Here is a 72,089-nt window from a genome sequence, read left to right as displayed (position 1 = left end):
TTAGAGCCTCTGTTCTAACAGGCTCTATTGGGTGGATTGTTGTAAGATGCTAAGAGTGATCGTTGTTCGTAGTTTGGTCCTAATAGTTTATTGTGTTATTCGTTAATGTTTTTGAAAACTTTTCTGGCTATGAAATTGTTTGTGTTTTAAAATATTTGGCAATGAAATGCCAAAACATGAACCTTAGAAGCATAAATTAGTTGGTTTAGCAGAAGGTCGTTTACATCGGTATTTGTTGGTTGATGTGATTTATGCCAATAATATCTGTACGTTTTTTTACGTTGTTCAAATGGGTTTGTTTGGATTGGTCGTTGTTTATTTGCATTGTTTTGATTTTATTAGGTAAGTTTTCAGTTTTTGATAAAGCGCAGTTGATTTCCCAACTCCTACAAATATGTTGGTTTTCTTTCACTTAGATTTTGGATATTATGCAGCCTGTGGTATATGTTATAATGGGTTTGTTTAATTAAATATACTGTGATTAGAATTATAATAAGCTCTATTCTTGTGGGTTAAATTGATTAAAACAAGTTTCTTTTTTTGGTTTTTTTAGATTGTTTATACGGGATTGTTTCGATTGATCTACGCTCATTTGTTTTATTTACCTACGACTTGGTCTACTTATATTTTAGAGAGGAGTTGATTTGATTTCTTATTTTATTTGGGTATGCCTGGTTTGCTTCCGCCAGTTTTGATTTTAGATTGATTTTTTATTGGTTTGCCACGGCTTGCTTCGTTTTGGATAATTTGTAATTGCTTCTCTTTATGTATGGATAGACTCAGTTTCATAGGAGTTGGACGAATAGGTTTGATTAAACTTAACTATACTCTATCTCTACTAGATGGTTTCTCTATGTTGAGTTTGATTCATTTTCATCAGTGTTGGTTAGTTAGAAATGGAATAATCTAAAATTGTCTGCATCTTAATTCATGTGGTTTGACTCTATTTTAGTTTTTGACTTGATAAATTAGGTCAGTTTGGATAGTATTGGATTGTTTGGACAAATTTCAGCAACGGTTTTCATTGAAAGCATCATTCTGTGATGCTGTCGATAGTTTCGGTTGGATTTTTTAAATAAAGTGGATTATTTATTCCTATACTTTTGCTTTATCAGTTATGGAATGATCGTTTTCGGTCGACATGAAATGGTTGTGTGGTTCCAATTTTGGTTGTCCAGATTGTCTTTTGTTAGAGCTCTGTTCTAACAGGCTCTATTGGGTGGATTGTTGTAAGATGCTAAGAGTGATCGTTGTTCGTAGTTTGGTCCTAATAGTTTATTGTGTTATTCGTTAATGTTTTTGAAAACTTTTCTGGCTTTGAAATTGTTTGTGTTTTAAAATATTTGGCAATGAAATACCAAAACATGAACCTTATAAGCATAAATTAGTTGGTTTAGCAGAAGGTCGTTTACATCGGTATTTGTTGGTTGATGTGATTTATGCCAATTATATCTGTACGTTTTTTTACGTTGTTCAAATGGGTTTGTTTGGATTGGTCGTTGTTTATTTGCATTGTTTTGATTTTATTAGGTAAGTTTTCAGTTTTTGATAGAGCGCAGTTGATTTCCCAACTCCTACAAATATGTTGGTTTTCTTTCACTTAGATTTGGGATATTATGCAGCCTGTGGTATATGTTATAATGGGTTTGTTTAATTAAATATAGTGTGATTAGAGTTATAATAAGCTCTATTCTTGTGGGTTAATTGATTAAAACAAGTTTCTTTTTTTGGTTTTTTTAGATTGTTTATACGGGATTGTTTCGATTGATCTACGCTCATTTGTTTTATTTACCTACGACTTGGTCTACTTATATTTTAGAGAGCAGTTGATTTGATTTCCTATTTTATTTGGGTATGCCTGATTTGCTTCCGCCAGTTTTGATTTTTGATTGATTTTTTATTAGTTTGCCACGGCTTGCTTCATTTTGGATAATTTGTAATTGCTTCTCTTTATGAATGGATAGACTCAGTTTCATAGGAGTTGGACGAATAGGTTTGATTAAACTTAACTATACTCTATCTCTACTAGATGGTTTCTCTATGTTGAGTTTGATTCATTTTCATCAGGGTTGGTTAGTTAGAAATGGAATAATCTAAAATTGTCTGCATCTTAATTCATGTGGTTAGACTCTATTTTAGTTTGTGACTTGATAAATTAGGTCAGTTTGGATAGTATTGGATTGTTTGGACAAATTTCAGCAACGGTTTTCATTGAAAGCATCATTCAGGGATGCTGTCGATAGTTTCGGTTGGATTTTTTAAATAAAGTGGATTATTTATTCCTATACTTTTGCTTTATCAGTTATGGAATGATCGTTTTAGGTCGACATGAAATGGTTGTGTGGTTCCAATTTTGGTTGTCCAGATTGTCGTTTGTTAGAGATCTGTTCTAACAGGCTCTATTGGGTGGATTGTTGTAAGATGCTAAGAGTGATCGTTGTTCGTAGTTTGGTCCTAATAGTTTATTGTGTTATTCGTTAATGTTTTTGAAAACTTTTCTGGCTATGAAATTGTTTGTGTTTTAAAATATTTGGCAATGAAATGCCAAAACATGAACCTTAGAAGCATAAATTAGTTGGTTTAGCAGAAGGTCGTTTACATCGGTATTTGTTGGTTGATGTGATTTATGCCAATTATATCTGTACGTTTTTTTACGTTGTTCAAATGGGTTTGTTTGGATTGGTCGTTGTTTATTTGCATTGTTTTGATTTTATTAGGTAAGTTTTCAGTTTTTGATAAAGCGCAGTTGATTTCCCAACTCCTACAAATATGTTGGTTTTCTTTCACTTAGATTTTGGATATTATGCAGCCTGTGGTATATGTTATAATGGGTTTGTTTAATTAAATATACTGTGATTAGAGTTATAATAAGCTCTATTCTTGTGGGTTAAATTGATTAAAACAAGTTTCTTTTTTTGGTTTTTTTAGATTGTTTATACGGGATTGTTTCGATTGATCTACGCTCATTTGTTTTATTTACCTACGACTTGGTCTACTTATATTTTAGAGAGGAGTTGATTTGATTTCCTATTTTATTTGGGTATGCCTGGTTTGCTTCCGCCAGTTTTGATTTTAGATTGATTTTTTATTGGTTTGCCACGGCTTGCTTCGTTTTGGATAATTTGTAATTGCTTCTCTTTATGTATGGATAGACTCAGTTTCATAGGAGTTGGACGAATAGGTTTGATTAAACTTAACTATACTCTATCTCTACTAGATGGTTTCTCTATGTTGAGTTTGATTCATTTTCATCAGTGTTGGTTAGTTAGAAATGGAATAATCTAAAATTGTCTGCATCTTAATTCATGTGGTTTGACTCTATTTTAGTTTTTGACTTGATAAATTTGGTCAGTTTGGATAGTATTGGACTGTTTGGACAAATTTCAGCAACGGTTTTCATTGAAAGCATCATTCTGGGATGCTGTCGATAGTTTCGGTTGGATTTTTTAAATAAAGTGGATTATTTATTCCTATACTTTTGCTTTATCAGTTATGGAATGATCGTTTTCGGTCGACATGAAATGGTTGTGTGGTTCCAATTTTGGTTGTCCAGATTGTCTTTTGTTAGAGCCTCTGTTCTAACAGGCTCTATTGAGTGGATTGTTGTAAGATGCTAAGAGTGATCGTTGTTCGTAGTTTGGTCCTAATAGTTTATTGTGTTATTCGTTAATGTTTTTGAAAACTTTTCTGGCTATGAAATTGTTTGTGTTATAAAATATTTGGCAATGAAAAACCGAAACATGAACCTTAGAAGCATAAATTAGTTGGTTTAGCAGAAGGTCGTTTACATCGGTATTTGTTGGTTGATGTGATTTATGCCAATTATATCTGTACGTTTTTTTACATTGTTCAAATGGGTTTGTTTGGATTGGTCGTTGTTTATTTGCATTGTTTTGATTTTATTAGGTAAGTTTTCAGTTTTTGATAGAGCGCAGTTGATTTCCCAACTCCTACAAATATGTTGGTTTTTTTTCACTTAGATTTGGGATATTATGCAGCCTGTGGTATATGTTATAATGGGTTTGTTTAATAAAATATAGTGTGATTAGAGTTATAATAAGCTCTATTCTTGTGGGTTAAATTGATTAAAACAAGTTTATTTTTTTGGTTTTTTAGATTGTTTATACGGGATTGTTTCGATTGATCTACGCTCATTTGTTTTATTTACCTACGACTTGGTCTACTTATATTTTAGAGAGCAGTTGATTTGATTTCCTATTTTATTTGGGTATGCCTGGTTTGCTTCCGCCAGTTTTGATTTTTGATTGATTTTTTATTGGTTTGCCACGGCTTGCTTCGTTTTGGATAATTTGTAATTGCTTCTCTTTATGTATGGATAGACTCAGTTTCATAGGAGTTGGACGAATAGGTATGATTAAACTTAACTATACTCTATCTCTACTAGATGGTTTCTCTATGTTGAGTTTGATTCATTTTCATCAGGGTTGGTTAGTTATAAATGGAATAATCTAAAATTGTCTGCATCTTAATTCATGTGGTTTGACTCTATTTTAGTTTGTGACTTGATAAATTTGGTCAGTTTGGATAATATTGGATTGTTTGGACAAATTTCAGCAACGGTTTTCATTGAAAGCATCATTCAGGGATGCTGTCGATAGTTTCGGTTGGATTTTTTAAATAAAGTGGATTATTTATTCCTATACTTTTGCTTTATCAGTTATGGAATGATCGTTTTCGGTCGACATGAAATGGTTGTGTGGTTCCAATTTTGGTTGGCCAGATTGGCTTTTGTTAGAGCCTCTGTTCTAACAGGCTCTATTGGGTGGATTGTTGTAAGATGCTAAGAGTGATCGTTGTTCGTAGTTTGGTCCTAATAGTTTATTGTGTTATTCGTTAATGTTTTTGAAAACTTTTCTGGCTATGAAATTGTTTGTGTTTTAAAATATTTGGCAATGAAATGCCAAAACATGAACCTTAGAAGCATAAATTAGTTGGTTTAGCAGAAGGTCGTTTACATCGGTATTTGTTGGTTGATGTGATTTATGCCAATAATATCTGTACGTTTTTTTACGTTGTTCAAATGGGTTTGTTTGGATTGGTCGTTGTTTATTTGCATTGTTTTGATTTTATTAGGTAAGTTTTCAGTTTTTGATAAAGCGCAGTTGATTTCCCAACTCCTACAAATATGTTGGTTTTCTTTCACTTAGATTTTGGATATTATGCAGCCTGTGGTATATGTTATAATGGGTTTGTTTAATTAAATATACTGTGATTAGAGTTATAATAAGCTCTATTCTTGTGGGTTAAATTGATTAAAACAAGTTTCTTTTTTTGGTTTTTTTAGATTGTTTATACGGGATTGTTTCGATTGATCTACGCTCATTTGTTTTATTTACCTACGACTTGGTCTACTTATATTTTAGAGAGGAGTTGATTTGATTTCCTATTTTATTTGGGTATGCCTGGTTTGCTTCCGCCAGTTTTGATTTTTGATTGATTTTTTATTGGTTTGCCACGGCTTGTTTCGTTTTGGATAATTTGTAATTGCTTCTCTTTATGTATGGATAGACTCAGTTTCATAGGAGTTGGACGAATAGGTTTGATTAAACTTAACTATACTCTATCTCTACTAGATGGTTTCTCTATGTTGAGTTTGATTCATTTTCATCAGTGTTGGTTAGTTAGAAATGGAATAATCTAAAATTGTCTGCATCTTAATTCATGTGGTTTGACTCTATTTTAGTTTTTGACTTGATAAATTAGGTCAGTTTGGATAGTATTGGATTGTTTGGACAAATTTCAGCAACGGTTTTCATTGAAAGCATCATTCTGTGATGCTGTCGATAGTTTCGGTTGGATTTTTTAAATAAAGTGGATTATTTATTCCTATACTTTTGCTTTATCAGTTATGGAATGATCGTTTTCGGTCGACATGAAATGGTTGTGTGGTTCCAATTTTGGTTGTCCAGATTGTCTTTTGTTAGAGCTCTGTTCTAACAGGCTCTATTGGGTGGATTGTTGTAAGATGCTAAGAGTGATCGTTGTTCGTAGTTTGGTCCTAATAGTTTATTGTGTTATTCGTTAATGTTTTTGAAAACTTTTCTGGCTTTGAAATTGTTTGTGTTTTAAAATATTTGGCAATGAAATACCAAAACATGAACCTTATAAGCATAAATTAGTTGGTTTAGCAGAAGGTCGTTTACATCGGTATTTGTTGGTTGATGTGATTTATGCCAATTATATCTGTACGTTTTTTTACATTGTTCAAATGGGTTTGTTTGGATTGGTCGTTGTTTATTTGCATTGTTTTGATTTTATTAGGTAAGTTTTCAGTTTTTGATAGAGCGCAGTTGATTTCCCAACTCCTACAAATATGTTGGTTTTTTTTCACTTAGATTTGGGATATTATGCAGCCTGTGGTATATGTTATAATGGGTTTGTTTAATAAAATATAGTGTGATTAGAGTTATAATAAGCTCTATTCTTGTGGGTTAAATTGATTAAAACAAGTTTCTTTTTTTGGTTTTTTTAGATTGTTTATACGGGATTGTTTCGATTGATCTACGCTCATTTGTTTTATTTACCTACGACTTGGTCTACTTATATTTTTGAGAGCAGTTGATTTGATTTCCTATTTTATCTGGGTATGCCTGGTTTGCTTCCGCCAGTTTTGATTTTTGATTGATTTTTTATTGGTTTGCCACGGCTTGCTTCGTTTTGGATAATTTGTAATTGCTTCTCTTTATGTATGGATAGACTCAGTTTCATAGGAGTTGGACGAATAGGTTTGATGAAACTTAACTATACTCTATCTCTACTAGATGGTTTCTCTATGTTGAGTTTGATTCATTTTCATCAGGGTTGGTTAGTTAGAAATGGAATAATATAAAATTGTCTGCATCTTAATTCATGTGGTTTGACTCTATTTTAGTTTGTGACTTGATAAATTTGGTCAGTTTGGATAGTATTGGATTGTTTGGACAAATTTCAGCAACGGTTTTCATTGAAAGCATCATTCTGGGATGCTGTCGATAGTTTCGGTTGGATTTTTTAAATAAAGTGGATTATTTATTCCTATACTTTTGCTTTATCAGTTATGGAATGATCGTTTTCGGTCGACATGAAATGGTTGTGTGGTTCCAATTTTGGTTGTCCAGATTGTCTTTTGTTAGAGCTCTGCTCTAACAAGCTCTATTGGGTGGATTGTTGTAAGATGCTAAGAGTGATCGTTGTTCGTAGTTTGGTCCTAATAGTTTATTGTGTTATTCGTTAATGTTTTTGAAAACTTTTCTGGCTATGAAATTGTTTGTGTTTTAAAATATTTGGCAATGAAATACCAAAACATGAACCTTATAAGCATAAATTAGTTGGTTTAGCAGAAGGTCGTTTACATCGGTATTTGTTGGTTGATGTGATTTATGCCAATTATATCTGTACGTTTTTTTACATTGTTCAAATGGGTTTGTTTGGATTGGTCGTTGTTTATTTGCATTGTTTTGATTTTATTAGGTAAGTTTTCAGTTTTTGATAAAGCGCAGTTGATTTCCCAACTCCTACAAATATGTTGGTTTTCTTTCACTTAGATTTTGGATATTATGCAGCCTGTGGTATATGTTATAATGGGTTTGTTTAATTAAATATAGTGTGATTAGAGTTATAATAAGCTCTATTCTTGTGGGTTAAATTGATTAAAACAAGTTTCTTTTTTTGGTTTTTTTAGATTGTTTATACGGGATTGTTTCGATTGATCTACGCTCATTTGTTTTATTTACCTACGACTTGGTCTACTTATATTTTAGAGAGGAGTTGATTTGATTTCTTATTTTATTTGGGTATGCCTGGTTTGCTTCCGCCAGTTTTGATTTTTGATTGATTTTTTATTGGTTTGCCACGGCTTGTTTCGTTTTGGATAATTTGTAATTGCTTCTTTTTATGTATGGATAGACTCAGTTTCATAGGAGTTGGACGAATAGGTTTGATTAAACTTAACTATACTCTATCTCTACTAGATGGTTTCTCTATGTTGAGTTTGATTCATTTTCATCAGTGTTGGTTAGTTAGAAATGGAATAATCTAAAATTGTCTGCATCTTAATTCATGTGGTTTGACTCTATTTTAGTTTTTGACTTGATAAATTTGGTCAGTTTGGATAGTATTGGATTGTTTGGACAAATTTCAGCAACGGTTTTCATTGAAAGCATCATTCTGGGATGCTGTCGATAGTTTCGGTTGGATTTTTTAAATAAAGTGGATTATTTATTCCTATACGTTTGCTTTATCAGTTATGGAATGATCGTTTTCGGTCGACATGAAATGGTTGTGTGGTTCCAATTTTTGTTGTCCAGATTGTCTTTTGTTAGAGCTCTGTTCTAACAGGCTCTATTGGGTGGATTGTTGTAAGATGCTAAGAGTGATCGTTGTTCGTAGTTTGGTCCTAATAGTTTATTGTGTTATTCGTTAATGTTTTTGAAAACTTTTCTGGCTATGAAATTGTTTGTGTTTTAAAATATTTGGCAATGAAATACCAAAACATGAACCTTATAAGCATAAATTAGTTGGTTTAGCAGAAGGTCGTTTACATCGGTATTTGTTGGTTGATGTGATTTATGCCAATTATATCTGTACGTTTTTTTACATTGTTCAAATGGGTTTGTTTGGATTGGTCGTTGTTTATTTGCATTGTTTTGATTTTATTAGGTAAGTTTTCAGTTTTTGATAGAGCGCAGTTGATTTCCCAACTCCTACAAATATGTTGGTTTTTTTTCACTTAGATTTGGGATATTATGCAGCCTGTGGTATATGTTATAATGGGTTTGTTTAATAAAATATAGTGTGATTAGAGTTATAATAAGCTCTATTCTTGTGGGTTAAATTGATTAAAACAAGTTTCATTTTTTGGTTTTTTTAGATTGTTTATACGGGATTGTTTCGATTGATCTACGCTCATTTGTTTTATTTACCTACGACTTGATCTACTTATATTTTTGAGAGCAGTTGATTTGATTTCCTATTTTATTTGGGTATGCCTGATTTGCTTCCGCCAGTTTTGATTTTTGATTGATTTTTTATTGGTTTGCCACGGCATGCTTCGTTTTGGATAATTTGTAATTGCTTCTCTTTATGTATGGATAGATTCAGTTTCATAGGAGTTGGACGAATAGGTTTGATTAAACTTAACTATACTCTATCTCTACTAGATGGTTTCTCTATGTTGAGTTTGATTCATTTTCATCAGGGTTGGTTAGTTAGAAATGGAATAATCTAAAATTGCCTGCATCTTAATTCATGTGGTTTGACTCTATTTTAGTTTGTGACTTGCTAAATTTGGTCAGTTTGGATAGTATTGGATTGTTTAGACAAATTTCAGCAACGGTTTTCATTGAAAGCATCATTCAGGGATGCTGTCGATAGTTTCGGTTGGATTTTTTAAATAAAGTGGATTATTTATTCCTATACTTTTGCTTTATCAGTTATGGAATGATCGTTTTCGGTCGACATGAAATGGTTGTGTGGTTCCAATTTTGGTTGTCCAGATTGTCTTTTGTTAGAGCTCTGTTCTAACAGGCTCTATTGGGTGGATTGTTGTAAGATGCTAAGAGTGATCGTTGTTCGTAGTTTGGTCCTAATAGTTTATTGTGTTATTCGTTAATGTTTTTGAAAACTTTTCTGGCTATGAAATTGTTTGTGTTTTAAAATATTTGGCAATGAAATACCAAAACATGAACCTTATAAGCATAAATTAGTTGGTTTAGCAGAAGGTCGTTTACATCGGTATTTGTTGGTTGATGTGATTTATGCCAATTATATCTGTACGTTTTTTTACATTGTTCAAATGGGTTTGTTTGGATTGGTCGTTGTTTATTTGCATTGTTTTGATTTTATTAGGTAAGTTTTCAGTTTTTGAAAGAGCGCAGTTGATTTCCCAACTCCTACAAATATGTTGGTTTTTTTTCACTTAGATTTGGGATATTATGCAGCCTGTGGTATATGTTATAATGGGTTTGTTTAATAAAATATAGTGTGATTAGAGTTATAATAAGCTCTATTCTTGTGGGTTAAATTGATTAAAACAAGTTTCTTTTTTTGGTTTTTTAGATTGTTTATACGGGATTGTTTCGATTGATCTACGCTCATTTGTTTTATTTACCTACGACTTGGTCTACTTATATTTTAGAGAGCAGTTGATTTGATTTCCTATTTTATTTGGGTATGCCTGGTTTGCTTCCGCCAGTTTTGAATTTTGATTGATTTTTTATTGGTTTGCCACGGCTTGCTTCGTTTTGGATAATTTGTAATTGCTTCTCTTTATGTATGGATAGATTCAGTTTCATAGGAGTTGGACGAATAGGTTTGATTAAACTTAACTATACTCTATCTCTACTAGATGGTTTCTCTATGTTGAGTTTGATTCATTTTCATCAGGGTTGGTTAGTTAGAAATGGAATAATCTAAAATTGCCTGCATCTTAATTCATGTGGTTTGACTCTATTTTAGTTTGTGACTTGCTAAATTTGGTCAGTTTGGATAGTATTGGATTGTTTAGACAAATTTCAGCAACGGTTTTCATTGAAAGCATCATTCAGGGATGCTGTCGATAGTTTCGGTTGTATTTTTTAAATAAAGTGGATTATTTATTCCTATACTTTTGCTTTATCAGTTATGGAATGATCGTTTTCGGTCGACATGAAATGGTTGTGTGGTTCCAATTTTGGTTGTCCAGATTGTCTTTTGTTAGAGCTCTGTTCTAACAGGCTCTATTGGGTGGATTGTTGTAAGATGCTAAGAGTGATCGTTGTTCGTAGTTTGGTCCTAATAGTTTATTGTGTTATTCGTTAATGTTTTTGAAAACTTTTCTGGCTATGAAATTGTTTGTGTTTTAAAATATTTGGCAATGAAATACCAAAACATGAACCTTATAAGCATAAATTAGTTGGTTTAGCAGAAGGTCGTTTACATCGGTATTTGTTGGTTGATGTGATTTATGCCAATTATATCTGTACATTTTTTTACATTGTTCAAATGGGTTTGTTTGGATTGGTCGTTGTTTATTTGCATTGTTTTGATTTTATTTGGTAAGTTTTCAGTTTTTGATAAAGCGCAGTTGATTTCCCAACTCCTACAAATATGTTGGTTTTTTTTCACTTAGATTTGGGATATTATGCAGCCTGTGGTATATGTTATAATGGGTTTGTTTAATTAAATATAGTGTGATTAGAGTTATAATAAGCTCTATTCTTGTGGGTTAAATTGATTAAAACAAGTTTCTTTTTTTGGTTTTTTTAGATTGTTTATACGGGATTGTTTCGATTGATCTACGCTCATTTGTTTTATTTACCTACGACTTGGTCTACTTATATTTTTGAAAGCAGTTGATTTGATTTCCTATTTTATTTGGGTATGCCTGGTTTGCTTCCGCCAGTTTTGATTTTTGATTGATTTTTTATTGGTTTGCCACGGCTTGCTTCGTTTTGGATAATTTGTAATTGCTTCTCTTTATGTATGGATAGATTCAGTTTCATAGGAGTTGGACGAATAGGTTTGATTAAACCTAACTATACTCTATCTCTACTAGATGGTTTCTCTATGTTGAGTTTGATTCATTTTCATCAGGGTTGGTTAGTTAGAAATGGAATAATCTAAAATTGTCTGCATCTTAATTCATGTGGTTTGACTCTATTTTAGTTTGTGACTTGCTAAATTTGGTCAGTTTGGATAGTATTGGATTGTTTGGACAAATTTCAGCAACGGTTTTCATTGAAAGCATCATTCAGGGATGCTGTCGATAGTTTCGGTTGGATTTTTTAAATAAAGTGGATTATTTATTCCTATACTTTTGCTTTATCAGTTATGGAATGATCGTTTTCGGTCGACATGAAATGGTTGTGTGGTTCCAATTTTGGTTGGCCAGATTGGCTTTTGTTAGAGCTCTGTTCTAACAGGCTCTATTGGGTGGATTGTTGTAAGATGCTAAGAGTGATCGTTGTTCGTAGTTTGGTCCTAATAGTTTATTGTGTTATTCGTTAATGTTTTTGAAAACTTTTCTGGCTATGAAATTGTTTTTGTTTTAAAATATTTGGCAATGAAATGCCAAAACATGAACCTTAGAAGCATAAATTAGTTGGTTTAGCAGAAGGTCGTTTACATCGGTATTTGTTGGTTGATGTGATTTATGCCAATTATATCTGTACGTTTTTTTACGTTGTTCAAATGGGTTTGTTTGGATTGGTCGTTGTTTATTTGCATTGTTTTGATTTTATTAGGTAAGTTTTCAGTTTTTGATAAAGCGCAATTGATTTCCCAACTCCTACAAATATGTTGGTTTTCTTTCACTTAGATTTTGGATATTATGCAGCCTGTGGTATATGTTATAATGGGTTTGTTTAATTAAATATACTGTGATTAGAGTTATAATAAGCTCTATTCTTGTGGGTTAAATTGATTAAAACAAGTTTCTTTTTTTGGTTTTTTTAGATTGTTTATACGGGATTGTTTCGATTGATCTACGCTCATTTGTTTTATTTACCTACGACTTGGTCTACTTATATTTTTGAAAGCAGTTGATTTGATTTCCTATTTTATTTGGGTATGCCTGGTTTGCTTCCGCCAGTTTTGATTTTTGATTGATTTTTTATTGGTTTGCCACGGCTTGCTTCGTTTTGGATAATTTGTAATTGCTTCTCTTTATGTATGGATAGATTCAGTTTCATAGGAGTTGGACGAATAGGTTTGATTAAACTTAACTATACTCTATCTCTACTAGATGGTTTCTCTATGTTGAGTTTGATTCATTTTCATCAGGGTTGGTTAGTTATAAATGGAATAATCTAAAATTGCCTGCATCTTAATTCATGTGGTTTGATTCTATTTTAGTTTGTGACTTGCTAAATTTGGTCAGTTTGGATAGTATTGGATTGTTTAGACAAATTTCAGCAACGGTTTTCATTGAAAGCATCATTCAGGGATGCTGTCGATAGTTTCGGTTGTATTTTTTAAATAAAGTGGATTATTTATTCCTATACTTTTGCTTTATCAGTTATGGAATGATCGTTTTCGGTCGACATGAAATGGTTGTGTGGTTCCAATTTTGGTTGTCCAGATTGTCTTTTGTTAGAGCTCTGTTCTAACAGGCTCTATTGGGTGGATTGTTGTAAGATGCTAAGAGTGATCGTTGTTCGTAGTTTGGTCCTAATAGTTTATTGTGTTATTCGTTAATGTTTTTGAAAACTTTTCTGGCTATGAAATTGTTTGTGTTTTAAAATATTTGGCAATGAAATACCAAAACATGAACCTTATAAGCATAAATTAGTTGGTTTAGCAGAAGGTCGTTTACATCGGTATTTGTTGGTTGATGTGATTTATGCCAATTATATCTGTACATTTTTTTACATTGTTCAAATGGGTTTGTTTGGATTGGTCGTTGTTTATTTGCATTGTTTTGATTTTATTTGGTAAGTTTTCAGTTTTTGATAAAGCGCAGTTGATTTCCCAACTCCTACAAATATGTTGGTTTTTTTTCACTTAGATTTGGGATATTATGCAGCCTGTGGTATATGTTATAATGGGTTTGTTTAATTAAATATAGTGTGATTAGAGTTATAATAAGCTCTATTCTTGTGGGTTAAATTGATTAAAACAAGTTTCTTTTTTTGGTTTTTTTAGATTGTTTATACGGGATTGTTTCGATTGATCTACGCTCATTTGTTTTATTTACCTACGACTTGGTCTACTTATATTTTTGAAAGCAGTTGATTTGATTTCCTATTTTATTTGGGTATGCCTGGTTTGCTTCCGCCAGTTTTGATTTTTGATTGATTTTTTATTGGTTTGCCACGGCTTGCTTCGTTTTGGATAATTTGTAATTGCTTCTCTTTATGTATGGATAGATTCAGTTTCATAGGAGTTGGACGAATAGGTTTGATTAAACCTAACTATACTCTATCTCTACTAGATGGTTTCTCTATGTTGAGTTTGATTCATTTTCATCAGGGTTGGTTAGTTAGAAATGGAATAATCTAAAATTGTCTGCATCTTAATTCATGTGGTTTGACTCTATTTTAGTTTGTGACTTGCTAAATTTGGTCAGTTTGGATAGTATTGGATTGTTTGGACAAATTTCAGCAACGGTTTTCATTGAAAGCATCATTCAGGGATGCTGTCGATAGTTTCGGTTGGATTTTTTAAATAAAGTGGATTATTTATTCCTATACTTTTGCTTTATCAGTTATGGAATTATCGTTTTCGGTCGACATGAAATGGTTGTGTGGTTCCAATTTTGGTTGGCCAGATTGGCTTTTGTTAGAGCTCTGTTCTAACAGGCTCTATTGGGTGGATTGTTGTAAGATGCTAAGAGTGATCGTTGTTCGTAGTTTGGTCCTAATAGTTTATTGTGTTATTCGTTAATGTTTTTGAAAACTTTTCTGGCTATGAAATTGTTTTTGTTTTAAAATATTTGGCAATGAAATGCCAAAACATGAACCTTAGAAGCATAAATTAGTTGGTTTAGCAGAAGGTCGTTTACATCGGTATTTGTTGGTTGATGTGATTTATGCCAATTATATCTGTACGTTTTTTTACGTTGTTCAAATGGGTTTGTTTGGATTGGTCGTTGTTTATTTGCATTGTTTTGATTTTATTAGGTAAGTTTTCAGTTTTTGATAAAGCGCAATTGATTTCCCAACTCCTACAAATATGTTGGTTTTCTTTCACTTAGATTTTGGATATTATGCAGCCTGTGGTATATGTTATAATGGGTTTGTTTAATTAAATATACTGTGATTAGAGTTATAATAAGCTCTATTCTTGTGGGTTAAATTGATTAAAACAAGTTTCTTTTTTTGGTTTTTTTAGATTGTTTATACGGGATTGTTTCGATTGATCTACGCTCATTTGTTTTATTTACCTACGACTTGGTCTACTTATATTTTTGAAAGCAGTTGATTTGATTTCCTATTTTATTTGGGTATGCCTGGTTTGCTTCCGCCAGTTTTGATTTTTGATTGATTTTTTATTGGTTTGCCACGGCTTGCTTCGTTTTGGATAATTTGTAATTGCTTCTCTTTATGTATGGATAGACTCAGTTTCATAGGAGTTGGACGAATAGGTTTGATTAAACTTAACTATACTCTATCTCTACTAGATGGTTTCTCTATGTTGAGTTTGATTCATTTTCATCAGTGTTGGTTAGTTAGAAATGGAATAATCTAAAATTGTCTGCATCTTAATTCATGTGGTTTGACTCTATTTTAGTTTTTGACTTGATAAATTAGGTCAGTTTGGATAGTATTGGATTGTTTGGACAAATTTCAGCAACGGTTTTCATTGAAAGCATCATTCTGGGATGCTGTCGATAGTTTCAGTTGGATTTTTTAAATAAAGTGGATTATTTATTCCTATACTTTTGCTTTATCAGTTATGGAATGATCGTTTTCGGTCGACATGAAATGGTGGTGTGGTTCCAATTTTTGTTTTCCAGATTGTCTTTTGTTAAAGCTCTGTTCTAACAGGCTCTATTGGGTGGATTGTTGTAAGATGCTAAGAGTGATCGTTGTTCGTAGTTTGGTCCTAATTGTTTATTGTGTTATTCGTTAATGTTTTTGAAAACTTTTCTGGCTATGAAATTGTTTGTGTTTTAAAATATTTGGCAATGAAATACCAAAACATGAACCTTAGAAGCATAAATTAGTTGGTTTAGCAGAAGGTCGTTTACATCGGTATTTGTTGGTTGATGTGATTTATGCCAATTATATTTGTACGTTTTTTTACATTGTTCAAATGGGTTTGTTTGGATTGGTCGTTGTTTATTTGCATTGTTTTGATTTTATTAGGTAAGTTTTCAGTTTTTGATAGAGCGCAGTTGATTTCCCAACTCCTACAAATATGTTGGTTTTCTTTCACTTAGATTTGGGATATTATGCAGCCTGTGGTATATGTTATAATGGGTTTCTTTAATTAAATACAGTGTGATTAGAGTTATAATAAACTCTATTCTTGTGGGTTAAATTGATTAAAACAAGTTTCTTTTTTTGGTTTTTTTAGATTGTTTATACGGGATTGTTTCGATTGATCTACGCTCATTTGTTTTATTTACCTACGACTTGGTCTACTTATATTTTTGAGAGCAGTTGATTTGATTTCTTATTTTATTTGGGTATGCCAGGTTTGCTTCCGCCAGTTTTGATTTTAGATTGATTTTTTATTGGTTTGCCACGGCTTGCTTCGTTTTGGATAATTTGTAATTGCTTCTCTTTATGTATGGATAGACTCAGTTTCATAGGAGTTGGACGAATAGGTTTGATTAAACTTAACTATACTCTATCTCTACTAGATGGTTTCTCTATGTTGAGTTTGATTCATTTTCATCAGGGTTGGTTAGTTAGAAATGGAATAATCTAAAATTGTCTGCATCTTAATTCATGTGGTTTGATTCTATTTTAGTTTTTGACTTGATAAATTAGGTCAGTTTGGATAGTATTGGATTGTTTGGACAAATTTCTGCAACGGTTTTCATTGAAAGCATCATTCTGGGATGCTGTCGATAGTTTCGGTTGGATTTTTTAAATAAAGTGGATTATTTATTCCTATACTTTTGCTTTATCAGTTATGGAATGATCGTTTTCGGTCGACATGAAATGGTTGTGTGGTTCCAATTTTGGTTGCCAGATTGGCTTTTGTTAGAACTCTGTTCTAACAGACTCTATTGGGTGGATTGTTGTAAGATGCTAAGAGTGATCGTTGTTCGTAGTTTGGTCCTAATAGTTTATTGTGTTATTCGTTAATGTTTTTGAAAACTTTTCTGGCTATGAAATTGTTTGTGTTTTAAAATATTTGGCAATGAAATGCCAAAACATGAACCTTAGAAGCATAAATTAGTTGGTTTAGCAGAAGGTCGTTTACATCGGTATTTGTTGGTTGATGTGATTTATGCCAATTATATCTGTACGTTTTTTTACGTTGTTCAAATGGGTTTGTTTGGATTGGTCGTTGTTTATTTGCATTGTTTTGATTTTATTAGGTAAGTTTTCAGTTTTTGATAGAGCGCAGTTGATTTCCCAACTCCTACAAATATGTTGGTTTTCTTTCACTTAGATTTGGGATATTATGCAGCCTGTGGTATATGTTATAATTGGTTTGTTTAATTAAATATAGTGTGATTAGAGTTATAATAAGCTCTATTCTTGTGGGTTAATTGATTAAAACAAGTTTCTTTTTTTGGTTTTTTTAGATTGTTTATACGGGATTGTTTCGATTGATCTACGCTCATTTGTTTTATTTACCTACGACTTGGTCTACTTATATTTTAGAGAGCAGTTGATTTGATTTCCTATTTTATTTGGGTATGCCTGGTTTGCTTCCGCCAGTTTTGATTTTTGATTGATTTTTTATTGGTTTGCCACGGTTTGCTTCGTTTTGGATAATTTGTAATTGCTTCTCTTTATGTATGGATAGACTCAGTTTCATAGGAGTTGGACGAAAAGGTTTGATTAAACTTAACTATACTCTATCTCTACTAGATGGTTTCTCTATGTTGAGTTTGATTCATTTTCATCAGGGTTGGTTAGTTAGAAATGGAATAATCTAAAATTGTCTGCATCTTAATTCATGTGGTTTGACTCTATTTTAGTTTGTGACTTGATAAATTAGGTCAGTTTGGATAGTATTGGATTGTTTGGACAAATTTCAGCAACGGTTTTCATTGAAAGCATCATTCTGGGATTTTGTCGATAGTTTCGGTTGGATTTTTTAAATAAAGTGGATTATTTATTCCTATACTTTTGCTTTATCAGTTATGGAATGATCGTTTTCGGTCGACATGAAATGGTTGTGTGGTTCCAATTTTGGTTGTCCAGATTGTCGTTTGTTAGAGATCTGTTCTAACAGGCTCTATTGGGTGGATTGTTGTAAGATGCTAAGAGTGATCGTTGTTCGTAGTTTGGTCCTAATAGTTTATTGTGTTATTCGTTATTGTTTTTGAAAACTTTTCTGGCTATGAAATTGTTTGTGTTTTAAAATATTTGGCAATGAAATGCCAAAACATGAACCTTAGAAGCATAAATTAGTTGGTTTAGCAGAAGGTCGTTTACATCGGTATTTGTTGGTTGATGTGATTTATGCCAATTATATCTGTACGTTTTTTTACGTTGTTCAAATGGGTTTGTTTGGATTGGTCGTTGTTTATTTGCATTGTTTTGATTTTATTAGGTAAGTTTTCAGTTTTTGATAGAGCGCAGTTGATTTCCCAACTCCTACAAATATGTTGGTTTTCTTTCACTTAGATTTGGGATATTATGCAGCCTGTGGTATATGTTATAATGGGTTTGTTTAATAAAATATAGTGTGATTAGAGTTATAATAAGCTCTATTCTTGTGGGTTAAATTGATTAAAACAAGTTTCTTTTTTTGGTTTTTTTAGATTATTTATACGGGATTGTTTCGATTGATCTACGCTCATTTGTTTTATTTACCTACGACTTGGTCTACTTATATTTTTGAGAGCAGTTGATTTGATTTCTTATTTTATTTGGGTATGCCAGGTTTGCTTCCGCCAGTTTTGATTTTAGATTGATTTTTTATTGGTTTGCCACGGCTTGCTTCGTTTTGGATAATTTGTAATTGCTTCTCTTTATGTATGGATAGACTCAGTTTCATAGGAGTTGGACGAATAGGTTTGATTAAACTTAACTATACTCTATCTCTACTAGATGGTTTCTCTATGTTGAGTTTGATTCATTTTCATCAGGGTTGGTTAGTTAGAAATGGAATAATCTAAAATTGTCTGCATCTTAATTCATGTGGTTTGATTCTATTTTAGTTTTTGACTTGATAAATTAGGTCAGTTTGGATAGTATTGGATTGTTTGGACAAATTTCAGCAACGGTTTTCATTGAAAGCATCATTCTGGGATGCTGTCGATAGTTTCGGTTGGATTTTTTAAATAAAGTGGATTATTTATTCCTATACTTTTGCTTTATCAGTTATGGAATGATCGTTTTCGGTCGACATGAAATGGTTGTGTGGTTCCAATTTTGGTTGCCAGATTGGCTTTTGTTAGAACTCTGTTCTAACAGACTCTATTGGGTGGATTGTTGTAAGATGCTAAGAGTGATCGTTGTTCGTAGTTTGGTCCTAATAGTTTATTGTGTTATTCGTTAATGTTTTTGAAAACTTTTCTGGCTATGAAATTGTTTGTGTTTTAAAATATTTGGCAATGAAATGCCAAAACATGAACCTTAGAAGCATAAATTAGTTGGTTTAGCAGAAGGTCGTTTACATCGGTATTTGTTGGTTGATGTGATTTATGCCAATTATATCTGTACGTTTTTTTACGTTGTTCAAATGGGTTTGTTTGGATTGGTCGTTGTTTATTTGCATTGTTTTGATTTTATTAGGTAAGTTTTCAGTTTTTGATAGAGCGCAGTTGATTTCCCAACTCCTACAAATATGTTGGTTTTCTTTCACTTAGATTTGGGATATTATGCAGCCTGTGGTAAATGTTATAATTGGTTTGTTTAATTAAATATAGTGTGATTAGAGTTATAATAAGCTCTATTCTTGTGGGTTAATTGATTAAAACAAGTTTCTTTTTTTGGTTTTTTTAGATTGTTTATACGGGATTGTTTCGATTGATCTACGCTCATTTGTTTTATTTACCTACGACTTGGTCTACTTATATTTTAGAGAGCAGTTGATTTGATTTCCTATTTTATTTGGGTATGCCTGGTTTGCTTCCGCCAGTTTTGATTTTTGATTGATTTTTTATTGGTTTGCCACGGTTTGCTTCGTTTTGGATAATTTGTAATTGCTTCTCTTTATGTATGGATAGACTCAGTTTCATAGGAGTTGGACGAAAAGGTTTGATTAAACTTAACTATACTCTATCTCTACTAGATGGTTTCTCTATGTTGAGTTTGATTCATTTTCATCAGGGTTGGTTAGTTAGAAATGGAATAATCTAAAATTGTCTGCATCTTAATTCATGTGGTTTGACTCTATTTTAGTTTGTGACTTGATAAATTAGGTCAGTTTGGATAGTATTGGATTGTTTGGACAAATTTCAGCAACGGTTTTCATTGAAAGCATCATTCTGGGATTTTGTCGATAGTTTCGGTTGGATTTTTTAAATAAAGTGGATTATTTATTCCTATACTTTTGCTTTATCAGTTATGGAATGATCGTTTTCGGTCGACATGAAATGGTTGTGTGGTTCCAATTTTGGTTGTCCAGATTGTCGTTTGTTAGAGATCTGTTCTAACAGGCTCTATTGGGTGGATTGTTGTAAGATGCTAAGAGTGATCGTTGTTCGTAGTTTGGTCCTAATAGTTTATTGTGTTATTCGTTATTGTTTTTGAAAACTTTTCTGGCTATGAAATTGTTTGTGTTTTAAAATATTTGGCAATGAAATGCCAAAACATGAACCTTAGAAGCATAAATTAGTTGGTTTAGCAGAAGGTCGTTTACATCGGTATTTGTTGGTTGATGTGATTTATGCCAATTATATCTGTACGTTTTTTTACGTTGTTCAAATGGGTTTGTTTGGATTGGTCGTTGTTTATTTGCATTGTTTTGATTTTATTAGGTAAGTTTTCAGTTTTTGATAGAGCGCAGTTGATTTCCCAACTCCTACAAATATGTTGGTTTTCTTTCACTTAGATTTGGGATATTATGCAGCCTGTGGTATATGTTATAATGGGTTTGTTTAATTAAATATAGTGAGATTAGAGTTATAATAAGCTCTATGCTTGTGGGTTAAATTGATTAAAGCAAATTTCTTTTTTTGGTTTTTTTAGATTGTTTATACGGGATTGTTTCGATTGATCTACGCTCATTTGTTTTATTTACCTACGTCTTGGTCTACTTATATTTTAGAGAGGAGTTGATTTGATTTCTTATTTTATTTGGGTATGCCTGGTTTGCTTCCGCCAGTTTTGTTTTTTGAATGATTTTTTATTTGTTTGCCACGGCTTGTTTCGTTTTGGATAATTTGTAATTGCTTCTCTTTATGTATGGATAGACTCAGTTTCATAGGAGTTGGACGAATAGGTTTGATTAAACTTAACTATACTCTATCTCTACTAGATGGTTTCTCTATGTTGAGTTTGACTCATTTTCATCAGGGTTGGTTAGTTAGAAATGGAATAATCTAAAATTGTCTGCATCTTAATTCATGTGGTTTGACTCAATTTTAGTTTTTGACTTGATAAATTTGGTCAGTTTGGATAGTATTGGATTGTTTGGACAAATTTCAGCAACGGTTTTCATTGAAAGCATCATTCTGGGATGTTGTCGATAGTTTCGGTTGGATTTTTTAAATAAAGTGGATTATTTATTCCTATACTTTTGCTTTATCAGTTATGGAATGATCGTTTTCGGTCGACATGAAATGGTTGTGTGGTTCCAATTTTGGTTGGCCAGATTGGCTTTTGTTAGAGCTCTGTTCTAACAGACTCTATTGGGTGGATTGTTGTAAGATGCTAAGAGTGATCGTTGTTCGTAGTTTGGTCCTAATAGTTTATTGTGTTATTCGTTAATGTTTTTGAAAACTTTTCTGGCTATGAAATTGTTTGTGTTTTAAAATATTTGGCAATGAAATGCCAAAACATGAACCTTAGAAGCATAAATTAGTTAGTTTAGCAGAAGGTCGTTTACATCGGTATTTGTTGGTTGATGTGATTTATGCCAATTATATCTGTACGTTTTTTTACGTTGTTCAAATGGGTTTGTTTGGATTGGTCGTTGTTTATTTGCATTGTTTTGATTTTATTAGGTAAGTTTTCAGTTTTTGATAGAGCGCAGTTGATTTCCCAACTCCAACAAATATGTTGGTTTTCTTTCACTTAGATTTGGGATATTATGTAGCCTGTGGTATATGTTATAATGGGTTTGTTTAATTAAATATAGTGTGATTAGAGTTATAATAAGCTCTATTCTTGTGGGTTAATTGATTAAAACAAGTTTCTTTTTTTGGTTTTTTTAGATTGTTTATACGGGATTGTTTCGATTGATCTACGCTCATTTGTTTTATTTACCTACGACTTGGTCTACTTCTATTTTAGAGAGCAGTTGATTTGATTTCCTATTTTATTTGGGTATGCCTGATTTGCTTCCGCCAGTTTTGATTTTTGATTGATTTTTTATTGGTTTGCCACGGTTTGCTTCATTTTGGATAATTTGTAATTGCTTCTCTTTATGATGGGATAGACTCAGTTTCATAGGAGTTGGACGAATAGGTTTGATTAAACTTAACTATACTCTATCTCTAGTAGATGGTTTCTCTATGTTGAGTTTGATTCATTTTCATCAGGGTTGGTTAGTTAGAAATGGAATAATCTAAAATTGTCTGCATCTTAATTCTTGTGGTTAGACTCTATTTTAGTTTGTAACTTGATAAATTAGGTCAGTTTGGATAGTATTGGATTGTTTGGACAAATTTCAGCAACGGTTTTCATTGAAAGCATCATTCAGGGATGCTGTCGATAGTTTCGGTTGGATTTTTTAAATAAAGTGGATTATTTATTCCTATACTTTTGCTTTATCAGTTATGGAATGATCGTTTTCGGTCGACATGAAATGGTTGTGTGGTTCCAATTTTGGTTGCCAGATTGGCTTTTGTTAGAACTCTGTTCTAATAGACTCTATTGGGTGGATTGTTGTAAGATGCTAAGAGTGATCGTTGTTCGTAGTTTGGTCCTAATAGTTTATTGTGTTATTCGTTAATGTTTTTGAAAACTTTTCTGGCTATGAAATTGTTTGTGTTTTAAAATATTTGGCAATGAAATGCCAAAACATGAACCTTAGAAGCATAAATTAGTTGGTTTAGCAGAAGGTCGTTTACATCGGTATTTGTTGGTTGATGTGATTTATGCCAATTATATCTGTACGTTTTTTGACGTTGTTCAAATGGGTTTGTTTGGATTGGTCGTTGTTTATTTGCATTGTTTTGATTTTATTAGGTTAGTTTTCAGTTTTTGATAGAGCGCAGTTGATTTCCCAACTCCTACAAATATGTTGGTTTTCTTTCACTTAGATTTGGGATATTATGCAGCCTGTGGTAAATGTTATAATTGGTTTGTTTAATTAAATATAGTGTGATTAGAGTTATAATAAGCTCTATTCTTGTGGGTTAATTGATTAAAACAAGTTTCTTTTTTTGGTTTTTTTAGATTGTTTATACGGGATTGTTTCGATTGATCTACGCTCATTTGTTTTATTTACCTACGACTTGGTCTACTTATATTTTAGAGAGCAGTTGATTTGATTTCCTATTTTATTTGGGTATGCCTGGTTTGCTTCCGCCAGTTTTGATTTTTGATTGATTTTTTATTGGTTTGCCACGGTTTGCTTCGTTTTGGATAATTTGTAATTGCTTCTCTTTATGTATGGATAGACTCAGTTTCATAGGAGTTGGACGAAAAGGTTTGATTAAACTTAACTATACTCTATCTCTACTAGATGGTTTCTCTATGTTGAGTTTGATTCATTTTCATCAGGGTTGGTTAGTTAGAAATGGAATAATCTAAAATTGTCTGCATCTTAATTCTTGTGGTTTGACTCTATTTTAGTTTGTGACTTGATAAATTAGGTCAGTTTGGATAGTATTGGATTGTTTGGACAAATTTCAGCAACGGTTTTCATTGAAAGCATCATTCTGGGATGTTGTCGATAGTTTCGGTTGGATTTTTTAAATAAAGTGGATTATTTATTCCTATACTTTTGCTTTATCAGTTATGGAATGATCGTTTTCGGTCGACATGAAATGGTTGTGTGGTTCCAATTTTGGTTGTCCAGATTGTCGTTTGTTAGAGATCTGTTCTAACAGGCTCTATTGGGTGGATTGTTGTAAGATGCTAAGAGTGATCGTTGTTCGTAGTTTGGTCCTAATAGTTTATTGTGTTATTCGTTAATGTTTTTGAAAACTTTTCTGGCTATGAAATTGTTTGTGTTTTAAAATATTTGGCAATGAAATGCCAAAACATGAACCTTAGAAGCATAAATTAGTTGGTTTAGCAGAAGGTCGTTTACATCGGTATTTGTTGGTTGATGTGATTTATGCCAATTATATCTGTACGTTTTTTTACGTTGTTCAAATGGGTTTGTTTGGATTGGTCGTTGTTTATTTGCATTGTTTTGATTTTATTAGGTAAGTTTTCAGTTTTTGATAGAGCGCAGTTGATTTCCCAACTCCTACAAATATGTTGGTTTTCTTTCACTTAGATTTGGGATATTATGCAGCCTGTGGTATATGTTATAATGGGTTTGTTTAATTAAATATAGTGAGATTAGAGTTATAATAAGCTCTATGCTTGTGGGTTAAATTGATTAAAGCAAATTTCTTTTTTTGGTTTTTTTAGATTGTTTATACGGGATTGTTTCGATTGATCTACGCTCATTTGTTTTATTTACCTACGACTTGGTCTACTTATATTTTAGAGAGGAGTTGATTTGATTTCTTATTTTATTTGGGTATGCCTGGTTTGCTTCCGCCAGTTTTGTTTTTTGAATGATTTTTTATTTGTTTGCCACGGCTTGTTTCGTTTTGGATAATTTGTAATTGCTTCTCTTTATGTATGGATAGACTCAGTTTCATAGGAGTTGGACGAATAGGTTTGATTAAACTTAACTATACTCTATCTCTACTAGATGGTTTCTCTATGTTGAGTTTGACTCATTTTCATCAGGGTTGGTTAGTTAGAAATGGAATAATCTAAAATTGTCTGCATCTTAATTCATGTGGTTTGACTCAATTTTAGTTTTTGACTTGATAAATTTGGTCAGTTTGGATAGTATTGGATTGTTTGGACAAATTTCAGCAACGGTTTTCATTGAAAGCATCATTCTGGGATGTTGTCGATAGTTTCGGTTGGATTTTTTAAATAAAGTGGATTATTTATTCCTATACTTTTGCTTTATCAGTTATGGAATGATCGTTTTCGGTCGACATGAAATGGTTGTGTGGTTCCAATTTTGGTTGGCCAGATTGGCTTTTGTTAGAGCTCTGTTCTAACAGACTCTATTGGGTGGATTGTTGTAAGATGCTAAGAGTGATCGTTGTTCGTAGTTTGGTCCTAATAGTTTATTGTGTTATTCGTTAATGTTTTTGAAAACTTTTCTGGCTATGAAATTGTTTGTGTTTTAAAATATTTGGCAATGAAATGCCAAAACATGAACCTTAGAAGCATAAATTAGTTGGTTTAGCAGAAGGTCGTTTAAATCGGTATTTGTTGGTTGATGTGATTTATGCCAATTATATCTGTACGTTTTTTTACGTTGTTCAAATGGGTTTGTTTGGATTGGTCGTTGTTTATTTGCATTGTTTTGATTTTATTAGGTAAGTTTTCAGTTTTTGATAGAGCGCAGTTGATTTCCCAACTCCAACAAATATGTTGGTTTTCTTTCACTTAGATTTGGGATATTATGCAGCCTGTGGTATATGTTATAATGGGTTTGTTTAATTAAATATAGTGTGATTAGAGTTATAATAAGCTCTATTCTTGTGGGTTAATTGATTAAAACAAGTTTCTTTTTTTGGTTTTTTTAGATTGTTTATACGGGATTGTTTCGATTGATCTACGCTCATTTGTTTTATTTACCTACGACTTGGTCTACTTCTATTTTAGAGAGCAGTTGATTTGATTTCCTATTTTATTTGGGTATGCCTGATTTGCTTCCGCCAGTTTTGATTTTTGATTGATTTTTTATTGGTTTGCCACGGTTTGCTTCATTTTGGATAATTTGTAATTGCTTCTCTTTATGATTGGATAGACTCAGTTTCATAGGAGTTGGACGAATAGGTTTGATTAAACTTAACTATACTCTATCTCTAGTAGATGGTTTCTCTATGTTGAGTTTGATTCATTTTCATCAGGGTTGGTTAGTTAGAAATGGAATAATCTAAAATTGTCTGCATCTTAATTCATGTGGTTAGACTCTATTTTAGTTTGTGACTTGATAAATTAGGTCAGTTTGGATATTATTGGATTGTTTGGACAAATTTCAGCAACGGTTTTCATTGAAAGCATCATTCAGGGATGCTGTCGATAGTTTCGGTTGGATTTTTTAAATAAAGTGGATTATTTATTCCTATACTTTTGCTTTATCAGTTATGGAATGATCGTTTTAGGTCGACATGAAGTAGTTGTGTGGTTCCAATTTTGGTTGTCCAGATTGTCGTTTGTTAGAGATCTGTTCTAACAGGCTCTATTGGGTGGATTGTTGTAAGATGCTAAGAGTGATCGTTGTTCGTAGTTTGGTCCTAATAGTTTATTGTGTTATTCGTTAATGTTTTTGAAAACTTTTCTGGCTATGAAATTGTTTGTGTTTTAAAATATTTGGCAATGAAATGCCAAAACATGAACCTTAGAAGCATAAATTAGTTGGTTTAGCAGAAGGTCGTTTACATCGGTATTTGTTGGTTGATGTGATTTATGCCAATTATATCTGTACGTTTTTTTACGTTGTTCAAATGGGTTTGTTTGGATTGGTCGTTGTTTATTTGCATTGTTTTGATTTTATTAGGTAAGTTTTCAGTTTTTGATAAAGCGCAGTTGATTTCCCAACTCCTACAAATATGTTGGTTTTCTTTCACTTAGATTTTGGATATTATGCAGCCTGTGGTATATGTTATAATGGGTTTGTTTAATTAAATATACTGTGATTAGAGTTATAATAAGCTCTATTCTTGTGGGTTAAATTGATTAAAACAAGTTTCTTTTTTTGGTTTTTTTAGATTGTTTATACGGGATTGTTTCGATTGATCTACGCTCATTTGTTTTATTTACCTACGACTTGGTCTACTTATATTTTAGAGAGGAGTTGATTTGATTTCCTATTTTATTTGGGTATGCCTGGTTTGCTTCCGCCAGTTTTGATTTTAGATTGATTTTTTATTGGTTTGCCACGGCTTGTTTCGTTTTGGATAATTTTTAATTGCTTCTCTTTATGTATGGATAGACTCAGTTTCATAGGAGTTGGACGAATAGGTTTGATTAAACTTAACTATACTCTATCTCTACTAGATGGTTTCTCTATGTTGAGTTTGATTCATTTTCATCAGTGTTGGTTAGTTAGAAATGGAATAATCTAAAATTGTCTGCATCTTAATTCATGTGGTTTGACTCTATTTTAGTTTTTGACTTGATAAATTAGGTCAGTTTGGATAGTATTGGACTGTTTGGACAAATTTCAGCAACGGTTTTCATTGAAAGCATCATTCTGGGATGCTGTCGATAGTTTCGGTTGGATTTTTTAAATAAAGTGGATTATTTATTCCTATACTTTTGCTTTATCAGTTATGGAATGATCGTTTTCGGTCGACATGAAATGGTTGTGTGGTTCCAATTTTGGTTGTCCAGATTGTCTTTTGTTAGAGCTCTCTGTTCTAACAGGCTCTATTGAGTGGATTGTTGTAAGATGCTAAGAGTGATCGTTGTTCGTAGTTTGGTCCTAATAGTTTATTGTGTTATTCGTTAATGTTTTTGAAAACTTTTCTGGCTATGAAATTGTTTGTGTTTTAAAATATTTGGCAATGAAATGCCAAAACATGAACCTTAGAAGCATAAATTAGTTGGTTTAGCAGAAGGTCGTTTACATCGGTATTTGTTGGTTGATGTGATTTATGCCAATTATATCTGTACGTTTTTTTACGTTGTTCAAATGGGTTTGTTTGGATTGGTCGTTGTTTATTTGCATTGTTTTGATTTTATTAGGTAAGTTTTCAGTTTTTGATAAAGCGCAGTTGATTTCCCAACTCCTACAAATATGTTGGTTTTCTTTCACTTAGATTTTGGATATTATGCAGCCTGTGGTATATGTTATAATGGGTTTGTTTAATAAAATATAGTGTGATTAGAGTTATAATAAGCTCTATTCTTGTGGGTTAAATTGATTAAAACAAGTTTATTTTTTTGGTTTTTTAGATTGTTTATACGGGATTGTTTCGATTGATCTACGCTCATTTGTTTTATTTACCTACGACTTGGTCTACTTATATTTTAGAGAGCAGTTGATTTGATATCCTATTTTATTTGGGTATGCCTGGTTTGCTTCCGCCAGTTTTGTTTTTTGATTGATTTTTTATTGGTTTGCCACGGCTTGCTTCGTTTTGGATAATTTGTAATTGCTTCTCTTTATGTATGGATAGATTCAGTTTCATAGGAGTTGGACGAATAGGTATGATTAAACTTAACTATACTCTATCTCTACTAGATGGTTTCTCTATGTTGAGTTTGATTCATTTTCATCAGGGTTGGTTAGTTATAAATGGAATAATCTAAAATTGTCTGCATCTTAATTCATGTGGTTTGACTCTATTTTAGTTTGTGACTTGATAAATTTGGTCAGTTTGGATAGTATTGGATTGTTTGGACAAATTTCAGCAACGGTTTTCATTGAAAGCATCATTCAGGGATGCTGTCGATAGTTTCAGTTGGATTTTTTAAATAAAGTGGATTATTTATTCCTATACTTTTGCTTTATCAGTTATGGAATGATCGTTTTCGGTCGACATGAAATGGTTGTGTGGTTCCAATTTTGGTTGGCCAGATTGGCTTTTGTTAGAGCTCTGTTCTAACAGGCTCTATTGGGTGGATTGTTGTAAGATGCTAAGAGTGATCGTTGTTCGTAGTTTGGTCCTAATAGTTTATTGTGTTATTCGTTAATGTTTTTGAAAACTTTTCTGGCTATGAAATTGTTTGTGTTTTAAAATATTTGGCAATGAAATGCCAAAACATGAACCTTAGAAGCATAAATTAGTTGGTTTAGCAGAAGGTCGTTTACATCGGTATTTGTTGGTTGATGTGATTTATGCCAATAATATCTGTACGTTTTTTTACGTTGTTCAAATGGGTTTGTTTGGATTGGTCGTTGTTTATTTGCATTGTTTTGATTTTATTAGGTAAGTTTTCAGTTTTTGATAAAGCGCAGTTGATTTCCCAACTCCTACAAATATGTTGGTTTTCTTTCACTTAGATTTTGGATATTATGCAGCCTGTGGTATATGTTATAATGGGTTTGTTTAATTAAATATACTGTGATTAGAATTATAATAAGCTCTATTCTTGTGGGTTAAATTGATTAAAACAAGTTTCTTTTTTTGGTTTTTTTAGATTGTTTATACGGGATTGTTTCGATTGATCTACGCTCATTTGTTTTATTTACCTACGACTTGGTCTACTTATATTTTAGAGAGGAGTTGATTTGATTTCTTATTTTATTTGGGTATGCCTGGTTTGCTTCCGCCAGTTTTGATTTTAGATTGATTTTTTATTGGTTTGCCACGGCTTGTTTCGTTTTGGATAATTTTTAATTGCTTCTCTTTATGTATGGATAGACTCAGTTTCATAGGAGTTGGACGAATAGGTTTGATTAAACTTAACTATACTCTATCTCTACTAGATGGTTTCTCTATGTTGAGTTTGATTCATTTTCATCAGTGTTGGTTAGTTAGAAATGGAATAATCTAAAATTGTCTGCATCTTAATTCATGTGGTTTGACTCTATTTTAGTTTTTGACTTGATAAATTAGGTCAGTTTGGATAGTATTGGATTGTTTGGACAAATTTCAGCAACGGTTTTCATTGAAAGCATCATTCTGTGATGCTGTTGATAGTTTCGGTTGGATTTTTTAAATAAAGTGGATTATTTATTCCTATACTTTTGCTTTATCAGTTATGGAATGATCGTTTTCGGTCGACATGAAATGGTTGTGTGGTTCCAATTTTGGTTGTCCAGATTGTCTTTTGTTAGAGCTCTGTTCTAACAGGCTCTATTGGGTGGATTGTTGTAAGATGCTAAGAGTGATTGTTGTTCGTAGTTTGGTCCTAATAGTTTATTGTGTTATTCGTTAATGTTTTTGAAAACTTTTCTGGCTATGAAATTGTTTGTGTTTTAAAATATTTGGCAATGAAATACCAAAACATGAACCTTATAAGCATAAATTAGTTGGTTTAGCAGAAGGTCGTTTACATCGGTATTTGTTGGTTGATGTGATTTATGCCAATTATATCTGTACGTTTTTTTACATTGTTCAAATGGGTTTGTTTGGATTGGTCGTTGTTTATTTGCATTGTTTTGATTTTATTAGGTAAGTTTTCAGTTTTTGGTAGAGCGCAGTTGATTTCCCAACTCCTACAAATATGTTGGTTTTTTTTCACTTAGATTTGGGATATTATGCAGCCTGTGGTATATGTTATAATGGGTTTGTTTAATAAAATATAGTGTGATTAGAGTTATAATAAGCTCTATTCTTGTGGGTTAAATTGATTAAAACAAGTTTCATTTTTTGGTTTTTTTAGATTGTTTATACGGGATTGTTTCGATTGATCTACGCTCATTTGTTTTATTTACCTACGACTTGATCTACTTATATTTTTGAGAGCAGTTGATTTGATTTCCTATTTTATTTGGGTATGCCTGATTTGCTTCCGCCAGTTTTGATTTTTGATTGATTTTTTATTGGTTTGCCACGGCATGCTTCGTTTTGGATAATTTGTAATTGCTTCTCTTTATGTATGGATAGATTCAGTTTCATAGGAGTTGGACGAATAGGTTTGATTAAACTTAACTATACTCTATCTCTACTAGATGGTTTCTCTATGTTGAGTTTGATTCGTTTTCATCAGGGTTGGTTAGTTAGAAATGGAATAATCTAAAATTGCCTGCATCTTAATTCATGTGGTTTGATTCTATTTTAGTTTGTGACTTGCTAAATTTGGTCAGTTTGGATAGTATTGGATTGTTTAGACAAATTTCAGCAACGGTTTTCATTGAAAGCATCATTCAGGGATGCTGTCGATAGTTTCGGTTGGATTTTTTAAATAAAGTGGATTATTTATTCCTATACTTTTGCTTTATCAGTTATGGAATGATCGTTTTCGGTCGACATGAAATGGTTGTGTGGTTCCAATTTTGGTTGTCCAGATTGTCTTTTGTTAGAGCTCTGTTTTAACAGGCTCTATTGGGTGGATTGTTGTAAGATGCTAAGAGTGATCGTTGTTCGTAGTTTGGTCCTAATAGTTTATTGTGTTATTCGTTAATGTTTTTGAAAACTTTTCTGGCTATGAAATTGTTTGTGTTTTAAAATATTTGGCAATGAAATACCAAAACATGAACCTTATAAGCATAAATTAGTTGGTTTAGCAGAAGGTCGTTTACATCGGTATTTGTTGGTTGATGTGATTTATGCCAATTATATTTGTACGTTTTTTTACATTGTTCAAATGGGTTTGTTTGGATTGGTCGTTGTTTATTTGCATTGTTTTGATTTTATTAGGTAAGTTTTCAGTTTTTGAAAGAGCGCAGTTGATTTCCCAACTCCTACAAATATGTTGGTTTTTTTTCACTTAGATTTGGGATATTATGCAGCCTGTGGTATATGTTATAATGGGTTTGTTTAATAAAATATAGTGTGATTAGAGTTATAATAAGCTCTATTCTTGTGGGTTAAATTGATTAAAACAAGTTTGTTTTTTTGGTTTTTTAGATTGTTTATACGGGATTGTTTCGATTGATCTACGCTCATTTGTTTTATTTACCTACGACTTGGTCTACTTATATTTTAGAGAGCAGTTGATTTGATTTCCTATTTTATTTGGGTATGCCTGGTTTGCTTCCGCCAGTTTTGAATTTTGATTGATTTTTTATTGGTTTGCCATGGCTTGCTTCGTTTTGGATAATTTATAATTGCTTCTCTTTATGTATGGATAGATTCAGTTTCATAGGAGTTGGACGAATAGGTTTGATTAAACTTAACTATACTCTATCTCTACTAGATGGTTTCTCTATGTTGAGTTTGATTCGTTTTCATCAGGGTTGGTTAGTTATAAATGGAATAATCTAAAATTGCCTGCATCTTAATTCATGTGGTTTGACTCTATTTTAGTTTGTGACTTGCTAAATTTGGTCAGTTTGGATAGTATTGGATTGTTTAGACAAATTTCAGCAACGGTTTTCATTGAAAGCATCATTCAGGGATGCTGTCGATAGTTTCGGTTGGATTTTTTAAATAAAGTGGATTATTTATTCCTATACTTTTGCTTTATCAGTTATGGAATGATCGTTTTCGGTCGACATGAAATGGTTGCGTGGTTCCAATTTTGGTTGTCCAGATTGTCTTTTGTTAGAGCTCTGTTCTAACAGGCTCTATTGGGTGGATTGTTGTAAGATGCTAAGAGTGATCGTTGTTCGTAGTTTGGTCCTAATAGTTTATTGTGTTATTCGTTAATGTTTTTGAAAACTTTTCTGGCTATGAAATTGTTTGTGTTTTAAAATATTTGGCAATGAAATACCAAAACATGAACCTTATAAGCATAAATTAGTTGGTTTAGCAGAAGGTCGTTTACATCGGTATTTGTTGGTTGATGTGATTTATGCCAATTATATCTGTACATTTTTTTACATTGTTCAAATGGGTTTGTTTGGATTGGTCGTTGTTTATTTGCATTGTTTTGATTTTATTTCGTAAGTTTTCAGTTTTTGATAAAGCGCAGTTGATTTCCCAACTCCTACAAATATGTTGGTTTTTTTTCACTTAGATTTGGGATATTATGCAGCCTGTGGTATATGTTATAATGGGTTTGTTTAATTAAATATAGTGTGATTAGAGTTATAATAAGCTCTATTCTTGTGGGTTAAATTGATTAAAACAAGTTTCTTTTTTTGGTTTTTTTAGATTGTTTATACGGGATTGTTTCGATTGATCTACGCTCATTTGTTTTATTTACCTACGACTTGGTCTACTTATATTTTTGAAAGCAGTTGATTTGATTTCCTATTTTATTTGGGTATGCCTGGTTTGCTTCCGCCAGTTTTGATTTTTGATTGATTTTTTATTGGTTTGCCACGGCTTGCTTCGTTTTGGATAATTTGTAATTGCTTCTCTTTATGTATGGATAGACTCAGTTTCATAGGATTTGGACGAATAGGTTTGATTAAACCTAACTATACTCTATCTCTACTAGATGGTTTCTCTATGTTGAGTTTGATTCATTTTCATCAGGGTTGGTTAGTTAGAAATGGAATAATCTAAAATTGTCTGCATCTTAATTCATGTGGTTTGACTCTATTTTAGTTTGTGACTTGCTAAATTTGGTCAGTTTGGATAGTATTGGATTGTTTGGACAAATTTCAGCAACGGTTTTCATTGAAAGCATCATTCAGGGATGCTGTCGATAGTTTCGGTTGGATTTTTTAAATAAAGTGGATTATTTATTCCTATACTTTTGCTTTATCAGTTATGGAATTATCGTTTTCGGTCGACATGAAATGGTTGTGTGGTTCCAATTTTGGTTGGCCAGATTGGCTTTTGTTAGAGCTCTGTTCTAACAGGCTCTATTGGGTGGATTGTTGTAAGATGCTAAGAGTGATCGTTGTTCGTAGTTTGGTCCTAATAGTTTATTGTGTTATTCGTTAATGTTTTTGAAAACTTTTCTGGCTATGAAATTGTTTTTGTTTTAAAATATTTGGCAATGAAATGCCAAAACATGAACCTTAGAAGCATAAATTAGTTGGTTTAGCAGAAGGTCGTTTACATCGGTATTTGTTGGTTGATGTGATTTATGCCAATTATATCTGTACGTTTTTTTACGTTGTTCAAATGGGTTTGTTTGGATTGGTCGTTGTTTATTTGCATTGTTTTGATTTTATTAGGTAAGTTTTCAGTTTTTGATAGAGCGCAGTTGATTTCCCAACTCCTACAAATATGTTGGTTTTCTTTCACTTAGATTTGGGATATTATGCAGCCTGTGGTATATGTTATAATGGGTTTGTTTAATTAAATATAGTGTGATTAGAGTTATAATAAGCTCTATTCTTGTGGGTTAAATTGATTAAAACAAGTTTCTTTTTTTGGTTTTTTTAGATTGTTTATACGGGATTGTTTCGATTGATCTACGCTCATTTGTTTTATTTACCTACGACTTGGTCTACTTATATTTTTGAAAGCAGTTGATTTGATTTCCTATTTTATTTGGGTATGCCTGGTTTGCTTCCGCCAGTTTTGATTTTTGATTGATTTTTTATTGGTTTGCCACGGCTTGCTTCGTTTTGGATAATTTGTAATTGCTTCTCTTTATGTATGGATAGATTCAGTTTCATAGGAGTTGGACGAATAGGTTTGATTAAACTTAACTATACTCTATCTCTACTAGATGGTTTCTCTATGTTGAGTTTGATTCGTTTTCATCAGGGTTGGTTAGTTATAAATGGAATAATCTAAAATTGCCTGCATCTTAATTCATGTGGTTTGACTCTATTTTAGTTTGTGACTTGCTAAATTTGGTCAGTTTGGATAGTATTGGATTGTTTAGACAAATTTCAGCAACGGTTTTCATTGAAAGCATCATTCAGGGATGCTGTCGATAGTTTCGGTTGGATTTTTTAAATAAAGTGGATTATTTATTCCTATACTTTTGCTTTATCAGTTATGGAATGATCGTTTTCGGTCGACATGAAATGGTTGTGTGGTTCCAATTTTGGTTGTCCAGATTGTCGTTTGTTAGAGATCTGTTCTAACAGGCTCTATTGGGTGGATTGTTGTAAGATGCTAAGAGTGATCGTTGTTCGTAGTTTGGTCCTAATAGTTTATTGTGTTATTCGTTAATGTTTTTGAAAACTTTTCTGGCTATGAAATTGTTTGTGTTTTAAAATATTTGGCAATGAAATGCCAAAACATGAACCTTAGAACCATAAATTAGTTGGTTTAGCAGAAGGTCGTTTACATCGGTATTTGTTGGTTGATGTGATTTATGCCAATTATATCTGTACGTTTTTTTACGTTGTTCAAATGGGTTTGTTTGGATTGGTCGTTGTTTATTTGCATTGTTTTGATTTTATTAGGTAAGTTTTCAGTTTTTGATAGAGCGCAGTTGATTTCCCAACTCCTACAAATATGTTGGTTTTCTTTCACTTAGATTTGGGATATTATGCAGCCTGTGGTATATGTTATAATGGGTTTGTTTAATTAAATATAGTGAGATTAGAGTTATAATAAGCTCTATGCTTGTGGGTTAAATTGATTAAAGCAAATTTCTTTTTTTGGTTTTTTTAGATTGTTTATATGGGATTGTTTCGATGGATCTACGCTCATTTGTTTTATTTACCTACGACTTGGTCTACTTATATTTTAGAGAGGAGTTGATTTGATTTCTTATTTTATTTGGGTATGCCTGGTTTGCTTCCGCCAGTTTTGTTTTTTGAATGATTTTTTATTTGTTTGCCACGGCTTGTTTCGTTTTGGATAATTTGTAATTGCTTCTCTTTATGTATGGATAGACTCAGTTTCATAGGAGTTGGACGAATAGGTTTGATTAAACTTAACTATACTCTATCTCTACTAGATGGTTTCTCTATGTTGAGTTTGACTCATTTTCATCAGGGTTGGCTAGTTAGAAATGGAATAATCTAAAATTGTCTGCATCTTAATTCATGTGGTTTGACTCAATTTTAGTTTTTGACTTGATAAATTTGGTCAGTTTGGATAGTATTGGATTGTTTGGACAAATTTCAGCAACGGTTTTCATTGAAAGCATCATTCTGGGATGTTGTCGATAGTTTCGGTTGGATTTTTTAAATAAAGTGGATTATTTATTCCTATACTTTTGCTTTATCAGTTATGGAATGATCGTATTCGGTCGACATGAAATGGTTGTGTGGTTCCAATTTTGGTTGGCCAGATTGGCTTTTGTTAGAGCTCTGTTCTAACAGACTCTATTGGGTGGATTGTTGTAAGATGCTAAGAGTGATCGTTGTTCGTAGTTTGGTCCTAATAGTTTATTGTGTTATTCGTTAATGTTTTTGAAAACTTTTCTGGCTATGAAATTGTTTGTGTTTTAAAATATTTGGCAATGAAATGCCAAAACATGAACCTTAGAAGCATAAATTAGTTGGTTTAGCAGAAGGTCGTTTAAATCGGTATTTGTTGGTTGATGTGATTTATGCCAATTATATCTGTACGTTTTTTTACGTTGTTCAAATGGGTTTGTTTGGATTGGTCGTTGTTTATTTGCATTGTTTTGATTTTATTAGGTAAGTTTTCAGTTTTTGATAGAGCGCAGTTGATTTCCCAACTCCAACAAATATGTTGGTTTTCTTTCACTTAGATTTGGGATATTATGTAGCCTGTGGTATATGTTATAATGGGTTTGTTTAATTAAATATAGTGTGATTAGAGTTATAATAAGCTCTATTCTTGTGGGTTAAATTGATTAAAACAAGTTTCTTTTTTTGGTTTTTTTAGATTGTTTATACGGGATTGTTTCGATTGATCTACGCTCATTTGTTTTATTTACCTACGACTTGGTCTACTTATATTTTAGAGAGGAGTTGATTTGATTTCTTATTTTATTTGGGTATGCCAGGTTTGCTTCCGCCAGTTTTGATTTTAGATTGATTTTTTATTGGTTTGCCACGGCTTGCTTCGTTTTGGATAATTTGTAATTGCTTCTCTTTATGTATGGATAGACTCAGTTTCATAGGAGTTGGACGAATAGGTTTGATTAAACTTAACTATACTCTATCTCTACTAGATGGTTTCTCTATGTTGAGTTTGATTCATTTTCATCAGGGTTGGTTAGTTAGAAATGGAATAATCTAAAATTGTCTGCATCTTAATTCATGTGGTTTGATTCTATTTTAGTTTTTGACTTGATAAATTAGATCAGTTTGGATAGTATTGGATTGTTTGGACAAATTTCTGCAACGGTTTTCATTGAAAGCATCATTCTGGGATGCTGTCGATAGTTTCGGTTGGATTTTTTAAATAAAGTGGATTATTTATTCCTATACTTTTGCTTTATCAGTTATGGAATGATCGTTTTCGGTCGACATGAAATGGTTGTGTGGTTCCAATTTTGGTTGCCAGATTGGCTTTTGTTAGAACTCTGTTCTAATAGACTCTATTGGGTGGATTGTTGTAAGATGCTAAGAGTGATCGTTGTTCGTAGTTTGGTCCTAATAGTTTATTGTGTTATTCGTTAATGTTTTTGAAAACTTTTCTGGCTATGAAATTGTTTGTGTTTTAAAATATTTGGCAATGAAATGCCAAAACATGAACCTTAGAAGCATAAATTAGTTGGTTTAGCAGAAGGTCGTTTACATCGGTATTTGTTGGTTGATGTGATTTATGCCAATTATATCTGTACGTTTTTTTACGTTGTTCAAATGGGTTTGTTTGGATTGGTCGTTGTTTATTTGCATTGTTTTGATTTTATTAGGTTAGTTTTCAGTTTTTGATAGAGCGCAGTTGATTTCCCAACTCCTACAAATATGTTGGTTTTCTTTCACTTAGATTTGGGATATTATGCAGCCTGTGGTATATGTTATAATGGGTTTGTTTAATTAAATATAGTGTGATTAGAGTTATAATAAGCTCTATTCTTGTGGGTTAATTGATTAAAACAAGTTTCTTTTTTTGGTTTTTTTAGATTGTTTATACGGGATTGTTTCGATTGATCTACGCTCATTTGTTTTATTTACCTACGACTTGGTCTACTTCTATTTTAGAGAGCAGTTGATTTGATTTCCTATTTTATTTGGGTATGCCTGATTTGCTTCCGCCAGTTTTGATTTTTGATTGATTTTTTATTGGTTTGCCACGGTTTGCTTCATTTTGGATAATTTGTAATTGCTTCTCTTTATGATTGGATAGACTCAGTTTCATAGGAGTTGGACGAATAGGTTTGATTAAACTTAACTATACTCTATCTCTAGTAGATGGTTTCTCTATGTTGAGTTTGATTCATTTTCATCAGGGTTGGTCAGTTAGAAATGGAATAATCTAAAATTGTCTGCATCTTAATTCTTGTGGTTAGACTCTATTTTAGTTTGTAACTTGATAAATTAGGTCAGTTTGGATATTATTGGATTGTTTGGACAAATTTCAGCAACGGTTTTCATTGAAAGCATCATTCAGGGATGCTGTCGATAGTTTCGGTTGGATTTTTTAAATAAAGTGGATTATTTATTCCTATACTTTTGCTTTATCAGTTATGGAATGATCGTTTTAGGTCGACATGAAGTAGTTGTGTGGTTCCAATTTTGGTTGTCCAGATTGTCGTTTGTTAGAGATCTGTTCTAACAGGCTCTATTGGGTGGATTGTTGTAAGATGCTAAGAGTGATCGTTGTTCGTAGTTTGGTCCTAATAGTTTATTGTGTTATTCGTTAATGTTTTTGAAAACTTTTCTGGCTATGAAATTGTTTGTGTTTTAAAATATTTGGCAATGAAATGCCAAAACATGAACCTTAGAAGCATAAATTAGTTGGTTTAGCAGAAGGTCGTTTACATCGGTATTTGTTGGTTGATGTGATTTATGCCAATTATATCTGTACGTTTTTTTACGTTGTTCAAATGGGTTTGTTTGGATTGGTCGTTGTTTATTTGCATTGTTTTGATTTTATTAGGTAAGTTTTCAGTTTTTGATAAAGCGCAGTTGATTTCCCAACTCCTACAAATATGTTGGTTTTCTTTCACTTAGATTTTGGATATTATGCAGCCTGTGGTATATGTTATAATGGGTTTGTTTAATTAAATATACTGTGATTAGAGTTATAATAAGCTCTATTCTTGTGGGTTAAATTGATTAAAACAAGTTTCTTTTTTTGGTTTTTTTAGATTGTTTATACGGGATTGTTTCGATTGATCTACGCTCATTTGTTTTATTTACCTACGACTTGGTCTACTTATATTTTAGAGAGGAGTTGATTTGATTTCTTATTTTATTTGGGTATGCCTGGTTTGCTTCCGCCAGTTTTGATTTTAGATTGATTTTTTATTGGTTTGCCACGGCTTGTTTCGTTTTGGATAATTTTTAATTGCTTCTCTTTATGTATGGATAGACTCAGTTTCATAGGAGTTGGACGAATAGGTTTGATTAAACTTAACTATACTCTATCTCTACTAGATGGTTTCTCTATGTTGAGTTTGATTCATTTTCATCAGTGTTGGTTAGTTAGAAATGGAATAATCTAAAATTGTCTGCATCTTAATTCATGTGGTTTGACTCTATTTTAGTTTTTGACTTGATAAATTTGGTCAGTTTGGATAGTATTGGACTGTTTGGACAAATTTCAGCAACGGTTTTCATTGAAAGCATCATTCTGGGATGCTGTCGATAGTTTCGGTTGGATTTTTTAAATAAAGTGGATTATTTATTCCTATACTTTTGCTTTATCAGTTATGGAATGATCGTTTTCGGTCGACATGAAATGGTTGTGTGGTTCCAATTTTGGTTGTCCAGATTGTCTTTTGTTAGAGCTCTCTGTTCTAACAGGCTCTATTGAGTGGATTGTTGTAAGATGCTAAGAGTGATCGTTGTTCGTAGTTTGGTCCTAATAGTTTATTGTGTTATTCGTTAATGTTTTTGAAAACTTTTCTGGCTATGAAATTGTTTGTGTTATAAAATATTTGGCAATGAAAAACCGAAACATGAACCTTAGAAGCATAAATTAGTTGGTTTAGCAGAAGGTCGTTTACATCGGTATTTGTTGGTTGATGTGATTTATGCCAATTATATTTGTACGTTTTTTTACATTGTTCAAATGGGTTTGTTTGGATTGGTCGTTGTTTATTTGCGTTGTTTTGATTTTATTAGGTAAGTTTTCAGTTTTTGATAGAGCGCAGTTGATTTCCCAACTCCTACAAATATGTTGGTTTTTTTTCACTTAGATTTGGGATATTATGCAGCCTGTGGTATATGTTATAATGGGTTTGTTTAATAAAATATAGTGTGATTAGAGTTATAATAAGCTCTATTCTTGTGGGTTAAATTGATTAAAACAAGTTTATTTTTTTGGTTTTTTAGATTGTTTATACGGGATTGTTTCGATTGATCTACGCTCATTTGTTTTATTTACCTACGACTTGGTCTACTTATATTTTAGAGAGCAGTTGATTTGATTTCCTATTTTATTTGGGTATGCCTGGTTTGCTTCCGCCAGTTTTGTTTTTTGATTGATTTTTTATTGGTTTGCCACGGCTTGCTTCGTTTTGGATAATTTGTAATTGCTTCTCTTTATGTATGGATAGATTCAGTTTCATAGGAGTTGGACGAATAGGTATGATTAAACTTAACTATACTCTATCTCTACTAGATGGTTTCTCTATGTTGAGTTTGATTCATTTTCATCAGGGTTGGTTAGTTATAAATGGAATAATCTAAAATTGTCTGCATCTTAATTCATGTGGTTTGACTCTATTTTAGTTTGTGACTTGATAAATTTGGTCAGTTTGGATAGTATTGGATTGTTTGGACAAATTTCAGCAACGGTTTTCATTGAAAGCATCATTCAGGGATGCTGTCGATAGTTTCGGTTGGATTTTTTAAATAAAGTGGATTATTTATTCCTATACTTTTGCTTTATCAGTTATGGAATGATCGTTTTCGGTCGACATGAAATGGTTGTGTGGTTCCAATTTTGGTTGGCCAGATTGGCTTTTGTTAGAGCTCTGTTCTAACAGGCTCTATTGGGTGGATTGTTGTAAGATGCTAAGAGTGATCGTTGTTCGTAGTTTGGTCCTAATAGTTTATTGTGTTATTCGTTAATGTTTTTGAAAACTTTTCTGGCTATGAAATTGTTTGTGTTTTAAAATATTTGGCAATGAAATGCCAAAACATGAACCTTAGAAGCATAAATTAGTTGGTTTAGCAGAAGGTCGTTTACATCGGTATTTGTTGGTTGATGTGATTTATGCCAATAATATCTGTACGTTTTTTTACGTTGTTCAAATGGGTTTGTTTGGATTGGTCGTTGTTTATTTGCATTGTTTTGATTTTATTAGGTAAGTTTTCAGTTTTTGATAAAGCGCAGTTGATTTCCCAACTCCTACAAATATGTTGGTTTTCTTTCACTTAGATTTTGGATATTATGCAGCCTGTGGTATATGTTATAATGGGTTTGTTTAATTAAATATACTGTGATTAGAATTATAATAAGCTCTATTCTTGTGGGTTAAATTGATTAAAACAAGTTTTTTTTTTGGTTTTTTTAGATTGTTTATACGGGATTGTTTCGATTGATCTACGCTCATTTGTTTTATTTACCTACGACTTGGTCTACTTATATTTTAGAGAGGAGTTGATTTGATTTCTTATTTTATTTGGGTATGCCTGGTTTGCTTCCGCCAGTTTTGATTTTAGATTGATTTTTTATTGGTTTGCCACGGCTTGTTTCGTTTTGGATAATTTTTAATTGCTTCTCTTTATGTATGGATAGACTCAGTTTCATAGGAGTTGGACGAATAGGTTTGATTAAACTTAACTATACTCTATCTCTACTAGATGGTTTCTCTATGTTGAGTTTGATTCATTTTCATCAGTGTTGGTTAGTTAGAAATGGAATAATCTAAAATTGTCTGCATCTTAATTCATGTGGTTTGACTCTATTTTAGTTTTTGACTTGATAAATTAGGTCAGTTTGGATAGTATTGGATTGTTTGGACAAATTTCAGCAACGGTTTTCATTGAAAGCATCATTCTGTGATGCTGTCGATAGTTTCGGTTGGATTTTTTAAATAAAGTGGATTATTTATTCCTATACTTTTGCTTTATCAGTTATGGAATGATCGTTTTCTGTCGACATGAAATGGTTGTGTGGTTCCAATTTTGGTTGTCCAGATTGTCTTTTGTTAGAGCTCTGTTCTAACAGGCTCTATTGGGTGGATTGTTGTAAGATGGTAAGAGTGATCGTTGTTCGTAGTTTGGTCCTGATAGTTTATTGTGTTATTCGTTAATGTTTTTGAAAACTTTTCTGGCTTTGAAATTGTTTGTGTTTTAAAATATTTGGCAATGAAATACCAAAACATGAACCTTATAAGCATAAATTAGTTGGTTTAGCAGAAGGTCGTTTACATCGGTATTTGTTGGTTGATGTGATTTATGCCAATTATATCTGTACGTTTTTTTACATTGTTCAAATGGGTTTGTTTGGATTGGTCGTTGTTTATTTGCATTGTTTTGATTTTATTAGGTAAGTTTTCAGTTTTTGATAGAGCGCAGTTGATTTCCCAACTCCTACAAATATGTTGGTTTTTTTTCACTTAGATTTGGGATATTATGCAGCCTGTGGTATATGTTATAATGGGTTTGTTTAATAAAATATAGTGTGATTAGAGTTATAATAAGCTCTATTCTTGTGGGTTAAATTGATTAAAACAAGTTTCTTTTTTTGGTTTTTTTAGATTGTTTATACGGGATTGTTTCGATTGATCTACGCTCATTTGTTTTATTTACCTACGACTTGGTCTACTTATATTTTTGAGAGCAGTTGATTTGATTTCCTATTTTATTTGGGTATGCCTGGTTTGCTTCCGCCAGTTTTGATTTTTGATTGATTTTTTATTGGTTTGCCACGGCTTGCTTCGTTTTGGATAATTTGTAATTGCTTCTCTTTATGTATGGATAGATTCAGTTTCATAGGAGTTGGAAGAATAGGTTTGATGAAACTTAACTATACTCTATCTCTACTAGATGGTTTCTCTATGTTGAGTTTGATTCATTTTCATCAGGGTTGGTTAGTTAGAAATGGAATAATATAAAATTGTCTGCATCTTAATTCATGTGGTTTGACTCTATTTTAGTTTGTGACTTGATAAATTTGGTCAGTTTGGATAGTATTGGATTGTTTGGACAAATTTCAGCAACGGTTTTCATTGAAAGCATCATTCAGGGATGCTGTCGATAGTTTCGGTTGGATTTTTTAAATAAAGTGGATTATTTATTCCTATACTTTTGCTTTATCAGTTATGGAATGATCGTTTTCGGTCGACATGAAATGGTTGTGTGGTTCCAATTTTGGTTGTCCAGATTGACTTTTGTTAGAGCTCTGTTTTAACAGGCTCTATTGGGTGGATTGTTGTAAGATGCTAAGAGTGATCGTTGTTCGTAGTTTGGTCCTAATAGTTTATTGTGTTATTCGTTAATGTTTTTGAAAACTTTTCTGGCTATGAAATTGTTTGTGTTTTAAAATATTTGGCAATGAAATACCAAAACATGAACCTTATAAGCATAAATTAGTTGGTTTAGCAGAAGGTCGTTTACATCGGTATTTGTTGGTTGATGTGATTTATGCCAATTATATCTGTACATTTTTTTACATTGTTCAAATGGGTTTGTTTGGATTGGTCGTTGTTTATTTGCATTGTTTTGATTTTATTTGGTAAGTTTTCAGTTTTTGATAAAGCGCAGTTGATTTCCCAACTCCTACAAATATGTTGGTTTTTTTTCACTTAGATTTGGGATATTATGCAGCCTGTGGTATATGTTATAATGGGTTTGTTTAATTAAATATAGTGTGATTAGAGTTATAATAAGCTCTATTCTTGTGGGTTAAATTGATTAAAACAAGTTTCTTTTTTTGGTTTTTTTAGATTGTTTATACGGGATTGTTTCGATTGATCTACGCTCATTTGTTTTATTTACCTACGACTTGGTCTACTTATATTTTTGAAAGCAGTTGATTTGATTTCCTATTTTATTTGGGTATGCCTGGTTTGCTTCCGCCAGTTTTGATTTTTGATTGATTTTTTATTGGTTTGCCACGGCTTGCTTCGTTTTGGATAATTTGTAATTGCTTCTCTTTATGTATGGATAGATTCAGTTTCATAGGAGTTGGACGAATAGGTTTGATTAAACCTAACTATACTCTATCTCTACTAGATGGTTTCTCTATGTTGAGTTTGATTCATTTTCATCAGGGTTGGTTAGTTAGAAATGGAATAATCTAAAATTGTCTGCATCTTAATTCATGTGGTTTGACTCTATTTTAGTTTGTGACTTGCTAAATTTGGTCAGTTTGGATAGTATTGGATTGTTTGGACAAATTTCAGCAACGGTTTTCATTGAAAGCATCATTCAGGGATGCTGTCGATAGTTTCGGTTGGATTTTTTAAATAAAGTGGATTATTTATTCCTATACTTTTGCTTTATCAGTTATGGAATTATCGTTTTCGGTCGACATGAAATGGTTGTGTGGTTCCAATTTTGGTTGCCAGATTGGCTTTTGTTAGAGCTCTGTTCTAACAGGCTCTATTGGGTGGATTGTTGTAAGATGCTAAGAGTGATCGTTGTTCGTAGTTTGGTCCTAATAGTTTATTGTGTTATTCGTTAATGTTTTTGAAAACTTTTCTGGCTATGAAATTGTTTTTGTTTTAAAATATTTGGCAATGAAATGCCAAAACATGAACCTTAGAAGCATAAATTAGTTGGTTTAGCAGAAGGTCGTTTACATCGGTATTTGTTGGTTGATGTGATTTATGCCAATTATATCTGTACGTTTTTTTACGTTGTTCAAATGGGTTTGTTTGGATTGGTCGTTGTTTATTTGCATTGTTTTGATTTTATTAGGTAAGTTTTCAGTTTTTGATAAAGCGCAATTGATTTCCCAACTCCTACAAATATGTTGGTTTTCTTTCACTTAGATTTTGGATATTATGCAGCCTGTGGTATATGTTATAATGGGTTTGTTTAATTAAATATACTGTGATTAGAGTTATAATAAGCTCTATTCTTGTGGGTTAAATTGATTAAAACAAGTTTCTTTTTTTGGTTTTTTTAGATTGTTTATACGGGATTGTTTCGATTGATCTACGCTCATTTGTTTTATTTACCTACGACTTGGTCTACTTATATTTTTGAAAGCAGTTGATTTGATTTCCTATTTTATTTGGGTATGCCTGGTTTGCTTCCGCCAGTTTTGATTTTTGATTGATTTTTTATTGGTTTGCCACGGCTTGCTTCGTTTTGGATAATTTGTAATTGCTTCTCTTTATGTATGGATAGATTCAGTTTCATAGGAGTTGGACGAATAGGTTTGATTAAACTTAACTATACTCTATCTCTACTAGATGGTTTCTCTATGTTGAGTTTGACTCATTTTCATCAGGGTTGGATAGTTAGAAATGGAATAATCTAAAATTGTCTGCATCTTAATTCATGTGGTTTGACTCTATTTTAGTTTTTGACTTGATAAATTAGGTCAGTTTGGATAGTATTGGATTGTTTGGACAAATTTCAGCAACGGTTTTCATTGAAAGCATCATTCTGGGATGTTGTCGATAGTTTCGGTTGGATTTTTTAAATAAAGTGGATTATTTATTCCTATAGTTTTGCTTTATCAGTTATGGAATGATCATTTTCGGTCGACATGAAATGGTTGTGTGGTTCCAATTTTGGTTGGCCAGATTGGCTTTTGTTAGAGCTCTGTTCTAACAGACTCTAGTGGGTGGATTGTTGTAAGATGCTAAGAGTGATCGTTGTTCGTAGTTTGGTCCTAATAGTTTATTGTGTTATTCGTTAATGTTTTTGAAAACTTTTCTAGCTATGAAATTGTTTGTGTTTTAAAATATTTGGCAATGAAATGCCAAAACATGAACCTTAGAAGCATAAATTAGTTGGTTTAGCAGAAGGTCGTTTACATCGGTATTTGTTGGTTGATGTGATTTATGCCAATTATATCTGTACGTTTTTTTACGTTGTTCAAATGGGTTTGTTTGGATTGGTCGTTGTTTATTTGCATTGTTTTGATTTTATTTGGTAAATTTTCAGTTTTTGATAGAGCGCAGTTGATTTACCAAATCCTACAAATATGTTGGTTTTCTTTCACTTAGATTTAGGATATTATGCAGCCTGTGGTATATGTTATAATGGGTTTGTTTAATTAAATATAGTGTGATTAGAGTTATAATAAGCTCTATGCTTGTGGGTTAAATTGATTAAAACAAGTTTCTTTTTTTGGTTTTTTTAGATTGTTTATATGGGATTGTTTCGATTGATCTACGCTCATTTGTTTTATTTACCTACGACTTGGTCTACTTATATTTTAGAGAGGAGTTGATTTGATTTCTTATTTTATTTGGGTATGCCTGGTTTGCTTCCGCCAGTTTTGATTTTTGAATGATTTTTTATTGGTTTGCCACGGCTTGTTTCGTTTTGGATAATTTGTAATTGCTTCTCTTTATGTATGGATAGACTCAGTTTCATAGGAGTTGGACGAATAGGTTTGATTAAACTTAACTATACTCTATCTCTACTAGATGGTTTCTCTATGTTGAGTTTGACTCATTTTCATCAGGGTTGGCTAGTTAGAAATGGAATAATCTAAAATTGTCTGCATCTTAATTCATGTGGTTTGACTCTATTTTAGTTTTTGACTTGATAAATTAGGTCAGTTTGGATAGTATTGGATTGTTTGGACAAATTTCAGCAACGGTTTTCATTGAAAGCATCATTCTGGGATGTTGTCGATAGTTTCGGTTGGATTTTTTAAATAAAGTGGATTATTTATTCCTATACTTTTGCTTTATCAGTTATGGAATGATCGTTTTCGGTCGACATGAAATGGTTGTGTGGTTCCAATTTTGGTTCGCCAGATTGGCTTTTGTTAGAGCTCTGTTCTAACAGACTCTAGTGGGTGGATTGTTGTAAGATGCTAAGAGTGATCGTTGTTCGTAGTTTGGTCCTAATAGTTTATTGTGTTATTCGTTAATGTTTTTGAAAACTTTTCTGGCTATGAAATTGTTTGTGTTTTAAAATATTTGGCAATGAAATGCCAAAACATGAACATTAGAAGCATAAATTAGTTGGTTTAGCAGAAGGTCGTTTACATCGGTATTTGTTGGTTGATGTGATTTATGCCAATTATATCTGTACGTTTTTTTACGTTGTTCAAATGGGTTTGTTTGGATTGGTCGTTGTTTATTTGCATTGTTTTGATTTTATTTGGTAAATTTTCAGTTTTTGATAGAGCGCAGTTGATTTCCCAACTCCTAAAAATATGTTGGTTTTCTTTCACTTAGATTTGGGATATTATGCAGCCTGTGGTATATGTTATAATGGGTTTCTTTAATTAAATACAGTGTGATTAGAGTTATAATAAACTCTATTCTTGTGGGTTAAATTGATTAAAACAAGTTTCTTTTTTTGGTTTTTTTAGATTGTTTATACGGGATTGTTTCGATTGATCTACGCTCATTTGTTTTATTTACCTACGACTTGGTCTACTTATATTTTAGAGAGCAGTTGATTTGATTTCCTATTTTATTTGGGTATGCCTGGTTTGCTTCCGCCAGTTTTGATTTTTGATTGATTTTTTATTGGTTTGCCACGGTTTGCTTCGTTTTGGATAATTTGTAATTGCTTCTCTTTATGTATGGATAGACTCAGTTTCATAGGAGTTGGACGAAAAGGTTTGATTAAACTTAACTATACTCTATCTCTACTAGATGGTTTTTCTATGTTGAGTTTGACTCATTTTCATCAGGGTTGGATAGTTAGAAATGGAATAATCTAAAATTGTCTGCATCTTAATTCATGTGGTTTGACTCTATTTTAGTTTTTGACTTGATAAATTAGGTCAGTTTGGATAGTATTGGATTGTTTGGACAAATTTCAGCAACGGTTTTCATTGAAAGCATCATTCTGGGATGTTGTCGATAGTTTCGGTTGGATTTTTTAAATAAAGTGGATTATTTATTCCTATAGTTTTGCTTTATCAGTTATGGAATGATCATTTTCGGTCGACATGAAATGGTTGTGTGGTTCCAATTTTGGTTGGCCAGATTGGCTTTTGTTAGAGCTCTGTTCTAACAGACTCTAGTGGGTGGATTGTTGTAAGATGCTAAGAGTGATCGTTGTTCGTAGTTTGGTCCTAATAGTTTATTGTGTTATTCGTTAATGTTTTTGAAAACTTTTCTAGCTATGAAATTGTTTGTGTTTTAAAATATTTGGCAATGAAATGCCAAAACATGAACCTTAGAAGCATAAATTAGTTGGTTTAGCAGAAGGTCGTTTACATCGGTATTTGTTGGTTGATGTGATTTATGCCAATTATATCTGTACGTTTTTTTACGTTGTTCAAATGGGTTTGTTTGGATTGGTCGTTGTTTATTTGCATTGTTTTGATTTTATTTGGTAAATTTTCAGTTTTTGATAGAGCGCAGTTGATTTCCCAACTCCTAAAAATATGTTGGTTTTCTTTCACTTAGATTTGGGATATTATGCAGCCTGTGGTATATGTTATAATGGGTTTCTTTAATTAAATACAGTGTGATTAGAGTTATAATAAACTCTATTCTTGTGGGTTAAATTGATTAAAACAAGTTTCTTTTTTTGGTTTTTTAAGATTGTTTATACGGGATTGTTTCGATTGATCTACGCTCATTTGTTTTATTTACCTACGACTTGGTCTACTTATATTTTAGAGAGGAGTTGATTTGATTTCTTATTTTATTTGGGTATGCCAGGTTTGCTTCCGCCAGTTTTGATTTTAGATTGATTTTTTATTGGTTTGCCACGGCTTGCTTCGTTTTGGATAATTTGTAATTGCTTCTCTTTATGTATGGATAGACTCAGTTTCATAGGAGTTGGACGAATAGGTTTGATTAAACTTAACTATACTCTATCTCTACTAGATGGTTTCTCTATGTTGAGTTTGATTCATTTTCATCAGGGTTGGTTAGTTAGAAATGGAATAATCTAAAATTGTCTGCATCTTAATTCATGTGGTTTGATTCTATTTTAGTTTTTGACTTGATAAATTAGGTCAGTTTGGATAGTATTGGATTGTTTGGACAAATTTCTGCAACGGTTTTCATTGAAAGCATCATTCTGGGATGCTGTCGATAGTTTCGGTTGGATTTTTTAAATAAAGTGGATTATTTATTCCTATACTTTTGCTTTATCAGTTATGGAATGATCGTTTTCGGTCGACATGAAATGGTTGTGTGGTTCCAATTTTGGTTGCCAGATTGGCTTTTGTTAGAACTCTGTTCTAATAGACTCTATTGGGTGGATTGTTGTAAGATGCTAAGAGTGATCGTTGTTCGTAGTTTGGTCCTAATAGTTTATTGTGTTATTCGTTAATGTTTTTGAAAACTTTTCTGGCTATGAAATTGTTTGTGTTTTAAAATATTTGGCAATGAAATGCCAAAACATGAACCTTAGAAGCATAAATTAGTTGGTTTAGCAGAAGGTCGTTTACATCGGTATTTGTTGGTTGATGTGATTTATGCCAATTATATCTGTACGTTTTTTTACGTTGTTCAAATGGGTTTGTTTGGATTGGTCGTTGTTTATTTGCATTGTTTTGATTTTATTAGGTTAGTTTTCAGTTTTTGATAGAGCGCAGTTGATTTCCCAACTCCTACAAATATGTTGGTTTTCTTTCACTTAGATTTGGGATATTATGCAGCCTGTGGTATATGTTATAATGGGTTTGTTTAATTAAATATAGTGTGATTAGAGTTATAATAAGCTCTATTCTTGTGGGTTAATTGATTAAAACAACTTTCTTTTTTTGGTTTTTTTAGATTGTTTATACGGGATTGTTTCGATTGATCTACGCTCATTTGTTTTATTTACCTACGACTTGGTCTACTTCTATTTTAGAGAGCAGTTGATTTGATTTCCTATTTTATTTGGGTATGCCTGATTTGCTTCCGCCAGTTTTGATTTTTGATTGATTTTTTATTGGTTTGCCACGGTTTGCTTCATTTTGGATAATTTGTAATTGCTTCTCTTTATGATTGGATAGACTCAGTTTCATAGGAGTTGGACGAATAGGTTTGATTAAACTTAACTATACTCTATCTCTAGTAGATGGTTTCTCTATGTTGAGTTTGATTCATTTTCATCAGGGTTGGTCAGTTAGAAATGGAATAATCTAAAATTGTCTGCATCTTAATTCTTGTGGTTAGACTCTATTTTAGTTTGTAACTTGATAAATTAGGTCAGTTTGGATATTATTGGATTGTTTGGACAAATTTCAGCAACGGTTTTCATTGAAAGCATCATTCAGGGATGCTGTCGATAGTTTCGGTTGGATTTTTTAAATAAAGTGGATTATTTATTCCTATACTTTTGCTTTATCAGTTATGGAATGATCGTTTTAGGTCGACATGAAGTAGTTGTGTGGTTCCAATTTTGGTTGTCCAGATTGTCGTTTGTTAGAGATCTGTTCTAACAGGCTCTATTGGGTGGATTGTTGTAAGATGCTAAGAGTGATCGTTGTTCGTAGTTTGGTCCTAATAGTTTATTGTGTTATTCGTTAATGTTTTTGAAAACTTTTCTGGCTATGAAATTGTTTGTGTTTTAAAATATTTGGCAATGAAATGCCAAAACATGAACCTTAGAAGCATAAATTAGTTGGTTTAGCAGAAGGTCGTTTACATCGGTATTTGTTGGTTGATGTGATTTATGCCAATTATATCTGTACGTTTTTTTACGTTGTTCAAATGGGTTTGTTTGGATTGGTCGTTGTTTATTTGCATTGTTTTGATTTTATTAGGTAAGTTTTCAGTTTTTGATAGAGCGCAGTTGATTTCCCAACTCCAACAAATATGTTGGTTTTCTTTCACTTAGATTTGGGATATTATGTAGCCTGTGGTATATGTTATAATGGGTTTGTTTAATTAAATATAGTGTGATTAGAGTTATAATAAGCTCTATTCTTGTGGGTTAAATTGATTAAAACAAGTTTCTTTTTTTGGTTTTTTTAGATTGTTTATACGGGATTGTTTCGATTGATCTACGCTCATTTGTTTTATTTACCTACGACTTGGTCTACTTATATTTTAGAGAGGAGTTGATTTGATTTCTTATTTTATTTGGGTATGCCAGGTTTGCTTCCGCCAGTTTTGATTTTAGATTGATTTTTTATTGGTTTGCCACGGCTTGCTTCGTTTTGGATAATTTGTAATTGCTTCTCTTTATGTATGGATAGACTCAGTTTCATAGGAGTTGGACGAATAGGTTTGATTAAACTTAACTATACTCTATCTCTACTAGATGGTTTCTCTATGTTGAGTTTGATTCATTTTCATCAGGGTTGGTTAGTTAGAAATGGAATAATCTAAAATTGTCTGCATCTTAATTCATGTGGTTTGATTCTATTTTAGTTTTTGACTTGATAAATTAGATCAGTTTGGATAGTATTGGATTGTTTGGACAAATTTCTGCAACGGTTTTCATTGAAAGCATCATTCTGGGATGCTGTCGATAGTTTCGGTTGGATTTTTTAAATAAAGTGGATTATTTATTCCTATACTTTTGCTTTATCAGTTATGGAATGATCGTTTTCGGTCGACATGAAATGGTTGTGTGGTTCCAATTTTGGTTGCCAGATTGGCTTTTGTTAGAACTCTGTTCTAATAGACTCTATTGGGTGGATTGTTGTAAGATGCTAAGAGTGATCGTTGTTCGTAGTTTGGTCCTAATAGTTTATTGTGTTATTCGTTAATGTTTTTGAAAACTTTTCTGGCTATGAAATTGTTTGTGTTTTAAAATATTTGGCAATGAAATGCCAAAACATGAACCTTAGAAGCATAAATTAGTTGGTTTAGCAGAAGGTCGTTTACATCGGTATTTGTTGGTTGATGTGATTTATGCCAATTATATCTGTACGTTTTTTTACGTTGTTCAAATGGGTTTGTTTGGATTGGTCGTTGTTTATTTGCATTGTTTTGATTTTATTAGGTTAGTTTTCAGTTTTTGATAGAGCGCAGTTGATTTCCCAACTCCTACAAATATGTTGGTTTTCTTTCACTTAGATTTGGGATATTATGCAGCCTGTGGTATATGTTATAATGGGTTTGTTTAATTAAATATAGTGTGATTAGAGTTATAATAAGCTCTATTCTTGTGGGTTAATTGATTAAAACAAGTTTCTTTTTTTGGTTTTTTTAGATTGTTTATACGGGATTGTTTCGATTGATCTACGCTCATTTGTTTTATTTACCTACGACTTGGTCTACTTCTATTTTAGAGAGCAGTTGATTTGATTTCCTATTTTATTTGGGTATGCCTGATTTGCTTCCGCCAGTTTTGATTTTTGATTGATTTTTTATTGGTTTGCCACGGTTTGCTTCATTTTGGATAATTTGTAATTGCTTCTCTTTATGATTGGATAGACTCAGTTTCATAGGAGTTGGACGAATAGGTTTGATTAAACTTAACTATACTCTATCTCTAGTAGATGGTTTCTCTATGTTGAGTTTGATTCATTTTCATCAGGGTTGGTCAGTTAGAAATGGAATAATCTAAAATTGTCTGCATCTTAATTCTTGTGGTTAGACTCTATTTTAGTTTGTAACTTGATAAATTAGGTCAGTTTGGATATTATTGGATTGTTTGGACAAATTTCAGCAACGGTTTTCATTGAAAGCATCATTCAGGGATGCTGTCGATAGTTTCGGTTGGATTTTTTAAATAAAGTGGATTATTTATTCCTATACTTTTGCTTTATCAGTTATGGAATGATCGTTTTAGGTCGACATGAAGTAGTTGTGTGGTTCCAATTTTGGTTGTCCAGATTGTCGTTTGTTAGAGATCTGTTCTAACAGGCTCTATTGGGTGGATTGTTGTAAGATGCTAAGAGTGATCGTTGTTCGTAGTTTGGTCCTAATAGTTTATTGTGTTATTCGTTAATGTTTTTGAAAACTTTTCTGGCTATGAAATTGTTTGTGTTTTAAAATATTTGGCAATGAAATGCCAAAACATGAACCTTAGAAGCATAAATTAGTTGGTTTAGCAGAAGGTCGTTTACATCGGTATTTGTTGGTTGATGTGATTTATGCCAATTATATCTGTACGTTTTTTTACGTTGTTCAAATGGGTTTGTTTGGATTGGTCGTTGTTTATTTGCATTGTTTTGATTTTATTAGGTAAGTTTTCAGTTTTTGATAAAGCGCAGTTGATTTCCCAACTCCTACAAATATGTTGGTTTTCTTTCACTTAGATTTTGGATATTATGCAGCCTGTGGTATATGTTATAATGGGTTTGTTTAATTAAATATACTGTGATTAGAGTTATAATAAGCTCTATTCTTGTGGGTTAAATTGATTAAAACAAGTTTCTTTTTTTGGTTTTTTTAGATTGTTTATACGGGATTGTTTCGATTGATCTACGCTCATTTGTTTTATTTACCTACGACTTGGTCTACTTATATTTTAGAGAGGAGTTGATTTGATTTCTTATTTTATTTGGGTATGCCTGGTTTGCTTCCGCCAGTTTTGATTTTAGATTGATTTTTTATTGGTTTGCCACGGCTTGTTTCGTTTTGGATAATTTTTAATTGCTTCTCTTTATGTATGGATAGACTCAGTTTCATAGGAGTTGGACGAATAGGTTTGATTAAACTTAACTATACTCTATCTCTACTAGATGGTTTCTCTATGTTGAGTTTGATTCATTTTCATCAGTGTTGGTTAGTTAGAAATGGAATAATCTAAAATTGTCTGCATCTTAATTCATGTGGTTTGACTCTATTTTAGTTTTTGACTTGATAAATTTGGTCAGTTTGGATAGTATTGGACTGTTTGGACAAATTTCAGCAACGGTTTTCATTGAAAGCATCATTCTGGGATGCTGTCGATAGTTTCGGTTGGATTTTTTAAATAAAGTGGATTATTTATTCCTATACTTTTGCTTTATCAGTTATGGAATGATCGTTTTCGGTCGACATGAAATGGTTGTGTGGTTCCAATTTTGGTTGTCCAGATTGTCTTTTGTTAGAGCTCTCTGTTCTAACAGGCTCTATTGAGTGGATTGTTGTAAGATGCTAAGAGTGATCGTTGTTCGTAGTTTGGTCCTAATAGTTTATTGTGTTATTCGTTAATGTTTTTGAAAACTTTTCTGGCTATGAAATTGTTTGTGTTATAAAATATTTGGCAATGAAAAACCGAAACATGAACCTTAGAAGCATAAATTAGTTGGTTTAGCAGAAGGTCGTTTACATCGGTATTTGTTGGTTGATGTGATTTATGCCAATTATATTTGTACGTTTTTTTACATTGTTCAAATGGGTTTGTTTGGATTGGTCGTTGTTTATTTGCGTTGTTTTGATTTTATTAGGTAAGTTTTCAGTTTTTGATAGAGCGCAGTTGATTTCCCAACTCCTACAAATATGTTGGTTTTTTTTCACTTAGATTTGGGATATTATGCAGCCTGTGGTATATGTTATAATGGGTTTGTTTAATAAAATATAGTGTGATTAGAGTTATAATAAGCTCTATTCTTGTGGGTTAAATTGATTAAAACAAGTTTATTTTTTTGGTTTTTTAGATTGTTTATACGGGATTGTTTCGATTGATCTACGCTCATTTGTTTTATTTACCTACGACTTGGTCTACTTATATTTTAGAGAGCAGTTGATTTGATTTCCTATTTTATTTGGGTATGCCTGGTTTGCTTCCGCCAGTTTTGTTTTTTGATTGATTTTTTATTGGTTTGCCACGGCTTGCTTCGTTTTGGATAATTTGTAATTGCTTCTCTTTATGTATGGATAGATTCAGTTTCATAGGAGTTGGACGAATAGGTATGATTAAACTTAACTATACTCTATCTCTACTAGATGGTTTCTCTATGTTGAGTTTGATTCATTTTCATCAGGGTTGGTTAGTTATAAATGGAATAATCTAAAATTGTCTGCATCTTAATTCATGTGGTTTGACTCTATTTTAGTTTGTGACTTGATAAATTTGGTCAGTTTGGATAGTATTGGATTGTTTGGACAAATTTCAGCAACGGTTTTCATTGAAAGCATCATTCAGGGATGCTGTCGATAGTTTCGGTTGGATTTTTTAAATAAAGTGGATTATTTATTCCTATACTTTTGCTTTATCAGTTATGGAATGATCGTTTTCGGTCGACATGAAATGGTTGTGTGGTTCCAATTTTGGTTGGCCAGATTGGCTTTTGTTAGAGCTCTGTTCTAACAGGCTCTATTGGGTGGATTGTTGTAAGATGCTAAGAGTGATCGTTGTTCGTAGTTTGGTCCTAATAGTTTATTGTGTTATTCGTTAATGTTTTTGAAAACTTTTCTGGCTATGAAATTGTTTGTGTTTTAAAATATTTGGCAATGAAATGCCAAAACATGAACCTTAGAAGCATAAATTAGTTGGTTTAGCAGAAGGTCGTTTACATCGGTATTTGTTGGTTGATGTGATTTATGCCAATAATATCTGTACGTTTTTTTACGTTGTTCAAATGGGTTTGTTTGGATTGGTCGTTGTTTATTTGCATTGTTTTGATTTTATTAGGTAAGTTTTCAGTTTTTGATAAAGCGCAGTTGATTTCCCAACTCCTACAAATATGTTGGTTTTCTTTCACTTAGATTTTGGATATTATGCAGCCTGTGGTATATGTTATAATGGGTTTGTTTAATTAAATATACTGTGATTAGAATTATAATAAGCTCTATTCTTGTGGGTTAAATTGATTAAAACAAGTTTTTTTTTTGGTTTTTTTAGATTGTTTATACGGGATTGTTTCGATTGATCTACGCTCATTTGTTTTATTTACCTACGACTTGGTCTACTTATATTTTAGAGAGGAGTTGATTTGATTTCTTATTTTATTTGGGTATGCCTGGTTTGCTTCCGCCAGTTTTGATTTTAGATTGATTTTTTATTGGTTTGCCACGGCTTGTTTCGTTTTGGATAATTTTTAATTGCTTCTCTTTATGTATGGATAGACTCAGTTTCATAGGAGTTGGACGAATAGGTTTGATTAAACTTAACTATACTCTATCTCTACTAGATGGTTTCTCTATGTTGAGTTTGATTCATTTTCATCAGTGTTGGTTAGTTAGAAATGGAATAATCTAAAATTGTCTGCATCTTAATTCATGTGGTTTGACTCTATTTTAGTTTTTGACTTGATAAATTAGGTCAGTTTGGATAGTATTGGATTGTTTGGACAAATTTCAGCAACGGTTTTCATTGAAAGCATCATTCTGTGATGCTGTCGATAGTTTCGGTTGGATTTTTTAAATAAAGTGGATTATTTATTCCTATACTTTTGCTTTATCAGTTATGGAATGATCGTTTTCTGTCGACATGAAATGGTTGTGTGGTTCCAATTTTGGTTGTCCAGATTGTCTTTTGTTAGAGCTCTGTTCTAACAGGCTCTATTGGGTGGATTGTTGTAAGATGGTAAGAGTGATCGTTGTTCGTAGTTTGGTCCTGATAGTTTATTGTGTTATTCGTTAATGTTTTTGAAAACTTTTCTGGCTTTGAAATTGTTTGTGTTTTAAAATATTTGGCAATGAAATACCAAAACATGAACCTTATAAGCATAAATTAGTTGGTTTAGCAGAAGGTCGTTTACATCGGTATTTGTTGGTTGATGTGATTTATGCCAATTATATCTGTACGTTTTTTTACATTGTTCAAATTGGTTTGTTTGGATTGGTCGTTGTTTATTTGCATTGTTTTGATTTTATTAGGTAAGTTTTCAGTTTTTGATAGAGCGCAGTTGATTTCCCAACTCCTACAAATATGTTGGTTTTTTTTCACTTAGATTTGGGATATTATGCAGCCTGTGGTATATGTTATAATGGGTTTGTTTAATAAAATATAGTGTGATTAGAGTTATAATAAGCTCTATTCTTGTGGGTTAAATTGATTAAAACAAGTTTCTTTTTTTGGTTTTTTTAGATTGTTTATACGGGATTGTTTCGATTGATCTACGCTCATTTGTTTTATTTACCTACGACTTGGTCTACTTATATTTTTGAGAGCAGTTGATTTGATTTCCTATTTTATTTGGGTATGCCTGGTTTGCTTCCGCCAGTTTTGATTTTTGATTGATTTTTTATTGGTTTGCCACGGCTTGCTTCGTTTTGGATAATTTGTAATTGCTTCTCTTTATGTATGGATAGATTCAGTTTCATAGGAGTTGGAAGAATAGGTTTGATGAAACTTAACTATACTCTATCTCTACTAGATGGTTTCTCTATGTTGAGTTTGATTCATTTTCATCAGGGTTGGTTAGTTAGAAATGGAATAATATAAAATTGTCTGCATCTTAATTCATGTGGTTTGATTCTATTTTAGTTTGTGACTTGATAAATTTGGTCAGTTTGGATAGTATTGGATTGTTTGGACAAATTTCAGCAACGGTTTTCATTGAAAGCATCATTCAGGGATGCTGTCGATAGTTTCGGTTGGATTTTTTAAATAAAGTGGATTATTTATTCCTATACTTTTGCTTTATCAGTTATGGAATGATCGTTTTCGGTCGACATGAAATGGTTGTGTGGTTCCAATTTTGGTTGTCCAGATTGACTTTTGTTAGAGCTCTGTTTTAACAGGCTCTATTGGGTGGATTGTTGTAAGATGCTAAGAGTGATCGTTGTTCGTAGTTTGGTCCTAATAGTTTATTGTGTTATTCGTTAATGTTTTTGAAAACTTTTCTGGCTATGAAATTGTTTGTGTTTTAAAATATTTGGCAATGAAATACCAAAACATGAACCTTATAAGCATAAATTAGTTGGTTTAGCAGAAGGTCGTTTACATCGGTATTTGTTGGTTGATGTGATTTATGCCAATTATATCTGTACATTTTTTTACATTGTTCAAATGGGTTTGTTTGGATTGGTCGTTGTTTATTTGCATTGTTTTGATTTTATTTGGTAAGTTTTCAGTTTTTGATAAAGCGCAGTTGATTTCCCAACTCCTACAAATATGTTGGTTTTTTTTCACTTAGATTTGGGATATTATGCAGCCTGTGGTATATGTTATAATGGGTTTGTTTAATTAAATATAGTGTGATTAGAGTTATAATAAGCTCTATTCTTGTGGGTTAAATTGATTAAAACAAGTTTCTTTTTTTGGTTTTTTTAGATTGTTTATACGGGATTGTTTCGATTGATCTACGCTCATTTGTTTTATTTACCTACGACTTGGTCTACTTATATTTTTGAAAGCAGTTGATTTGATTTCCTATTTTATTTGGGTATGCCTGGTTTGCTTCCGCCAGTTTTGATTTTTGATTGATTTTTTATTGGTTTGCCACGGCTTGCTTCGTTTTGGATAATTTGTAATTGCTTCTCTTTATGTATGGATAGATTCAGTTTCATAGGAGTTGGACGAATAGGTTTGATTAAACCTAACTATACTCTATCTCTACTAGATGGTTTCTCTATGTTGAGTTTGATTCATTTTCATCAGGGTTGGTTAGTTAGAAATGGAATAATCTAAAATTGTCTGCATCTTAATTCATGTGGTTTGACTCTATTTTAGTTTGTGACTTGCTAAATTTGGTCAGTTTGGATAGTATTGGATTGTTTGGACAAATTTCAGCAACGGTTTTCATTGAAAGCATCATTCAGGGATGCTGTCGATAGTTTCGGTTGGATTTTTTAAATAAAGTGGATTATTTATTCCTATACTTTTGCTTTATCAGTTATGGAATTATCGTTTTCGGTCGACATGAAATGGTTGTGTGGTTCCAATTTTGGTTGCCAGATTGGCTTTTGTTAGAGCTCTGTTCTAACAGGCTCTATTGGGTGGATTGTTGTAAGATGCTAAGAGTGATCGTTGTTCGTAGTTTGGTCCTAATAGTTTATTGTGTTATTCGTTAATGTTTTTGAAAACTTTTCTGGCTATGAAATTGTTTTTGTTTTAAAATATTTGGCAATGAAATGCCAAAACATGAACCTTAGAAGCATAAATTAGTTGGTTTAGCAGAAGGTCGTTTACATCGGTATTTGTTGGTTGATGTGATTTATGCCAATTATATCTGTACGTTTTTTTACGTTGTTCAAATGGGTTTGTTTGGATTGGTCGTTGTTTATTTGCATTGTTTTGATTTTATTAGGTAAGTTTTCAGTTTTTGATAAAGCGCAATTGATTTCCCAACTCCTACAAATATGTTGGTTTTCTTTCACTTAGATTTTGGATATTATGCAGCCTGTGGTATATGTTATAATGGGTTTGTTTAATTAAATATACTGTGATTAGAGTTATAATAAGCTCTATTCTTGTGGGTTAAATTGATTAAAACAAGTTTCTTTTTTTGGTTTTTTTAGATTGTTTATACGGGATTGTTTCGATTGATCTACGCTCATTTGTTTTATTTACCTACGACTTGGTCTACTTATATTTTTGAAAGCAGTTGATTTGATTTCCTATTTTATTTGGGTATGCCTGGTTTGCTTCCGCCAGTTTTGATTTTTGATTGATTTTTTATTGGTTTGCCACGGCTTGCTTCGTTTTGGATAATTTGTAATTGCTTCTCTTTATGTATGGATAGATTCAGTTTCATAGGAGTTGGACGAATAGGTTTGATTAAACTTAACTATACTCTATCTCTACTAGATGGTTTCTCTATGTTGAGTTTGACTCATTTTCATCAGGGTTGGATAGTTAGAAATGGAATAATCTAAAATTGTCTGCATCTTAATTCATGTGGTTTGACTCTATTTTAGTTTTTGACTTGATAAATTAGGTCAGTTTGGATAGTATTGGATTGTTTGGACAAATTTCAGCAACGGTTTTCATTGAAAGCATCATTCTGGGATGTTGTCGATAGTTTCGGTTGGATTTTTTAAATAAAGTGGATTATTTATTCCTATAGTTTTGCTTTATCAGTTATGGAATGATCATTTTCGGTCGACATGAAATGGTTGTGTGGTTCCAATTTTGGTTGGCCAGATTGGCTTTTGTTAGAGCTCTGTTCTAACAGACTCTAGTGGGTGGATTGTTGTAAGATGCTAAGAGTGATCGTTGTTCGTAGTTTGGTCCTAATAGTTTATTGTGTTATTCGTTAATGTTTTTGAAAACTTTTCTAGCTATGAAATTGTTTGTGTTTTAAAATATTTGGCAATGAAATGCCAAAACATGAACCTTAGAAGCATAAATTAGTTGGTTTAGCAGAAGGTCGTTTACATCGGTATTTGTTGGTTGATGTGATTTATGCCAATTATATCTGTACGTTTTTTTACGTTGTTCAAATGGGTTTGTTTGGATTGGTCGTTGTTTATTTGCATTGTTTTGATTTTATTTGGTAAATTTTCAGTTTTTGATAGAGCGCAGTTGATTTACCAAATCCTACAAATATGTTGGTTTTCTTTCACTTAGATTTAGGATATTATGCAGCCTGTGGTATATGTTATAATGGGTTTGTTTAATTAAATATAGTGTGATTAGAGTTATAATAAGCTCTATGCTTGTGGGTTAAATTGATTAAAACAAGTTTCTTTTTTTGGTTTTTTTAGATTGTTTATATGGGATTGTTTCGATTGATCTACGCTCATTTGTTTTATTTACCTACGACTTGGTCTACTTATATTTTAGAGAGGAGTTGATTTGATTTCTTATTTTATTTGGGTATGCCTGGTTTGCTTCCGCCAGTTTTGATTTTTGAATGATTTTTTATTGGTTTGCCACGGCTTGTTTCGTTTTGGATAATTTGTAATTGCTTCTCTTTATGTATGGATAGACTCAGTTTCATAGGAGTTGGACGAATAGGTTTGATTAAACTTAACTATACTCTATCTCTACTAGATGGTTTCTCTATGTTGAGTTTGACTCATTTTCATCAGGGTTGGCTAGTTAGAAATGGAATAATCTAAAATTGTCTGCATCTTAATTCATGTGGTTTGACTCTATTTTAGTTTTTGACTTGATAAATTAGGTCAGTTTGGATAGTATTGGATTGTTTGGACAAATTTCAGCAACGGTTTTCATTGAAAGCATCATTCTGGGATGTTGTCGATAGTTTCGGTTGGATTTTTTAAATAAAGTGGATTATTTATTCCTATACTTTTGCTTTATCAGTTATGGAATGATCGTTTTCGGTCGACATGAAATGGTTGTGTGGTTCCAATTTTGGTTGGCCAGATTGGCTTTTGTTAGAGCTCTGTTCTAACAGACTCTAGTGGGTGGATTGTTGTAAGATGCTAAGAGTGATCGTTGTTCGTAGTTTGGTCCTAATAGTTTATTGTGTTATTCGTTAATGTTTTTGAAAACTTTTCTGGCTATGAAATTGTTTGTGTTTTAAAATATTTGGCAATGAAATGCCAAAACATGAACATTAGAAGCATAAATTAGTTGGTTTAGCAGAAGGTCGTTTACATCGGTATTTGTTGGTTGATGTGATTTATGCCAATTATATCTGTACGTTTTTTTACGTTGTTCAAATGGGTTTGTTTGGATTGGTCGTTGTTTATTTGCATTGTTTTGATTTTATTTGGTAAATTTTCAGTTTTTGATAGAGCGCAGTTGATTTCCCAACTCCTAAAAATATGTTGGTTTTCTTTCACTTAGATTTGGGATATTATGCAGCCTGTGGTATATGTTATAATGGGTTTCTTTAATTAAATACAGTGTGATTAGAGTTATAATAAACTCTATTCTTGTGGGTTAAATTGATTAAAACAAGTTTCTTTTTTTGGTTTTTTTAGATTGTTTATACGGGATTGTTTCGATTGATCTACGCTCATTTGTTTTATTTACCTACGACTTGGTCTACTTATATTTTAGAGAGCAGTTGATTTGATTTCCTATTTTATTTGGGTATGCCTGGTTTGCTTCCGCCAGTTTTGATTTTTGATTGATTTTTTATTGGTTTGCCACGGTTTGCTTCGTTTTGGATAATTTGTAATTGCTTCTCTTTATGTATGGATAGACTCAGTTTCATAGGAGTTGGACGAAAAGGTTTGATTAAACTTAACTATACTCTATCTCTACTAGATGGTTTCTCTATGTTGAGTTTGACTCATTTTCATCAGGGTTGGATAGTTAGAAATGGAATAATCTAAAATTGTCTGCATCTTAATTCATGTGGTTTGACTCTATTTTAGTTTTTGACTAGATAAATTAGGTCAGTTTGGATAGTATTGGATTGTTTGGACAAATTTTAGCAACGGTTTTCATTGAAAGCATCATTCTGGGATGTTGTCGATAGTTTCGGTTGGATTTTTTAAATAAAGTGGATTATTTATTCCTATAGTTTTGCTTTATCAGTTATGGAATGATCATTTTCGGTCGACATGAAATGGTTGTGTGGTTCCAATTTTGGTTGGCCAGATTGGCTTTTGTTAGAGCTCTGTTCTAACAGACTCTAGTGGGTGGATTGTTGTAAGATGCTAAGAGTGATCGTTGTTCGTAGTTTGGTCCTAATAGTTTATTGTGTTATTCGTTAATGTTTTTGAAAACTTTTCTAGCTATGAAATTGTTTGTGTTTTAAAATATTTGGCAATGAAATGCCAAAACATGAACCTTAGAAGCATAAATTAGTTGGTTTAGCAGAAGGTCGTTTACATCGGTATTTGTTGGTTGATGTGATTTATGCCAATTATATCTGTACGTTTTTTTACGTTGTTCAAATGGGTTTGTTTGGATTGGTCGTTGTTTATTTGCATTGTTTTGATTTTATTTGGTAAATTTTCAGTTTTTGATAGAGCGCAGTTGATTTCCCAACTCCTAAAAATATGTTGGTTTTCTTTCACTTAGATTTGGGATATTATGCAGCCTGTGGTATATGTTATAATGGGTTTCTTTAATTAAATACAGTGTGATTAGAGTTATAATAAACTCTATTCTTGTGGGTTAAATTGATTAAAACAAGTTTCTTTTTTTGGTTTTTTAAGATTGTTTATACGGGATTGTTTCGATTGATCTACGCTCATTTGTTTTATTTACCTACGACTTGGTCTACTTATATTTTAGAGAGGAGTTGATTTGATTTCTTATTTTATTTGGGTATGCCAGGTTTGCTTCCGCCAGTTTTGATTTTTGATTGATTTTTTATTGGTTTGCCACGGCTTGCTTCGTTTTGGATAATTTGTAATTGCTTCTCTTTATGTATGGATAGACTCAGTTTCATAGGAGTTGGACGAATAGGTTTGATTAAACTTAACTATACTCTATCTCTACTAGATGGTTTCTCTATGTTGAGTTTGATTCATTTTCATCAGGGTTGGTTAGTTAGAAATGGAATAATCTAAAATTCTCTGCATCTTAATTCATGTGGTTTGATTCTATTTTAGTTTTTGACTTGATAAATTAGGTCAGTTTGGATAGTATTGGATTGTTTGGACAAATTTCAGCAACGGTTTTCATTGAAAGCATCATTCTGGGATGCTGTCGATAGTTTCGGTTGGATTTTTTAAATAAAGTGGATTATTTATTCCTATACTTTTGCTTTATCAGTTATGGAATGATCGGTTTCGGTCGACCTGAAATGGTTGTGTGGTTCCAATTTTGGTTGGCCAGATTGGCTTTCGTTAGAGCTCTCTTCTAACAGACTCTATTGGGTGGATTGTTGTAAGATGCTAATAGTGATCGTTGTTCTTAGTTTGGTCCTAATAGTTTATTGTGTTATTCGTTAATGTTTTTGAAAACTTTTCTGGCTATGAAATTGTTTGTGTTTTAAAATATTTGGCAATGAAATGGCAAAACATGAACCTTAGAAGCATAAATTAGTTGGTTTAGCAGAAGGTCGTTTACATCGGTATTTGTTGGTTGATGTGATTTATGCAAATTATATCTGTACGTTTTTTTACGTTGTTCAAATGGGTTTGTTTGGATTGGTCGTTGTTTATTTGCATTGTTTTGATTTTATTAGGTAAGTTTTCAGTTTTTGATAGAGCGCAGTTGATTTCCCAACTCCTACAAATATGTTGGTTTTCTTTCACTTAGATTTGGGATATTATGCAGCCAGTGGTATATGTTATAATGGGTTTGTTTAATTAAAGATAGTGTGATTAGAGTTATAATAAGCTCTATTCTTGTGGGTTAAATTGATTAAAACAAGTTTCTTTTTTTGGTTTTTTTAGATTGTTTATACGGGATTGTTTCGATTGATCTACGCTCATTTGTTTTATTTACCTACGACTTGGTCTACTTATATTTTAGAGAGGAGTTGATTTGATTTCTTATTTTATTTGGGTATGCCTGGTTTGCTTCCGCCAGTTTTGATTTTTGAATGATTTTTTATTGGTTTGCCACGGCTTGTTTCGTTTTGGATAATTTGTAATTGCTTCTCTTTATGTATGGATAGACTCAGTTTCATAGGAGTTGGACGAATAGGTTTGATTAAACTTAACTATACTCTATCTCTACTAGATGGTTTCTCTATGTTGAGTTTGACTCATTTTCATCAGGGTTGGATAGTTAGAAATGGAATAATCTAAAATTGTCTGCATCTTAATTCATGTGGTTTGACTCTATTTTAGTTTTTGACTTGATAAATTAGGTCAGTTTGGATAGTATTGGATTGTTTGGACAAATTTCAGCAACGGTTTTCATTGAAAGCATCATTCTGGGATGTTGTCGATAGTTTCGGTTGGATTTTTTAAATAAAATGGATTATTTATTCCTATAGTTTTGCTTTATCAGATATGGAATGATCATTTTCGGTCGACATGAAATGGTTGTGTGGTTCCAATTTTGGTTGGCCAGATTGGCTTTTGTTAGAGCTCTGTTCTAACAGACTCTAGTGGGTGGATTGTTGTAAGATGCTAAGAGTGATCGTTGTTCGTAGTTTGGTCCTAATAGTTTATTGTGTTATTCGTTAATGTTTTTGAAAACTTTTCTGGCTATGAAATTGTTTGTGTTTTAAAATATTTGGCAATGAAATGCCAAAACATGAACATTAGAAGCATAAATTAGTTGGTTTAGCAGAAGGTCGTTTACATCGGTATTTGTTGGTTGATGTGATTTATGCCAATTATATCTGTACGTTTTTATACGTTGTTCAAATGGGTTTGTTTGGATTGGTCGTTGTTTATTTGCATTGTTTTGATTTTATTTGGTAAATTTTCAGTTTTTGATAGAGCGCAGTTGATTTCCCAACTCCTAAAAATATGTTGGTTTTCTTTCACTTAGATTTGGGATATTATGCAGCCTGTGGTATATGTTATAATGGGTTTCTTTAATTAAATACAGTGTGATTAGAGTTATAATAAACTCTATTCTTGTGGGTTAAATTGATTAAAACAAGTTTCTTTTTTTGGTTTTTTTAGATTGTTTATACGGGATTGTTTCGATTGATCTACGCTCATTTGTTTTATTTACCTACGACTTGGTCTACTTATATTTTAGAGAGGAGTTGATTTGATTTCTTATTTATTTGGGTATGCCAGGTTTGCTTCCGCCAGTTTTGATTTTTGATTGATTTTTTATTGGTTTGCCACGGCTTGCTTCGTAAAACTTTTCTGGCTATGAAATTGTTTGTGTTTTAAAATATTTGGCAATGAAATGCCAAAACATGAACATTAGAAGCATAAATTAGTTGGTTTAGCAGAAGGTCGTTTACATCGGTATTTGTTGGTTGATGTGATTTATGCCAATTATATCTGTACGTTTTTTTACGTTGTTCAAATGGGTTTGTTTGGATTGGTCGTTGTTTATTTGCATTGTTTTGATTTTATTAGGTAAGTTTTTAGTTTTTGATAGAGCGCAGTTGATTTCCCAACTCCTACAAATATGTTGGTTTTTTTTCACTTAGATTTGGGATATTATGCAGCCTGTGGTATATGTTATAATGGGTTTGTTTAATAAAATACAGTGTGATTAGAGTTATAATAAGCTCTATTCTTGTGGGTTAAATTGATTAAAACAAGTTTGTTTTTTTGGTTTTTTAGATTGTTTATACGGGATTGTTTCGATTGATCTACGCTCATTTGTTTTATTTACCTACGACTTGGTCTACTTATATTTTAGAGAGGAGATGATTTGATTTCCTATTTTATTTGGGTATGCCTGATTTGCTTCCGCCAGTTTTGATTTTTGATTGATTTTTTATTGGTTTGCCACGGCATGCTTCGTTTTGGATAATTTGTAATTGCTTCTCTTTATGTATGGATAGATTCAGTTTCATAGGAGTTGGACGAATAGGTTTGATTAAACTTAACTATACTCTATCTCTACTAGATGGTTTCTCTATGTTGAGTTTGATTCGTTTTCATCAGGGTTGGTTAGTTAGAAATGGAATAATCTAAAATTGCCTGCATCTTAATTCATGTGGTTTGATTCTATTTTAGTTTGTGACTTGCTAAATTTGGTCAGTTTGGATAGTATTGGATTGTTTAGACAAATTTCAGCAACGGTTTTCATTGAAAGCATCATTCAGGGATGCTGTCGATAGTTTCGGTTGGATTTTTTAAATAAAGTGGATTATTTATTCCTATACTTTTGCTTTATCAGTTATGGAATGATCGTTTTCGGTCGACATGAAATGGTTGTGTGGTTCCAATTTTGGTTGTCCAGATTGTCTTTTGTTAGAGCTCTGTTTTAACAGGCTCTATTGGGTGGATTGTTGTAAGATGCTAAGAGTGATCGTTGTTCGTAGTTTGGTCCTAATAGTTTATTGTGTTATTCGTTAATGTTTTTGAAAACTTTTCTGGCTATGAAATTGTTTGTGTTTTAAAATATTTGGCAATGAAATACCAAAACATGAACCTTATAAGCATAAATTAGTTGGTTTAGCAGAAGGTCGTTTACATCGGTATTTGTTGGTTGATGTGATTTATGCCAATTATATTTGTACGTTTTTTTACATTGTTCAAATGGGTTTGTTTGGATTGGTCGTTGTTTATTTGCATTGTTTTGATTTTATTAGGTAAGTTTTCAGTTTTTGAAAGAGCGCAGTTGATTTCCCAACTCCTACAAATATGTTGGTTTTTTTTCACTTAGATTTGGGATATTATGCAGCCTGTGGTATATGTTATAATGGGTTTGTTTAATAAAATATAGTGTGATTAGAGTTATAATAAGCTCTATTCTTGTGGGTTAAATTGATTAAAACAAGTTTGTTTTTTTGGTTTTTTAGATTGTTTATACGGGATTGTTTCGATTGATCTACGCTCATTTGTTTTATTTACCTACGACTTGGTCTACTTATATTTTAGAGAGCAGTTGATTTGATTTCCTATTTTATTTGGGTATGCCTGGTTTGCTTCCGCCAGTTTTGAATTTTGATTGATTTTTTATTGGTTTGCCATGGCTTGCTTCGTTTTGGATAATTTGTAATTGCTTCTCTTTATGTATGGATAGATTCAGTTTCATAGGAGTTGGACGAATAGGTTTGATTAAACTTAACTATACTCTATCTCTACTAGATGGTTTCTCTATGTTGAGTTTGATTCGTTTTCATCAGGGTTGGTTAGTTATAAATGGAATAATCTAAAATTGCCTGCATCTTAATTCATGTGGTTTGATTCTATTTTAGTTTGTGACTTGCTAAATTTGGTCAGTTTGGATAGTATTGGATTGTTTAGACAAATTTCAGCAACGGTTTTCATTGAAAGCATCATTCAGGGATGCTGTCGATAGTTTCGGTTGGATTTTTTAAATAAAGTGGATTATTTATTCCTATACTTTTGCTTTATCAGTTATGGAATGATCGTTTTCGGTCGACATGAAATGGTTGTGTGGTTCCAATTTTGGTTGTCCAGATTGTCTTTTGTTAGAGCTCTGTTTTAACAGGCTCTATTGGGTGGATTGTTGTAAGATGCTAAGAGTGATCGTTGTTCGTAGTTTGGTCCTAATAGTTTATTGTGTTATTCGTTAATGTTTTTGAAAACTTTTCTGGCTATGAAATTGTTTGTGTTTTAAAATATTTGGCAATGAAATACCAAAACATGAACCTTATAAGCATAAATTAGTTGGTTTAGCAGAAGGTCGTTTACATCGGTATTTGTTGGTTGATGTGATTTATGCCAATTATATCTGTACATTTTTTTACATTGTTCAAATGGGTTTGTTTGGATTGGTCGTTGTTTATTTGCATTGTTTTGATTTTATTTGGTAAGTTTTCAGTTTTTGATAAAGCGCAGTTGATTTCCCAACTCCTACAAATATGTTGGTTTTTTTTCACTTAGATTTGGGATATTATGCAGCCTGTGGTATATGTTATAATGGGTTTGTTTAATAAAATATAGTGTGATTAGAGTTATAATAAGCTCTATTCTTGTGGGTTAAATTGATTAAAACAAGTTTGTTTTTTTGGTTTTTTAGATTGTTTATACGGGATTGTTTCGATTGATCTACGCTCATTTGTTTTATTTACCTACGACTTGGTCTACTTATATTTTTGAAAGCAGTTGATTTGATTTCCTATTTTATTTGGGTATGCCTGGTTTGCTTCCGCCAGTTTTGATTTTTGATTGATTTTTTATTGGTTTGCCACGGCTTGCTTCGTTTTGGATAATTTGTAATTGCTTCTCTTTATGTATGGATAGATTCAGTTTCATAGGAGTTGGACGAATAGGTTTGATTAAACCTAACTATACTCTATCTCTACTAGATGGTTTCTCTATGTTGAGTTTGATTCATTTTCATCAGGGTTGGTTAGTTAGAAATGGAATAATCTAAAATTGTCTGCATCTTAATTCATGTGGTTTGACTCTATTTTAGTTTGTGACTTGCTAAATTTGGTCAGTTTGGATAGTATTGGATTGTTTGGACAAATTTCAGCAACGGTTTTCATTGAAAGCATCATTCAGGGATGCTGTCGATAGTTTCGGTTGGATTTTTTAAATAAAGTGGATTATTTATTCCTATACTTTTGCTTTATCAGTTATGGAATTATCGTTTTCGGTCGACATGAAATGGTTGTGTGGTTCCAATTTTGGTTGGCCAGATTGGCTTTTGTTAGAGCTCTGTTCTAACAGGCTCTATTGGGTGGATTGTTGTAAGATGCTAAGAGTGATCGTTGTTCGTAGTTTGGTCCTAATAGTTTATTGTGTTATTCGTTAATGTTTTTGAAAACTTTTCTGGCTATGAAATTGTTTTTGTTTTAAAATATTTGGCAATGAAATGCCAAAACATGAACCTTAGAAGCATAAATTAGTTGGTTTAGCAGAAGGTCGTTTACATCGGTATTTGTTGGTTGATGTGATTTATGCCAATTATATCTGTACGTTTTTTTACGTTGTTCAAATGGGTTTGTTTGGATTGGTCGTTGTTTATTTGCATTGTTTTGATTTTATTAGGTAAGTTTTCAGTTTTTGATAAAGCGCAATTGATTTCCCAACTCCTACAAATATGTTGGTTTTCTTTCACTTAGATTTTGGATATTATGCAGCCTGTGGTATATGTTATAATGGGTTTGTTTAATTAAATATACTGTGATTAGAGTTATAATAAGCTCTATTCTTGTGGGTTAAATTGATTAAAACAAGTTTCTTTTTTTGGTTTTTTTAGATTGTTTATACGGGATTGTTTCGATTGATCTACGCTCATTTGTTTTATTTACCTACGACTTGGTCTACTTATATTTTTGAAAGCAGTTGATTTGATTTCCTATTTTATTTGGGTATGCCTGGTTTGCTTCCGCCAGTTTTGATTTTTGATTGATTTTTTATTGGTTTGCCACGGCTTGCTTCGTTTTGGATAATTTGTAATTGCTTCTCTTTATGTATGGATAGATTCAGTTTCATAGGAGTTGGACGAATAGGTTTGATTAAACTTAACTATACTCTATCTCTACTAGATGGTTTCTCTATGTTGAGTTTGATTCATTTTCATCAGTGTTGGTTAGTTAGAAATGGAATAATCTAAAATTGTCTGCATCTTAATTCATGTGGTTTGACTCTATTTTAGTTTTTGACTTGATAAATTAGGTCAGTTTGGATAGTATTGGATTGTTTGGACAAATTTCAGCAACGGTTTTCATTGAAAGCATCATTCTGGGATGCTGTCGATAGTTTCAGTTGGATTTTTTAAATAAAGTGGATTATTTATTCCTATACTTTTGCTTTATCAGTTATGGAATGATCGTTTTCGGTCGACATGAAATGGTGGTGTGGTTCCAATTTTTGTTTTCCAGATTGTCTTTTGTTAAAGCTCTGTTCTAACAGGCTCTATTGGGTGGATTGTTGTAAGATGCTAAGAGTGATCGTTGTTCGTAGTTTGGTCCTAATTGTTTATTGTGTTATTCGTTAATGTTTTTGAAAACTTTTCTGGCTATGAAATTGTTTGTGTTTTAAAATATTTGGCAATGAAATACCAAAACATGAACCTTAGAAGCATAAATTAGTTGGTTTAGCAGAAGGTCGTTTACATCGGTATTTGTTGGTTGATGTGATTTATGCCAATTATATTTGTACGTTTTTTTACATTGTTCAAATGGGTTTGTTTGGATTGGTCGTTGTTTATTTGCATTGTTTTGATTTTATTAGGTAAGTTTTCAGTTTTTGATAGAGCGCAGTTGATTTCCCAACTCCTACAAATATGTTGGTTTTCTTTCACTTAGATTTGGGATATTATGCAGCCTGTGGTATATGTTATAATGGGTTTCTTTAATTAAATACAGTGTGATTAGAGTTATAATAAACTCTATTCTTGTGGGTTAAATTGATTAAAACAAGTTTCTTTTTTTGGTTTTTTTAGATTGTTTATACGGGATTGTTTCGATTGATCTACGCTCATTTGTTTTATTTACCTACGACTTGGTCTACTTATATTTTAGAGAGCAGTTGATTTGATTTCCTATTTTATTTGGGTATGCCTGGTTTGCTTCCGCCAGTTTTGATTTTTGATTGATTTTTTATTGGTTTGCCACGGTTTGCTTCGTTTTGGATAATTTGTAATTGCTTCTCTTTATGTATGGATAGACTCAGTTTCATAGGAGTTGGACGAAAAGGTTTGATTAAACTTAACTATACTCTATCTCTACTAGATGGTTTCTCTATGTTGAGTTTGACTCATTTTCATCAGGGTTGGATAGTTAGAAATGGAATAATCTAAAATTGTCTGCATCTTAATTCATGTGGTTTGACTCTATTTTAGTTTTTGACTTGATAAATTAGGTCAGTTTGGATAGTATTGGATTGTTTGGACAAATTTCAGCAACGGTTTTCATTGAAAGCATCATTCTGGGATGTTGTCGATAGTTTCGGTTGGATTTTTTAAATAAAGTGGATTATTTATTCCTATAGTTTTGCTTTATCAGTTATGGAATGATCATTTTCGGTCGACATGAAATGGTTGTGTGGTTCCAATTTTGGTTGGCCAGATTGGCTTTTGTTAGAGCTCTGTTCTAACAGACTCTAGTGGGTGGATTGTTGTAAGATGCTAAGAGTGATCGTTGTTCGTAGTTTGGTCCTAATAGTTTATTGTGTTATTCGTTAATGTTTTTGAAAACTTTTCTAGCTATGAAATTGTTTGTGTTTTAAAATATTTGGCAATGAAATGCCAAAACATGAACCTTAGAAGCATAAATTAGTTGGTTTAGCAGAAGGTCGTTTACATCGGTATTTGTTGGTTGATGTGATTTATGCCAATTATATCTGTACGTTTTTTTACGTTGTTCAAATGGGTTTGTTTGGATTGGTCGTTGTTTATTTGCATTGTTTTGATTTTATTTGGTAAATTTTCAGTTTTTGATAGAGCGCAGTTGATTTCCCAACTCCTAAAAATATGTTGGTTTTCTTTCACTTAGATTTGGGATATTATGCAGCCTGTGGTATATGTTATAATGGGTTTCTTTAATTAAATACAGTGTGATTAGAGTTATAATAAACTCTATTCTTGTGGGTTAAATTGATTAAAACAAGTTTCTTTTTTTGGTTTTTTAAGATTGTTTATACGGGATTGTTTCGATTGATCTACGCTCATTTGTTTTATTTACCTACGACTTGGTCTACTTATATTTTAGAGAGGAGTTGATTTGATTTCCTATTTTATTTGGGTATGCCAGGTTTGCTTCCGCCAGTTTTGATTTTTGATTGATTTTTTATTGGTTTGCCACGGCTTGCTTCGTTTTGGATAATTTGTAATTGCTTCTCTTTATGTATGGATAGACTCAGTTTCATAGGAGTTGGACGAATAGGTTTGATTAAACTTAACTATACTCTATCTCTACTAGATGGTTTCTCTATGTTGAGTTTGATTCATTTTCATCAGGGTTGGTTAGTTAGAAATGGAATAATCTAAAATTCTCTGCATCTTAATTCATGTGGTTTGATTCTATTTTAGTTTTTGACTTGATAAATTAGGTCAGTTTGGATAGTATTGGATTGTTTGGACAAATTTCAGCAACGGTTTTCATTGAAAGCATCATTCTGGGATGCTGTCGATAGTTTCGGTTGGATTTTTTAAATAAAGTGGATTATTTATTCCTATACTTTTGCTTTATCAGTTATGGAATGATCGGTTTCGGTCGACCTGAAATGGTTGTGTGGTTCCAATTTTGGTTGGCCAGATTGGCTTTCGTTAGAGCTCTCTTCTAACAGACTCTATTGGGTGGATTGTTGTAAGATGCTAATAGTGATCGTTGTTCTTAGTTTGGTCCTAATAGTTTATTGTGTTATTCGTTAATGTTTTTGAAAACTTTTCTGGCTATGAAATTGTTTGTGTTTTAAAATATTTGGCAATGAAATGCCAAAACATGAACCTTAGAAGCATAAATTAGTTGGTTT

Source organism: Nelumbo lutea, chromosome 3 (assembly GCF_056320005.1).
Source record: "Nelumbo lutea isolate HS-2025 chromosome 3, American lotus-T2T, whole genome shotgun sequence".
NCBI lineage: Eukaryota > Viridiplantae > Streptophyta > Magnoliopsida > Proteales > Nelumbonaceae > Nelumbo > Nelumbo lutea.
This window is presented reverse-complemented; position numbering follows the sequence as displayed.